Raw genomic sequence first — 70017 nt, 5'->3', positions numbered from 1 at the left:
TCTCTGAGCATTTGCCAAATGGAGCAGCAAGTGGAATCTGTGCCCTCCCTCCCACCATTCATTACCTGTACTGCCTCTCTGGAAATGTTGCTGGTTACATACCTAGCATAGAGGATTCTGTTCTGCCTTAAAAGTAGATTTTTCCTTTCCCCAGCAAATGAAAGAAGTGGTGAACAATGAAATAGCAGAATTTATGAAGTTTGCCCAGAACGCTGCAAGAAGCTGTGCCCAGGATTATGAGGCCATCTCTGAGGATGCCCTGCGCTACACTGAGGTCAGTGCCAGCTGCCAGTCCGTCCTTTCTGGGGTAAGAACATGCACAGGCACTGCCCGTGGGATGTGCTGTCTCTGAACCGTGCTGGTTCCGTGTTGGGATGAGACACAGGTCGGCATTTCCCCTGTGCTGTGCCCCAGGGCTGGGCCTGGGGTCCACTGTAGGCAGGCTGGTGTGGTACAAGTGAAGTCCCTGAGTGCAGGATGTGTAAACACTTACTCCTCAGTGAAATGAAGTGCATCTCTGTATTTGGGAACAGAGAAGTTGCATTTTGGGTGTGCATTTACAGTAAGAAGTTGCTCCTAGAGATACACCACTGGACAGAATGTTACATTTTCCTCAGCAGTAGCATGTTACTGAGGCTCTTTAATTAGAGCTGACTCAGGCTTTAATCATAACCACCTGCACGTTCATGCTGTGTTAATTATCCACTGTGATGATTCTAAGATCAAACAGGAATGCAACTTCATGTATCATTCTTGGGTTTTGGAAAAGGAATTCCAGAATACAGGTGTGTTGAACTTTCCCATCAATGGGTTAACGCAGAGTTTGGGCACGTGTGAAGGCAAAAATCTTGCTTGCATTTTTTCCCTTTTCCCTAAAAATTGGGATTGGTTTTGCAATTTTATATCTTGTGTCTGTTTTTCAAAGTGATCTTGTCATCTGGTCCCAACATGTGTCTCCAGACCTGAAATCCTGTTTATTGTAAGGTTGATACCCGGAGTTAAAAATGAAATAGGGGCACATATTTAGTTTTAAACAATACTTGTAAAAATAATTCAGTCTGGTTACTGAATAAAAGTGAAATGTCTTAAGTGCATAATTCAGATATAAAAATTACCTGGAGTTGACATGATAGGAAGTTTCAACACCAGTGGAATCATCTTGCCTTTACCTTTGTGATTTTTACCTAGGCCTGTGTAAACTGGGTGGTAACACAGAAAAATACTAATTCCTCTAAAAGATAACGAACTAAAGAAAGCAATTACTTGATTTAGCACAGTTTTAACTGGACTAAACTGTATTTTTTAGTGATTGCTCGGTTTTGGTTTTTGCCTTAGGAACTGCTCCGTGCCTGTATTGGACATGTGCAGAAGCATCCCGAGTTTTACACTCTCCAGGAGACCACGAGTATCATGGGGGGGAAGTTCCACACACAGCTGACCTTCAGGCTGGAAAAGAATCTGCTTGCAATGGTAATATCTGTTGGGTTTGTGTTGGGTTCTTTTTTTTCAAATAAGCAGAATTACCTCAGGATGGTGTTCCACAAGGATTTGGGATTTTTGCAGCTTATATACAGTGCTTGTTAGGGGTTATAAATGATAATTAGAATTATTAATTGAAATGTTAATAAAATTATTTTGGTAGTAAAGCTGTTCACTGAGCGTTTGCCATAGAAAGATGGCGGTAACAGTATATTTTTCATATAACACGACTTTCTAGTGCAGCTGCATAGATTATTGGTGTTTTTCCTCACAAGAAGTGCAATGTTGGGTCAGCAAGATGCTGTTAAAGCTGTTTCCTGACTCTGCTTCGTTTCTCCAAGGGTACAGCACGACGTGGTAAAACAGATTTCCCTGCCATGCCCGTTCAGCTGCCCACAGACTATGGAACTGTTACATCTATCATAACTCCAGAGAAGAAGGCTCAGCTTATGCACAGTGTGAGTAACTTCCCATTGTCAGTCTGAAGGCACGTTTTGTATGTTTGCACTGGGAAGATCAGCGAGGCTTGCATTCTGTAGAACTGGGTTTTTTGGGCTGTTTCTTCCAGATAATTTATCAGCTAATTTAAGGGGTTTGTTCACACATCAACCCCCAAACTCTGAACAGAAGTGTGATTTCAGAGACACTTGTGCTGAGGGAAGGAGCAGAGGGGATGCAGGGGAAGAGGCTCTGCCCCAAGAGATGCTGTAGCTGCAAACAGCGTGTGGTGATGGCTCAGGTGGCAGAAAACACCAGCACAGCTGGATTCTGCTTCCTTCTCTCAGTGCTCAGTGCTCCTGGGCTTCCATTACCTCAGTCCTTCTCATGGGAATGTGTCCTCACAGTGTTGAACAGTGTTATCATTTCAGGTCTGAATTTGTATTCTTCATGGGTTTACATCTGTTTTGAGGTTCTTTATATGGGATTGGTACTGAAACAACTGGGCAGTTCTAACCATACTTTATTATTGCACATCTTTCTTTACTGTGCTATCACTTAACTCAGAAGAAGACATGTAATACATATTTGTGAGTTAATCTTCAGTGCGCTCCTGTATTTCATGACCATCTTAATTCCTGTTCAGCTCAGTAATTCAGATTTATAGGAATGAACTGAAAGTGCAAGTTCAGAAGATATTATTTTCTCATGCTGCAATGTTGATTGCATAAGATTCAGCCAGAAACCCTCAGGGGAGTTTTCTTCTTTTTCACTTCACTCTGAGGCACTGTGGTGGTGTTTGGACTTTTGTGGGGGGATGTTGATCCCTGTTTGTTTGGGTTGGGAGTTCTTCTCGTAAATTGAAATCTGTGTATATTTCTTTAAAAAAAAAAAACACTTTAAAACAAATAATTTTTTTTCCTTTTCTGTTTAGGATGTTAGTTCAGATCCAAATGCAGAAAAACTGGCTTTGAAATACTGTCCTCAAGTTGTTTTAAGTAATCAGTCATTATTTACTTTACTGAATAATCATGGGCTAAACTACAAGGAGCAGTGGGAAATTCCAGTTTGTGTTAAAATGGTCGCTGTTGCAGGTATGGGATGTTTTTGTTATGAAAGTTTGGTGTTTTGTCCAAAAAAGCTGTAAAGCTGATCAGGTGTCACTTGTTACAGTTGTCTGCACCTCGTTGCTGGGAATAGTCCCAACCTCCACAGTTACCCCATAAACATTGAATTTGGACACACAGCTGTTTTCCACTTGGGCAAAAAGCAAAGCCAACCAAAAAACCAGTTAAATATCCTTTTGCTTTTCAAAACTGGGAGTTGTGGGCCTTGGAAAGAAACCAACTGCACAAAGCTGTTAAAATTACCCAGTGAACTGATTTCAGTAAGCTCAAAAAGAAAGAGCCATTCTGAAAAAGGAAAGAGCAAACATTTTCTGGAATTAAAAGTATCTATTTACATTATAGAATAGTAAAAAAGTAATGGACATCCATGGAGATCCTTTTCCCAATTGCAACAAAAATAGTTTTAATCAACTGATGAATTCATCTGAATGCTTTACTGCGGTTGTCAAGCCCTCCTTCAGTAATCTGAATATAGATAACCTTTTTTTTTTTTAAATCCACTGGGGTTTATTCATTATGAGTATTTAGAAGGTTTGTTGTCTCGGAATGTCCTTGTGTGCATCTCACAGAGATTTCTAAAGCAGATTTGAAGATGGTAAATAAGCTATCAACTGTCTGCAAATTATACAATTTTGTGCTTTCCTACATCAAATGAAGTTACTTTATCAGTAAAGATATGCCTGACTCCTTTTGTTATCAGCATTACAGTTTTTAAACTTAATTTTGGATCCCAGGTTAACACCTAAAGGGCCTTCAGAATGTGATTCTTGAAGGGTTTCTCTGCCCCTTCCTTTTCCACCTTTCCCTGTGCCCAACCCCTTGCAATAATTTATTTCTGTGTTCCCCACGTGCCTTTGCTCTCTGTGTGATGTGGGCAGGGCATCACTTTGGTTTTTCCTTTTTTATTTCATTGTTATTCCTGTGGAGGTGTGTTGGGGTGTGAACAAGGCACAGCTTCACTGCTGGGCAGCGACACTTCACAAACAAAAACTGACTTTCATCCAAGGGGAAAAAAAGACCTTCTTGGAAAACAGTACATTGGATGATAAAATGCAGTAGAAGAAGCGATGAATCCTAAATTCTTGTTTTACAAATTGCCTGTTGAGAAGTGCATTTGAACTGCTCTCAGCTGGTAATGTGGGTTGTGTTGCTGCTGCACTCCATCATCACTCACACTGTGCCTGCACTTGTATTTTCTGTTCTTGGTGAGTGAGGGGATCGTTTTTCATTTCTTCTTCCGTGAATGTGGAATGGATTTGACCACAATTGAAAGTTGAAGGATTTATTAATTGCGTTATACAACAGTCTTTCTTCCTTTCCTTTAGTAAGTACTCAATCTCTTTTTGTTCTTGAAAAGGTAGCAAACCAGCTAAAGTGGTTTATGTTGATTCACCCCTGCTGAGAAAAGAAATGACAATAAGAGAGAAGAATCAAATCTTCCACGAAATTCCAATGGATTTCCTAGCAACTAAAACATCCTACGTTTCAATTTCTGATGTGTGGATGGACAAACCAGCTGAGGACAATCTGTTCCAGTGGGATGTATGTAGGTTCACCTACTCTTAAAACCAAAAACTTGTGTTGTATTTCCTAAGTTCCTTTTTTTCTTTTTCTGATAGTGAAGGAAAATGTTTAGTTTTTCTGTTGATAGTTTTCCTACTGCTGAGTTATGGACCCTGTTGTAAAGTGTCTGTCTAGTTCCTTTAAATGCTTCTACTCCTTGGGCATCTCAGTTTTCCTGCTGACTTCATTAAAACATCTTTTGATCAGTTCTCTGAACTTTATTTCTCTCTGGAAAGGCCTTCAACTCTTAGGACTCAAGGTATTCCATGTTAAACAGGAACACTTTTTCAATTACTGCCCCTCTTTCCCAGCAGTCAAAATGTGGATAGTAGAACACTTTTCCTCTTTTCACCTTGACCATGTCTTGTTTGTGATTAACACATTGTGTTTCTTGGTTTGTTTTATTGGTTGGGTTTTTTTTAATATTATTCCTTTTTCATCCCTGTGTTAAGGTGTCCTCTGATAGCTACCAGTGCAGGAAGATTCCCCTTCCAGATGACACAGGGATGGACTTTGACGATGATGTTACAGAACTGGAAACTTTTGGAGCATCTGCCAAGCTCTCAAGAAGTTCTAAAGTGGAAAGTACTGTTCCTGCAGTTAATAACACTGCTAAAGTTTTATCTCACAGCCTGAAAACGGGGGGAAACAATTCATCCACCCTGAACAGTGGAGATGAAGAGGGGAACCCCCCCCTTTCTGAGCAGGAGGTTTCAGCACGTGCCACTCTGCAGCTTCCATCATCAGATGGCATTCCAGGCTGCAGCCCTGGAGAGGATCCCCCTGCTGGGTCAGTGCAGACGGGGCCGAGCACAGCTCAGAGTGCTGGCACCAGGGAAGAGCTGGGCAGTGGAACCCCCGCCGAGGCTGTATGTGATGCAGTGAGTGACAGGGAGGGGGCTGGTGCTGCCCAGAGCCACGAGAGCCAGCCTGCCCTGTGCGGCAGCGACACGGACGAGGAGCGCTTGGTCATCGATGCAGAGGGTGCCAACACCCCCCGCTGCCAAACAGCTGCCCCAGCCCCTGAGTGTGATCCCTCAGCACAGCCTGCAGGGTGTCCTTCTCCCACCCCCATCCCTGCAGCAGCCACGGCTGACGGCTCGGATCCCACGGAGCAGGGAAGCAAAGCCTCCAGGAAACCCCCCAGGAGGTTATCCAAAGAGCTGGATCCCGTGGGGCAGATCCTCAAAATGCAGACGGAGCTGCTCAAGTCGCCTTCCCAAAAAGCTGCCGAGCCAGTGGGGAGCTGGGACAGTCCTAATGCTGGGCCAGCCCAGGGGCCTCCGTCCCCAAAACCACTGATGAGCTCCAGCACAGAGAGCGGGCCTGCCCCTGCCTCCAACGCCAGCAGGAACACCTGGACCTGGCTCTTCGAGGGAGTGCCAAAGAGTAAGTTGAGGGTGTTCACTCTGCAAGGAGGAGAGTGTCCAATTTTGGATCAAATTTAACAGGAAAACCTTTGAATTCCTTCATCTGAAGAATGTGGTAATAGAGCACCTGTTACACTTATTTGGAGGTGTGTCTTTAATTCTCCCACGGGGAATGTGCTCTTAACTCCTCTCTTGCACTCCTGAGGGAACATTTTGGGAGCTGTTTGTCCACAGAGCTGAATGTGCAATACTGTTTTACTGTAGGGAAACAAAAAGCTGTTATACTCAAGGTTTTTAAGCAAGGAAGAGAAATAATTTGGTAGTGAAATGAGTAGTTTTTGCACTGAAATTCAAATATTTGAGTAGTCTGGTCTGCAGAAGTAGATTCTTGTCAGTCAGAAGTGGAACTATTTGACTTTTTCTGTACAATAGAAAGATAATCAAATTATGCATCTGATAATGTAGAAATTAATTACTTGATTACTTAATCTCTAGTTCAACACAACTAATTCAGTTGAAATTGTGTCACCACTTGCTGAATTTCAGTAGTCACTGCAAGACCATCTCTCCTCCCTCAGTCTGAAGGGCCAAGCAGCATCTTCCTGTTTCTCTGTCTCTTAAAAAGACAAGAGTCTGCAATTCAGGTATTTGACAATGGAAATATTGGTGTCCAGTTTGAAACCTCTCGGCATGTCTGTCTGGCACAAAGCCAGAGTTAAGTTATGCATTTGACTGACAGCAAATCACCTCCAGCCCCTTCCGTGGCATCTCCCACGCTTCAGAACATATTCAAAGATGCACAGGAGCTCTGAGTTTGATGTTAAATGTGTTTGTGGCAAAACCCATTTACAGGTGTCATTTTGACATGTGTTTCCACATTTCTACAAGAAAACAAAAGAACTGGATACACTGTCAGTAAATAGTCCTTAACAGGTTGGAGTCTGTTCTGTTTATTTGAAATGTTTTGTTAAAATATCTCTCTCTATGTATAAAATACCACTCTTTGATAAAGGGAACATTTTCCAAGTGTAATTACTTTTAAACTTTTTTTTTATACGTGGCTTTTTTGTGCCTAATGAAATAGTTTTCACCTGAAAAATCTTAGGAAGCAAACCAAATTTTAGGAAAAAAAAAACCAACCAAAAAAAAAAGAAAAAACATGCTGCAAGGGAAAAAAGCTGAAAAGTGTACAAGCCTGTGAGTCTGTGTATTTTTTGTTCCCTGCAGGAAAGCTGCCCAGCGAGCTGCAGCTGCTGGAGGAAGCCCCCTCAGAGTACACAGCCCCTCGGGAGGGCAACGTGGTGTACAAGCTGTTCAGCCTGGGCGAGCTGCTGCTCCTGCTGCGCTGCAGCATCCACAAAGTGAGGGCTCTGCCACGCTACCAGAGGAAGAAAAAACCCCAGAAGGTGCTTTGAGCTTTTGATGGCTTGGGTTTGATTAACAGCTGTGCCCAGCTGGCATCTCTGGGATTCCCTTTCAGCGTTTGTGCTTTCACTCAGACAGTCTGTACATTTAATTGTAACTCTGCAGCTCTTTAAGTCGGTATTTGCTGCAGGAAGAGAAGGAAGAATAACTTGTGGTTACTTGAAAGCTGCTTGATCAGAAGATCAGCAGGTGTGAATCTCTGTTGTTTACTGCAGCAGAATGCAGGGCTGATGGAAACTCCCCTCAGTTTGACCTGTTCCTAAAAGTTTAATGCAGTGATGGGGCTTTGACCCAAAGGTTTGAGAATGCCCATGATCTTAAAGATTTCCAAGCAGGATTCAGCCTTGCTGTTGTGCCTAATTCAGCAGAGAAGCAGGAGATAAAATGAACAACCCAGGACACAAAGATAAAAAGAGATCCTCTTCATTCTGCTTGAGAATACTGTGGGGTCCATTGTCTTAGCAAATGGTTTCTCTTTTGAAATGAAGTGGTTTAAATGCAATTCTAATAGAAATGTAACATCAGGGGAAGGGGGGCTTGTTCTGTGATGCTCAGTCACTTGTTTTGTGCAGCACGTTGGATGGGCCCTGTCCCTCCTGAGGGGACACAATTCCAGCAGGCAGGATGTGACCCTTTTGCTTTGCTGGAGAGGAAAAGGATCCTTGGAGCTCTGACTCCTTCCCAAGATTCTGTGCTCAGGAGGTTACTTTGAAGAAATGCCATGCCTTTGCTGGGGATCCCCTGCCCAGAAATGCCTGTGAATAGCAGCTTGGTGTGTTACTTGCAAACTGAGCACTTGTGTTTTTTGTAGTTTCTGCTGCAATCCAAGCTGTGGTTTGTCAGTGAGAAGAGGTTTGTTTGCTCTGTCAGTGTTAACACACAAAGGTTTGCCTCTGATTTCAAGTGAGGCTCCAAGCATCAGGTTCTGATTTCAGGTGAGATTCTGACAGGAGCAATAAAGGGCAGGTTCCACCAATAATAAGTAATCAGACATACAAGATATTTTTCCTTGAATTGCTGCAGAGGGCAGTAGAGCACAGAAGTGTGAACTTCAAATGAATTTAGCTGCATGGAAAGATGAGTCAGGGTTGGAATTTGATCATTTATAAAAGCTTGCCTGGGCCTTTCTCACTGCTCTTTTTTTGGCTTTGTGCCTGTCACCCTCCTCTGTTTAATCCAGAGGCTCTGTATCAAACCCCAGGGTCTGCACTGTGGGGTTTGCAGAATGGGAGCCATCAAACCATGTCTGTGTTGCTCCAGCTATGGTGGGGGACTGTGGGCATTATAAACTACAAAATGGGGTTAAATTGTGGACATTTCTGGACAGCAAGTGCTGATTTTTCTCTTATTCCCTCTTTTACAGCTTACTCCCATATTCCTGCTGCCAAAACTGGAATACCAGGCCTATTACGGGGTGGAAGCTCTGACAGAAAGCGAAGTGTGTCAGCTGTGGACAGAGAGTTTGCTGCATTCTCAGTGTTTATTTTATATTGGTAAGTTCAGGTGTTGATTTTTTCCCCAAGAAATGTGAATGTGTAGAATAACAGAGGAGATACATACTTATTAAAGGTCTAGTCCATATGTCCTTGTTTATTTTATTCCTGTTTTGTTTTCCACTTTCAAGTATGTGTTTTGTCTTAAAATTTGAGTTGGGTGGTGAATGAGGATATTCCAACTTTGGGTTTAGATAAATAGTATCCATTAATGTTCGGTTTGCTTCTTTTAAGGACAGATGTATCTGTAGTGTGGATTCAGTTCTGTGAAGTTAGAAATCTTCCTGACTTGATGTATCTGTGGGTTTTGGGGGGAGTTTTTAGCTCTTGGGTTTTTAAATGACTCATAGGCACCATGAATTACCACAGGATTGGTAAAATACTTCTTGATGGAATGTGAGCTGTAAATTTATCTTATCACTCGGTGAAAGCATTGTAAATAAATGAGTTATTGTGTACCAAAAGAGAAGAGGAACAGAGGAGCAGGTCTGTGGCTCAGAGGATGCTGATTCTTTGGCCTTTCAGCTTGCAGTGTGGGAGAGGCCAAATGTTATTTATTTATCATTGAAAACAGGAAATAATGCTGCTGTTTCTAAGATGTGGACAGGTAAGATACAATGAGGAAAACCAAGCAAGAGAGTAAACCAGGTTCTGCCACTGAGAAACAAGAGAAATTGCACTGCTTGAAAACAGTTCACAGGTGGCATGAGCCAGGCCCTTCAGGAGGCAAGTTTCACTAACAAATGTCCCACAGAAAATGCTGGGTTCCTGTTTGTGCAGTGGCATTTGGACATCAGGGAAGGGTTTATGTCTGTTAGGATGTATGTTCTGTGGAGCAATTAAAAATGCAAAATGCCTGCAAAGAACATGGCCAGATTGCTTTAACAGCCCTTTCAATACACAGAGAGCTTTCTGATACCCATTATCCTGCAATTAGAAAGGTTTTAAAGGGGAAAGTGTGCAACTTGGTGGTTGATATTTAGAATATGCTTGGCATGTGCTGTGAGTGCTGTTTGTCCAGTGAGTGTTGGCATTCCTGTAGGAAAAGCCTGGTTTGTGGGGTTGTTATGGCAGCAGGGGTGGCCTGGGCTCGCCTAACCTTTCCACTTGTGCACTGTATCACACTGCTGCTGGGGCTGACTCACACCACAGGGCTATTTTAGAAATGCTAACTGCAGCTTTGCAATTTCTACATACAAGGGTTGTATCCCACCAAGGAATTATAGGGGATGTGTGAAATCCCATGTATTTTTGAGGTAGTTCTGCTGATCCCGTGGTTGTCTGCTCTCTGTATTTAATGGAAATGATGTTTCTAATTTAAACTTGAAAAGCAATATTTACTGTGGTTTTTCCCTTCCTTTAAAAAAAAAATACCAAACCCCCACAAAGAGCTAATGATGTCCACAGTTCTCCATTTCTAACTGCATCTCACCCTGCAATAGAGGAGCATTTCTTCTCGTTTTCTTTAAAAGCAGCCCAGCAGATGGAATTGCACTGCAATTTGGCTGCCTGGAGAAAATTTTATCAAGGTTTTTATAACATTTCCGGAGTCGGAGGCAGAGGAAGTGCAGGGAGAGAGTGATGTGTTTGCTGAGCACACAGAGTGTGTGTAATCTGTCTAATCTGCCATCAGTACAGGGTACCTGAGGCAGGGCTGGGCAGGAGCTGCAGACAGCTCAGGAACAGCCCTTGGAACAGCCACTCCTGCAGGGTGGGACTGGACAGGCTGGGAACTCCTGGGAGTGCAGGAGGAATTGGAAAAATGCAATGCTGCAAGTGTCCACATTTACTCAGAGGGCTCTTTGCATTAGAAAGCTTTGTCCTGAAACTCCAGGGACAATTCTCCAAGGGTGATAATATCCTGGAATTGTGGGCAGCTTCAGATGGGGTGAATACCTCGTTCTCTGATGACTATCTGATTAATCTGATACCTGAAAGGAAGACTACTGCAGTTGTGCGTTTGGTGTAAGCAGAAAGGCAGACTTGACCTTTGAGACCATGCTATAATTTGAATTATTTTAAGTGGAATATTGTGGTTTATAATAAAGGAATTTTAAGCCATAGACTTACCCCACGGTGTGAGTGTGGAAGGGTGGAACAGCTTAGAAGTTCTTTCATCTTGAAAAGGCTTAATTCACTGTCTGAACTATCTTTGTATTGTCAAATTAGTGTGGATGGAAAGTTCTTTGGACCTTGGTCTGTGCCCCACAATTGTTGCTCAGTGTTGGAGGGAGGGATGTCACTCAGCCTGGTGACTCAGCAGTGCTGCCAGCCCAGGAGATGCCACCAGTGTCCCCAGGGCCTCCTGCTGGAGCTGCAAGGCTGAGGGGAAGCTGAATGTTTTATTTTCTGGTTTCTATCATCAAACAAGCCTGGAGCTCTGTCTTCCTCTTGCTCTTAGAGCACCTTGCCTGGCTGTTGGCTGAAGTGCCCCTCTGCTCAGGTAGCAAATGCTGCCTCTGCCAAGGGACTGATCTCTCTGACAGGTTTCCCAAATAAGGCACTTGTACTTTATCTGAGCAGTAAATAAAGTTGAGATAAGCTTTGCTGATCAATGGGAGCGTTTTCCCCTGGCCATTATTCACTTGTTTGCATTAAGTCCCTAAGAAAAGCCTTCTGCAAGAACAGTTTACTTTCACTTGAGTTCACTGTAAATTAAGATTATTTTAAAAATGGCTTGGAAAAAACCCTTTATGTTACTGTTTGGGTACTTACTGAATGTCAAGTGTTTCCAATCAGTCACTTCTCAAACATAAGGTACAGTTATATAATTTAGGTGGGAGTAGTTTATAGATTTTTTTTTTAATTATTTTTCCCCATTATGTTGTCAATGAGTTTGGAAATAGAGAAGTCTGTGATTTGAGGAGAGGCTGATGATGACAATACAGAATGAGTTCTGAATACAGTACTCACATTATTTTTTTAATTGTTTTTTAATGATGACTGCAAGTCCCTTTTCCTCTAATGAGCAATGCAGAACAGTAAATCTGGCTGCTTAGTCTTGCACAAAATATGGATCAAGGAAGGGTAAGGGGCAGCCTGGGCTGGGAAAATGGGAGGAGAGGAGCTTGGAGTTGTTGCTCCTCACCCTGTCAAGACAAACAGCCTTTGACCATTTTCCAGGAGCAAGGTAAGTTGGGATTTTTCAGGTGAGGGGGGGAAAAAGCAAGATAGAAAAAGTCAGAATCCCCAGAAAAATCAAATAGCACAATTGTTCAGGTAATGTATCGGAATAGAAAAACAAGTGTATTAAACTCAGAAGTAAATCTGTTGTAAAAATCAGCTTTGATGATCTGTCCAGTGAGGAATCCCAGTGACAAAGGTGAGGTGAACTTGGGCAGATATGAATTAACTGATGAGGGGAAGGCCACGGCAGAATAAGCTTGTGTATCCCCACATCACCCAAATGTAAGATTTCCTTTGTCCCCCAAAGGTTCCCAAAGACAGTCCAGCTATGGATGTCTGTACTTCAAGCAGCTCTACATTTTACTGTTGTTGTGCAACATTGATAAATACCTTTCACTGTTCTATGCTTTAAGAGAGTACATCTTTTTATTCTTTTAAAAATGCATTAGATCTGCAAATTATGCTTTTACATTTGTTCATTTTTGTTTTAATTGAGTTTGTTTTTTCAGGACATATTGATGCTTTCACATCAAAGCTTATTATGCTAGAAAAGGTTTCTCCAGAAGCTTTAAGAGAAAAACTCGGATTGATCAAGTGAGTATTTTTAATAATTTTTTTTTAGCAATGAATTGGAAACCCTAACAAGCCTTGCAAGCTACCACTTTTGGTATTTTTTTTTGCTTTCACAGGCCTGCAAATTCATTAAATATACTCCATCACATTTTGAAGAAAGTGTCTGAGTAAGTGCTCAACTCTTGTTAATTGTGTTTATACCTTCCTGAAAACCTGTTTGCCCCTGTGTGATTGAAAGCACGTCTGTGCTTTGTGTCCACAGCTGTATTTATACGTATTTATAAGCAGTGTAATTTTATAATTTATATGTATTTCTAATTTATATATAATATAAATTATATATATTATATATATAATATTTCTGTAATTCATATTTATTTATAACCAGTGTAAGACACTGGTTGAGGGACTGGAGTTTGCCCAACATGGACGGTTTTCAGTTGCATGTTTAGTTGAATATGATGACAAGCTGTACATTGTTGATAAATTAGTACATTAAGGATACATTATAAGCACAGTAATTAGTATGTATTTATCAGTATGGTTTAATTAATGCTTTCTTGTCCACAGTCTTTTTGTAAAACAGGGACTGATAAATAAATATCTCAAGATGTTTTGCTTTTGCATTAAGAACATAATAGCTATTCTGATCAACTAAAAATCAAAAAACCCACTTAAATACTGGTTTTCATTTTGAACTTTTCTCTTTGTAGTCTGCAGGAGGGCTCTTATTTATTGTCTCATGCTGCAGGAGATTCCTCAGTTTCAATTTACAAGAGCTGCCTCGACAAGGGCACGAGATCCTCCTACAACTTACACAAGGCTCACTGTGAGCTGCCTGCGGTCCCTGCCACTCTGTCGGTGCCCTGGGTGCCCCTGGATCCCAGCCTGCCTCTGCCCTACCACATCAGCCATGGCAGGGTCCCCTGCACCTTCCCCCCTGCCCCCCAGGAGGGCTGGAAGCACAAGGTCAGTCTCCCATTGCTGGAAAAGCAGAGCAGCAGCTTTGGGAATGCCCCAAAGCCCCCACTCCAGTCTGTTTGAACAGGCAGCAATGACACCTTAGAAATAAGAAATTTTCAAGCCCAGTTTCTCTTCAGCAGAGGTTGGCTCTGTGTGTAAAGCCCTGTGCTGGCTGTGCCTGGCTCAGCGGGCTGGGGGATGGTTCTTGGGGCAGGTTTAGCCACACCCTGTGACCCCACATGAGGGCAAACCAGAGTTGTGCATCTGTTCCTGGGCACCTCGGGCACGTCGGGTTCTGCCGGAGGAAAGCCAGGCATGGGGGAGAGGCAGGACTGGGGAGATGTGACAGGACAGCAGCTGTGCCTGTCCTCCAGCCTGCCCTCCAACAGTGTCACTGGGTGTGTTTGTGCTTGCTGCACATTTCAGATGATGAATTCTGGTTCGGTGTCCTGAGCTGCTCTGTGTTTGGATTCTCTCCCCGTGTGTGTGTAGATGGCTGGGGCAAAAGGACAGTCGGACACACCCTGTGAGGGACAGCCAGGAGCTGTGGAGACAAAAGGCAAGCCAGCTAAGCCTGTGAGAAATGAAGGTGTGGCTCCAAAGAAGCTGAGGAAGAATTTCTGCAAGCAAAGGAAAATGAAGAAGAGATGGAACACTAAGTACAACAAAATGCAACCCAAGTAGGGACGGGCCTGGAGAAGAACAAGAGGCAACAATAAATCTGGAGCTTTCTTGCAGCTTCAGAGGAGGCAGAACGAGCTGGCAGGGAAATGGTTCCATAGCTGGAGCATTCCCTAAACCTTGAAGCCCTTCGTCCCTCAGTGGAAGTGTGTCAAGGGAAAATCCCAAATTCAGTCAGAGAAAAAAGCAAGTGGTGCAGCCCCTTGGCTGCTGACAGGGGAAAAGTGTCTGCTGCTGCTCTGGGGTTTCTGCAGAGCTCCCTCATGAAGAATGAAGCAGTGGGTGACAATGCTCTGATTCCACAGAACCACCAGAAATGTAACTTGGCAGTGTCCTGAATTCTTCCAGAATCGCTACAGGTTTTTATTCTGACACGTTTTAAAGCTACATTTTATTTTGTATATTTTGCATAAGGAGAGCAACTTCAGGATCATTACTGAGCCTTTTTGGCACATGGTGTCTCCCAGCTCTTAAATAACTTAAATAATGTTTTTTTTTCTCTTTAGGTTGGTGTAACAAATGGGGTTTGGGGAACAAAAGCTGTGTGTATTTGAATAGCACGTGCCGTAAATTGCACTAGGAAACACACAGCTAAAGCATTACATTTTGCACAGCTCAACTAATAAAATACATTTTATGCTTCCCCACAGCAATTTCCAAAAATTGTTTGGATTCTGGCGTGTCCTCAGAAGTGACTTTTGCACTTACTGATTGTGTTTCTGGCTGGCCACAGCCTGAGTCTCCTGCCAGGTCCCTTTGAGGGGCAGTGGTGCTTAGCTGAGGTGTTGGTGGTTGCCTGGGGGAACAAGGGATGGGATCTTAGTCATGTTCCAGAAACCCTTCAGACTGTGCTGTGCCCCAGCAGTTGGAGGGACGCTGGAGCCACTTCCTTACTGTCCAGGAAGAGGCCGAGCAGTGTGATGTGCTTTCCTGGAGCTTGGGAGTCGCGTGGAAAATCCAGGTTGTTTGGAATGTTGGTGTTCCCTGATGTGCTTGTAAGGGGGTTGCTGGGGAGGGAAGGTTTCCCTGCATTACAGCTGGTTTAGGGGATGGGCTTGGAGTATTTCACCCAACAGAATCTCAGCACGAACAGTCCTCGAAATCGAGGCTTGAAAATCCTACTCTGATTTTGGTTTACATTTGCTGGATTTCTGCCTGTGCTTCCCGTTTGCAGAAGAGCTCATAAATTCTAGAGGGCTCCAAGAACGAGTCCAATAAATTCTTTCCCCTTTTTGCCTTGTAAACAACACAGCTGTTTTAAGCTGGGTGAGCCCACGTGTGTGTGATGTTCTGGAGAGCTGTTTGGATGCAGCGCTCAGACTGCTGTCCCAGGAAGCAGAGGCCCCAGAGTTGTTCTTGCAGGGTTTGGGTGGGATTTAGGAAGTTGGCAGCACACACACCTGCTCCAGCGTTCATTCCCCTGCTCGCTGGGGCTTGGCAGGACACAGCTCAGTGTCAGGAAGGTGAACACAAAAAACTTGTTCCCTGCAGTTTACCTGCTACAAAATCCTGAAGGGAGGGTTTTTTTTTTTAAATCAGGCTTAAGCAGTGCATGTATATTAAAAACTGTTCTTTGTCAAATACAGAGCATTTTCTGATGTGGGTCTTTTCCAACTGTTGGATGTATTTATAGTGTCGTTCGGTTTATTTTCTTTTTTTTTTTGCCGCTGCTGCTTTTAGTTGCAGCAATGAGCTGATTGATGACAGGCTGAACTGGGGTTTGCAAATTACAAACAGCTCTGATGCAAAATCCTCAGTGCCCTTAGTGACTCCTCATAATAGGAATATTTCAGCTGTGAGTCATTCTTCAGATAACTGACTCTGTGTGCAGGATCCAAAGCAGTTTGCAGTTTGTATATGTGAAAACTTTTGCCAGACTTGTATGGAATTTGGTTTCCTGATGCAGTTTCTTGTGTCAGGAATGGACGGTCTATCTGCCCATATACCTCTATGCCTAAAAGACTTGCATTTTTCTCTTAATAGTATATTCTTATGTAACACTAGTATATTATTGATAGCATATTGTAGTTTCTTATCTGTTTAGAACAGGTATAGAGACTCTGAAGTTTGGATACAACACAGGAGATGGCTTTTTAATTCAGTTATGTTTTGTTTGATCTCTTTTGGATTAAGTGGGACTGAGGTAATTTGCTCTGAGTTGGTGCTTTGAAAGGTTTTGTGGGTGGAAGTACCAAAGTGTACTCCATTTATAAATAAAAAAATAAGTCTATTCAAAGGAGTTTCATGAGAGGAGAAGGGAAAAGGGGTAAGGTGTTTCTTTCAGGCAGTAACATCTGAAATTTGAGACAATGAAAACGTGTCAACAAAATAACTGGTGAAAAATGTCTCAATAAAGGCAGCAAATGTGCTGGGTGTGAGTAGCTGGGTCACTGGTGCTGTAGGGACTGCTCCTGAAGTGCTGGTTACCTAAAGGAACACGGAATTGGGGGAGCCTGACTTGTGATGCCACCAGAGTAAAAATTCCTAAATGTAACACAGGTTATAGCTGTAGGAAGCAGGAAACCGCAGCTGAAGGAGAGTGAGTGGGCCTGGCTCTTACCCTGCAGGTAAGTGGAGCTCTACAGCCAAATAATGCTGCTCTTTTTATGGCCTCAGCCCACTGAGTTTGGGAGAAAAAGCCCCCAGATCTCCCAGTGCCGGCCTGGCATTTGTTTTCAGCTCTGTTTGGGTTGTGTGTTGGGGCTGTTTTGATGGAACTCTGCAACATGCTGCCAATTTTTAAATTGTCTGTACCATAGTTCAGTGTTGTGATTATTAAATAATACCAGTCCTAGTGCAGCCTTCAGGGCATCTCTCAGTGTTGATACTTCTCTGCTTTTCCAGGGAGAGAAAGGAAAAGGAAAGGCAGGAAGGCCCCGTTGTTCCCCAGGACAGCATGGCAGCTTTGTGTGACCTGTAACTGTAGAGGTAACACAGGGGAAATGTTATTTGAGATTAAAATCTTGCAATAAATAATTTTCTATTTTCTATTTTCTATTATTATGTCACTTTTCTATTATTATGTCAATTTTCTATTATTATGTCACTTAAATATTAAGAGATCGTCACTTTAAACTCAGTATTAAAAAGAATCAGGTAACAATAACCGTGGTGGGAAGGGAGGGGCTGTCACAGACCCCAGTGACACGTTCTCTGATTGCTGAAGTGGAATGCAGCAGCCAGTCCCTCTGTTCACTCACAGCATGCTCGTACAAGTGTGCATTTCCTATCTGTGATTGCCCTAATAGAGGAAGAGCGTTTATTTGGTTTTCCAAGGGCAATGTCCTTGTTCAGGAGAGCCAGAAGGAAAAGTGTGCAGATGTTGTTGACCTAAGGGATGTCAAGCAGTGAGCCCAGGCAGCTCCCTGCAGGGTGCCACTGGGAGTTGCCACTGCTGTGTTTGGAGCCAGCTCCCCCAGAGGTGAGGGAATACACCTGGGTTTCACTGAAACTTGGTCAGAGGCACTGAGCTGAACATCTGCTCACCGGCAGGGCCATCCCCTGCCCTGCTGTGCCCACCTCAGTGCTCTCAGGGCTCACCTGCCACCAGCTGCGATCAGTGACGACAGAAAAGAGCAAGCTCTCCCACAGCAGGTACTGTCAGAATTCTGTGAACGAGGGTAATGATCCTGACTCTTGAAAATCTAGGGGTGTAAAATAATTCTGGGTTTTGATAAACCTTGCCATGCTTTTGATTGCTTCAAAGGTGTTTCAAGCCTTTTGCTACTCAAGGCCGTGTAACCCAGATTCCATTTTTGAGAGTTTACCTTGCAGTGAGAGCTGCAGACTCCCTGTCCGCTCCCTTGCCACTGCCTTGTCCAGAGCATCCTGAATTCCTGCATCACTGCAGGCTTTTAGGAACTAATGCCTCAGAGACAGCAACCATCTGTGAGACGCTGGTGATGCTGATGATGTTACCTCAGTGCAGTCAGTCCTTTGCTGGCACTGCCCTGTGTGAGCACCCTGAGAACAGTTACATTTGGGTGTTTAGGTAGGAAAGGAGCCAATTAATTAATCAACAAAACAGTATCAGAGATGACAAAGTGATGCCAAATGAAGACTCTCTCCTGTCTATCCAACATGTACTCAAGGTGCTCCTGGGGAGCTCTCAGTGGGGTAAGTGCCCATCTCTGCACAAACAGAGGCAAACTTTGGGCATCTCCTGACGGGGTTTTTGTGATCTCATAGTAGACTTGCAGAGTTTATACATAGGTTCAGCCTTTAGGTGATCATCTGTGAAAAAAAGCCTGTCCTGCTGGGACTCTCTGGCTCTTTCTTTCCACGTCATTTCTTTCTGATGTACTTTAAGCACAGAAAGAAGAACACGAGGATTTTCTGTAAATGAATTTGTAACTGTCCATGTTAATAATCAGTGCTGAGATCAGTGCTTCTGGTGTATTCTTCAGAAACTATTTTAAAGCATCTATAAATGGAATGAGAGTGTTTGCTTAGAATTTAATTTCATCACTGAAAATGAGATCTGGAGTAATGATGCAACCTTGAAAACAACTCCAGTTGTTCGTGCCTCTTAATCTAATGCAGGTTGAACATTTGTTTGTGCCACGGTTAAGGAACAGCATGAGTGCCATCCTGTGCCAGCCCTGCTGCAATTGATTCCAAAGCCCCACCTACCACATCTTTTGCACAAACAATTCAGAAGAAGAAACCACCAGGAATGCCAAAAAAATTCCAGCTGAAATAAGTCACTCATTAGTCTGTCTAGTGGGGGCTGTGCTGCCAGGCAGACAGAGCACTTCAACAAATATTTTAATGATCTGATTAAATTGGAGCTTAAAAAAAAGAGGGAAGGAGAAGCTGTCAGAGCCCCATTGCTGAGCAGGTCATGCAGCCACGTTAAAATGAACCTCAGCAGTCAGACCCCATTTATTTCAGAACCAGGGAGTCAACTGCAGTTCTGTTCCCTGGGCTGACAGCAGGACAGGGACCTTGTGCAGCTCTCTGGATGCTCTTTGTAAATAGCAGAATAACAAAATAAAAAGGAGGTACAGTTGCTGCAGAGCTGCCCATTCTACTTCCAACAGCTTTTGTGGCATTTCCAAATTAATGAAGTGCTCACATCACAGTTGAAATTCTTTGGCTTCTTTTTGGTAACCTGAGCAGAATGCACAGTGAGATTGATTAGACTGGCTTGTTTAAGCAGCACACTGAGGTTAAGAAACCTGGAGAGGATTTTGTACTGACACCGTCGTCGTGTCTGGAGAAGAACAACCTTGTGGGTCAGTAGAGCTGTCACTGCAGCCTCTTGGCTTGGTTGTTTTGATAACAAGCAGTAGGTTTGTATGCTGGTACACGAATAAGTTAGTTTTGTTTCCTGCCTTCTTCAGGGAAGATGTTCCACACAACATCATATTTATCAAAAGAATACATTGCCTTCCATTTACAGGTTTTCCACCGGCCCAAACAGACGAACTGAGGAGGTAAAATATTGTACATGTTTCTTTGGCTTAAAAAATGTCTATGGCTTCATGGCTTACTCTGTGTGTGTGTGTGTGTGTGTGTATATGTTTCAGGTTCAGGCTTAAATTTGAATTTCTAGTTTTCCATTGTGGCAAGGCCTCCTGCAGCTCTCTGTGGTGCAGGCTGTGTCCCCCTGGAAGGAGGTGGCTGCCTGTCTGTTCTTCATCAGCCCTCTTGCTCCCCCTCCAGCAATCATCAACAGAGGATGAGCAGCCACCACGGTGGCTGCTCATCCTCTGTTGATGATTGCTGGAGGGCAGCAGCGTTGGGGAAATGAACCTCGGTGCTGAGGAGCTGTTTGCAAACTCCCCGTGGTTGTGTTGGCTCTGCAGCCTTTGGTTCTGTCCCCCCTGTCCCAGCACTGGAAATCCCAGCTCAGGCACAGGTGTTTGCTGAGGGCTTGTTTGAAGGCAAATGGCAGTGAAAATGTTGAGTATCACACGTACTCCTTCATGCTAGAACAACAGGCTTTTAATATATTTTCTGATTCATTAAAGGAAGAGATGTCTGGGTTTGGAATTAAAACCTGTGCTTCTGACCTGGATAAGCAAGTCTTAGCCTGCCTGGCAGAAACAAATCTCTTCATAACAGCCATTGCCTTTCTCTCAATCAGCAGCTTTTTTGAAGTCAGGTTACTTGGCCTCAAATTTTCTCTAAAACTGTGAGATGCCACTTGAAAGAGTAACAGAATCATCAGTGTAGGCAGTGATGTGTAATCAAGAAATGTGATGTTGCTGCGTCTTCCAAGATATGGTTTGTTCTCAGTGCCTCAGCTGAGCCTGATTTAGGTAATGAAGTTCAGACCATGTAAGAACTTTCTCAAAATCGCGGGGTTTATGTGATTTTTTTTTCCGCTCAGACGGGGTTGATGTTTTAAAACAAATAAGCCACTAAAAAACTTTCCTGCAGTTTGACAGAATCGCTGATTTTAGTAGAAAACGTTCATCTGTGTCCCAGAGTGCTGTAGTGACAGTATTGCTGACTTCTGCCAGTGAACTTCACACCGCAAGTGATTTTAACATTCATCTCCACGGGTTGTTTCAGAGGTGGCCTGATGTTAAACGAGAAGGAGATAATTTGTGCAGTTATCTGCCTGCAGATTTGCCACGGGGACCTGTAGTTTAAGGATTTTTAGGGTAAGTTTAGGTGGTGCTTAATTAGATTCCTTGAAACTTTCAGAGTTATTCCCCAGGATTGTCAGGGACGTGTTTAAGGTGCGACAGCCTCCCCAGTGCTCTGGCAGAGGCCTGGAGATTAATCCAAACCATGGGACTGTTTGTGTTATGAGTCACTAAAGTGGAAAGAGCACATAATGATGGGAAACAATGAAGCAGAACAGACTTGGATTTACATCAAACCTTTTTAACGCCGTTCCTCGGAAAAAATTCCCTGAGGACTTTTGGCAGCTTCCATCTTTTGTAGCTGTTTCTGTCCTTTGGCGAGGCAGGCCAGACTCTGCAGTGATTATTTCTGCTGGTGTGTTCTGGGTGATGTCAGGGGCTCCTGCGTGCCCTGCTGATGTTTCCTGCAGTGTTTTCCAGTGTGGGGCAGTCAGGGGAACAGCATTCCAGAGCTGGCAGCCGGGATGGTTCTAAGCTGGGACATGTAAATGGGTTTAAGATGTCCCTTAAGAAGGCTGTTTGTGCTGGCAGCCTTGTGCTGCCACTGCTGAGAGAGCTGAGCTCAGCAGAGTGGGTCAGGGTTTGACATGGGGCTTTATAGCCTGGTAGAGGATTATTTAAAGGATCAGTGATAGGGCTAAAGGCAGCAGGATACCTAAACTGGAGGGACCTGCAACTCTCCAACCCTAAGGGCATTACGCTGCAGTTGAGGGTATTGATGATGATCTGAGAACAGAAAAGTGAACTTCTTTAATGTCTGACAGTGCTTTCCAGCGTCAGGAAGTCCCCGAGGGGCTGGGGAAATGCCCTGCACCGTGGTTACACACACAGTGACTGTTTGTTTCTGTGTCCTGCCCCTGCTTCATTCAGTGTGAAGACGCTGAGTTTGTTCCAGCCGCCAATAGCAGGGCGAGGGATTTGGCAAGAGTTTCACTGGTGTTTGTGTTTGTATCCAGGAGACCTCTCCTCCTCACCAGATGACTGCTCTGGGAGGCAGCTGAAAAACCCAAGTGCTGGTGATTCAGGCTTTAGGTCAGAAATGGGACTGAGCTCCAGAGGCCAGTAATGCTCATCTGATTGTGTGCCAGAGGAGTTCCTTGTCTGTTCTTTGCTCCACATGTGGCTGAATCGCTGGTTTGGCCTTTGTTCATGGTGCCTGTTCCTCTCTGAGTGCCTCACTGGAGTGTAAACCTCCCTGGCTGACTGGAGTTACCATGCCCCAAGCAGAAGGGAAGAGGGAGCCTGGACTGGGTCATGAAGGAGAAAAGCTTATTGCACGTTGAAGTTGATGGCCCCTGTTGTCACCAACTCGGGCAGATGAGAGTAACAAAGGGGTTTGCTCCCTTCTGAGCACCTCCCAGAGCAGAGATGAGTGCAGGTTGTTTTCTGGGGACAGTGGACAGCCAGCGCAATGGGTTGCACCACAGTGACCTAAACTTGATGGGGTTTGCCCAGTGGTAGTGGCTTTATTTAGGCTTACGTCTGCCCTTTGTTTATTATTATTATTATTATTAGGCTTTGTGAATATTTAGAGGAGTTTCTTTCTGACTGTAACTATAATCTTAGCTAATATTTTGCTTTGTTACTCTCTTTATTTGGGATCCCAAGTCACCCAGGCACCTGGTGCTCTGTGGAATCAAACTCCTGGTGCCCACAGGCTTGGAGGGCAAGGATCCACTGAGACTGAGAGATGACAGGGTGAGGATGATGGTGTTATTTGCACTGCTGAGGAGGAAAATCTTGGAAAATAAAAGAGAGTTCAAACTAAGGTTGTGGTCAGACGCGCATGAAAGTGTCACAAGAGGGATACTGAACAGCAGACAGAAATTAATTTGCAAATATGGAGTTGAAAAGCCTAAGAGGAAACTTGCAGAAGTCAAGTGCAAGATGCAGCCCAACTGGTAGGGGATAGAGATAGATGTTCTACTGGCTATGAAGAGCATTTGCTGTCAGGTTCTTGTGTGTGAGGCACTTTGAGAGGCTGCAGGGGAAGTACCTGCAGGACAATGATGCCTGTCGTGTCTTTGTCAGCTTTCATCTAATGTAGACTTCCTATGAAACACATGAAGGTGAACTGGAGACAGTTTGATGAATCTGATTTATTCTCGTGTCTTGATGCAGTGATTTGTGTGCTTTACCATTTTCTTTAGCAGATGCCATACTTAGTCTTTGTCCTGAAGAGTCAAGAGCTGAAAAGCAGGACCTGCTCAAGGCCACAGTGTAAGCTCAGCCAGCAAACCACAGCACTGCAGGGCATCCTGTGCAGGGGCAGTTCTGTCCTGGGTGACCTGCTCATCTCACACAAGCGAAATATTCGATAAGATTATAGTTACAGCCTCTCTGTCCCCAGGCTGCACCAGCAAATGCCAGCTCCCTTACCTACTGTGGTGTTCATTTGGGAAGCACACATACCAAAATATTGGGGATCTGGCCAGCACACAAGATCATTCCAGAGATTAAGTCTAGCCCTTTAAAAGGGATTATTTCAAGTAAATGAAATTCTGAGTGGAGAATAACATTTGTGCAGGAATGTGCATGTAGTGTAGGAATGAGATTGCAGAGAATAGAACTGATCCCAGGGCTTAGGTGGTTAGGTGGAGCACCTAACAAGATGTCTGGTTCTCTGGTATTGTGGCAGATGAAAGTTGGCTTTGGTATTCCGGGATTTAGTCTCTTTTTAGAAAACAGGCATTGGGGTAACAGCTCTGTAATATTTAGAGTAACACCCCCTCACTCCCCCCAAAATAATTAAAAAAAAAGCACCAAACAAATCAAAACTCAACTGCCCTTCCCTTAGGTAAACAAGTTAAGCACTCCCAGTGTTTAGTTTTACTAGGTGTGTTGAGCAGGAGTCCTTCCTCCTTTCTTCTGTAGCCATGGACATAATAAGTTGCCAATTTGTTCCCCTGGGAACCTAACTAGCCTAACTTATAAATTATATTTAACTTTCTCTGTAACCTGTGATTAAGTGCTAATAACAAATCTGTGTGTATTTGTATCGTGGCAGTTCCCAAATTAGACCCGATAATCAAGATGCAAAAACAACACCTAGAGGTCTGCCTGCTCCATATGCTAATCAGGATGGAATTTATATTATCCTCTTGCAACATAACACATTCAGGGAGACAACAACAGTACACAGAGGCTCAGCCACACCTACACCAGAAAGTCCTTTCTGCTGATCCCTCCCCCCCTTTTCTCAGCTGAAGGAGCAGGTTTAGGTAAGCAGTGCACGCTGACAGAATTGTGGCCCTGATGGCTCCAGAGTTAATGCACCTATGTGCTTTGTAGGCAGCCTCCTGGAAGAGGGTGAAGAGTGAAGGAGCTGTGCAGATGAAGGAGCAAAACAGACAGAAGTGAGGAAAAAATCAGCTGGAGTGACCCCCAAATGCAAAGGTTTTATTGCAAAGATAAGTTTGGGTCGGAGGGGAACTTCAGTTGAGCATTCAAGTTAAGCACGTCAAGCCCCCAGTAGTATAACATGAGAAGAAGATAAGGACAGGAAAAATCAAAGGTGATGGTGGGGTGGAAAACAATGGTATATTGAATTGATGGAGGGAGAAAAAAAAAGGTAAAATTAATATCAAACAATGTTGAGCAGTAACAAAAGAATGGTGGAGTTAGCCATGACACTGAGTCTGAGAGGATGGAATCACCGAACCTACAGCATGTCTGTAGATTACAGGATGAAGCTCAATCAGTGAACAATCAGAAGGGAAAATGAGAAGTTGGCCCAACTGTGTTTGTTTTTCCACCCCCAGGACTCTGTGGAGCTCCAGTCCAGCGCAGTGTGCTCTCTGATTGCTGTGGGCAGCGTGCAGGAAGCCAGCGGTCACAGAGAGGGAACTGCAGCTGAAGGAGTTGCTGGGTGTTTGAAACGTTCTGTGCAGGTATTTTAGGGGAGTGCAGGGACTGAGCAATGCGAGAACAAACAGAAAAGGTTTCTTGGCTCTGCCTGCCTTGCAGGCTTGTTGAAGCATGTTTGCTTCCAGTAAATCTGTGAGGCAGACACAGAGACACTGGGCTGTGGTGAGTGCAGTCCCTGTGCCAGCCTTTTATCCAGCCTCATGCTGACATAGTTACTGCAGTGCCCATGGACCACAACCCCTGGTGGTAGGTGCTGGACAAACCCCCAAGCTTGGGGTAAAGCTTCAGCAATAACCTGTGTGACACACAACTTGACGTCTCATTTTAACAAGCGATTCAGGCACTTGGTTGCTGATTTCCCGTTAATTAATTTCCTTTCCCTTTTTGGCTTTCCTATTTGCACAGTCTGATTGCTGCCTGCCTTGGCTCGTTGGTTTTGCAGAGTTTTTTTTCTTAAAGGTGTGAAGAATATATTGTATTTCCTGGGCAGGATCCATGGCCTTGGAGTTAGGGGCTGGTTGGTTGTTCTGCCCAAAGTGTGGATGTGTTTTCTGCTGTTCATACCGCTCAGAGTCCCCAGCTGGTGCAAGTGCCTTTGATGTCAGTTGACCTACATAATCAGAGAGCAATTGAGGGAATCTGCAATATGTTGGAATGTAATGTTTGTATCTTCCTGACTCTGAATGCAGTTGCTCTTCTTTTTTTTTTCCTGTAGTCAATCTTTTTTCTGTTGAAATCACTTCACCAGTCCCTGAAGTTTGTGTGAGGCCAGAGAGGCTGCTGTGCATTTTAAACTGAGGTGAAGGTGCGATCCTGAGACTGAATAACTGATGATTAAGTTGGATGTTAGAGGCAACACTTCTGAAGCTGTTGGCTATGATGATAATAGCTCACTTGATATCCATGGTTTTGCAGACTGTTCACATGAAGATCTAGTTAGCCAAAATTAATGGTGGTAGATGAGCTACTTCATAATTTAAGAAGTATTGAATTATTAAAAAAAACGACAACATTTCTCAGGAAGTGGGAGCAGCAGTGCCATTGGAACAGGCTGAGGTAGAGGACAGAAAGGTAAATGGATGTTCAGTTAAGACAATGAATGTGTTCCTCTCAATTCATTAATATGGGACTCAGCAGATTGTATACAACACATACATACTGCGTGTTGGCAATGCTTGGCATATGGAAACACTGTCTTTGGCTGAGGATGTTGTAGTCAAGGTTTTCTGCTTCTGTTTTAGTAATGTTTGACAAGAGATGGGGGTTAAAAGAACTGCCCCTGAGGGATTGTGCAGCCATTAGTGGGCAGATTGGCTCTCTGGCCTCTGCTCAGCTGCTTGTCCCTGTTGAAAGCCCCCAGTGAATACTGAGTGCAGAGTGGCTGTTACTCCTAGGATTTTAACAATTTTTGATCTGTGAATCACATTTCCAAGTTGTCAGTGATTTATTTTTTTTTCCCTAAGAAATCTGAAAAGTAGGGGGACATTGTCTGTTTAACTGTTAGTGACAGACACTGGTTGAAGTGGGATAACCAGGAATTAGTTTTGAAAGATGGGTTCATCGATACACAGAGAAATAACGACAGTGGCCTTGACAAAAAGAAAGCTCGTGTCAAACTAGTGCAGTCCTGGCACCAGTGTTCTCTGACAAAACACTGCTCCATGATGTGCCTTTTCCTATGCCCCCCTCCCTTCATACCACTTTAGTTTAACATGAAAAGGTCTGTTAACGTTATTTTCACCTTCTGCAATGACCAGCTCGTGTATCCACTCCTTTGCCTCTGTGTTTGAAGTCAAGTGTAATATTTCTTAGTATTTCTCCCTTTTTGTATCACTGATCTTGTCTCATCCCAGCGGTTACGTTGACTGTCAGCCCATGTTCTTGTCTCTTTTGTGTTTGCCAGCTTTTGCTACCACTGTTTTTATGCACCTGGATAAGCCTAAAACTTTTTTACCCCCTGCATCTGCCAGAAGATATCTCTGTCTATGCCTACAAAAACAGTGTTCTACCAGAGACAAATATCTCTGTGCAGAATCAAAACCACTGTGTGATAACAGTCTTGAAAGGACTACCTAAATCTATTCACCTGCAGGGGCCTGAGAAAGCCACACTGAAGTTACAGGGATAACTGCATGCCTTGGGAGTGGGGAGTGCTTGTTTTTTCTGAAGTATTTCAGATCGATCACCAGTAAATTGGCCTCACTGTTGGGCTGAAAGAATCACCTCGAGTGATCGAACTGAAGATCTGCAAATACTGAACTGTATCTTGCTTTTGTTACCGGTGTGAGATCTGGGCTTCAGAACTTTCTTTCTCGCTGCTCTGACTGGCAGAAGGTTTGGTTTCCTGCCCTGTGCTGGGTGTGGTGGGCTGTTGGGGTTATCTGAGCGTGATTCAGCGAGGCTCAGAGCAGAGCTCGCGTCTGGGTCTTCCCGGGTTTATTGCTGGTGGCAGACGTCACCGAGCCCTCTCCCAGCTGCTATTGCAACCTGAGCGCTGCTGTGGCGAGTGGGCTCGGCCGTGACCGAGGGCTCTGACGGTGGCAGGAGCCGTTCTGACGGTGGCAGGGAGTGCCCGGCAGGGCTCCGCACAGCGAGGGCTCGGGGGCTGCCCCTGCCCGAGCACTGTCACGGTCCCCGTGCTGTGGGGAGCCCAGAGCAGGGGCTGTCACACACCTGCTGCCCCGGTACCGCAGGGCGGGGGGCTCGGGCTCTGCTCCTGCCCAGCCCGTCCCACCGCGCCCCTGTCCCTGTCCCGGTGCCGCTCGGGGCGCGGCCCGTGAGTCAGCGCCGGGGCGGGAGGGGCCGCCCGGCCCTACAAAACCCCGCCCGGGCGGCCGCGGCTCCACAGCCAGAGCCGCTGCCAGAGCCGCTGCAGAGCCAGAGCCGCCCAGCACCAGCCAGGTGAGCCCTCGCCGGGCAGCACAGCGGGAGCGCCGGGCAGGGTCGGGATGCGGCGGGAGCGGAGCGGGGCAGGGACGCGGTGCGGGGCAGGGACGCGGTGCGGGGCAGGGGCCGCCGCTCTCCCGCACCCTCTCTCTGCTCCGCTGCCCCCAGCCCTGCCCACCCGGGACTTTTCCGTGCCCGGGGCTAGGGTGGGATGCGGGGCCAAGGGCGAGGCTGTCCCCGGGGAGCGCCGTGAGCCCCGCACCGGCGCTGGGTGTGGCGGCCGCGCTCAGGAAAGAGGAACCGGCCCCAAACTTGGTCAAACTTGCCCAGATACTCGTTTGTGCTCCTCGCTAAGGTGCACCAGGGCTCAGCTGGATTGCCCGTGGTGCTGTCGGTTCGCTTCCCAGCGATGCCGCCGCTGAGGGCGATGTTCGCCCAGCTGGAGCGGGGCTGGAATGAGTCCCGCGGGCGTAGCGGAGCCTGGACCCGCCAGGGCCCGGGGGCGGCCCCTTCCCTTCCCTTCCCTTCACTCCTACCCGGGGTGCGGCTGCGGGTGCGCCGCTGGCACGGTCAGAGCTGCTGAGGGGCACAGGGACCCCTGGCACGGGCAGAGCTGCCGGGGGGGCACAGGGACCCCCGGCACGGTCAGTGCTGCCGGGGGGCACAGGGACCCCCGGCACGGTCAGTGCTGCCGGGGGGCACAGGGACCCCTGGCACGGTCAGTGCTGCCGGGGGGCACAGGGACCCCTGGCACGGGCAGAGCTGCCGGGGGGCACAGGGACCCCCGGCACGGTCAGAGCTGCCGGGGGGGCACAGGGACCCCTGGCACGGTCAGTGCTGCCGGGGGGCACAGGGACCCCTGGCACGGTCAGTGCTGCCGGGGGGCACAGGGACCCCTGGCACGGGCAGAGCTGCCGGGGGGCACAGGGACCCCCGGCACGGTCAGAGCTGCCGGGGGGGCACAGGGACCCCTGGCACGGTCAGAGCTGCCGGGGGGCACAGGGACCCCTGGCACGGGCAGTGCTGCCGGGGGGCACAGGGACCCCTGGCACGGGCAGCCCTGCCCCGGCCTTTCCCTGTCCGCTCCCCACGGAGCCCTGTGCGGGTCCCTGCTGCTGAGCCAGCCTTGGGCGCGGCTCTCCCCCCACCCTGCCCTGGCCACGAGCAGAATTGCTGAGATGTCGCTGGATTGTGAGTCAGCTTGGACAGCACTTCCTCCTCGAGCGAGGAGGGGAGGTAGGGCAGAGGAATGTTGCCGTGTATTTGAAGTGAAAGAGAAGTGAAATGATTTCAGGACAGTCACGCAGGAGTGAGTTGTGCACTTACACCGGGCAGCTCTAGTTCTATTTAACGTTACTGCTTGAGTTCATATTCATATGCTGTGTCTGCAGAGAGATGTGCAGACCCCAACACACAGGTGAGGAGTGAAAGACTCCTGGCAGTTCTGAGCCCTTGGGTGATTCATCCCCGTGTTAGCCTCTGTTAGTGGAGATATCTGTGATAAGCACCCTAGGGAGTGTACTTCCATTAGATTAATTTGGTGTGATTTGCCTGAATTAAAAAAAAAAAACAAACTGGGGTTTTCTGTAAAGTCTCAGAAGTAAGAATAACTTGATTTTGAAGAAACAGAAATCCTTAATTTTGTATGTGCATAATATCTCCCTGGGGAACATCCTGGGTGTTGTTAGCGGTGTCTGTGGAAGAGAAGGGTTAAAGTATATTTGTGGTAGCATAGTTTTAATGGTTTTTGAAATTCTTTCCTTTAAAGCTGATTTTTCCCCTCCAAAAACTGACTTTAAAGGATTTGCTAAACCTTATTGGGTGATCTGGGGAAATACAAGCCTGGCTTATTTGTACTTTTGGCTGGCACTGTATATAAATGGATGATTCTGAGTCCTTATTTCATTTACAACAGGTACTGTGGATCTTCCTCGCCCTCCCTCCTCTCTTCTTGTGATGGGCCCTGCCCTAGTTTTGGGATACCCAGCACAGATGTGCTCCCAGTGCAGGAGTTTCCATTCCCTCATTCCGGGGATGCCGTTTCCTTGGCATGGATCCCTGGGAACACCCTTTGGTCAGATCTCTGTCTAGTTAAAATAAGGGCTTCTTAAAATGCTAAGTCTGCTTCTTGAGCAATGCAGCTGTTTGTGCATACCTGGAAATGTTCTCCAGGATCACTGGAACGTCTGGGAGCTGCCCCTGGGAATCCAGACGTGGGACTGCTTTGAAACACATTCTGTTCTGCTACCAAACAGCTCTGGGGATAAAGGGAGTGAACAGAGACGGGATCAGAGTAACAGCAGGCCTGCAAACCAGTGCCTTCTGTGGGGGTGAGGCCAAAACAGGCCACTTCTTTTAGCAGAATATCACTGTAATTCAGGATTGCATAATGTGGGTTTAGAAACTTGCCTTAGGGCAGTGAAGTATTAGCTTACAGCTGGAAGGTGAAATTTGGTTCCTCTCCAGCATGAGGAAGAACAAGTTAGTGCAGGTATTTTCTATTTGCATGTTCAAACCCATCCAGAACTTGTCCAGAGTACATCAGATAAATAGAATCGGTCCATCAGGGAACAGTGAGAGCCTGTTCTCCAGTTGGAGTGCCTTACAGAGCAGGATGAGACAAGAGAGGTGTTTGTTCTCTGAGTGAGGATCTTTCCCTGCAGAGATTCTTGCCAAAGCCCCCATTTCCCCTTGGCCCCTCTCAGCTCGTGGGCAGTGGGTTGCTCTGGCGTTGCTGTGTGTGGTGATGGAACCTCCCAGTTCCAGCTCTGTGTGAGGGTGTGTTAGTCCTGGTTCCTGGACTCTGATCAAGTCTTTGTTCCAACAAGCCTGATTCAGTGTGGGTTTTAATGGATTTAGAAACAGGAGCCTTGCTAAAAGCTGTTCAGTGAATCTGTTTCTTCCTAATGTGAAAGATTATACTGCAGTTGCTTTGCTTCGCTCTCACCGCTGTTTTCTTCGTGACAAGCAAAACCAAAGGACTTCAGTTGCCCATCTTTGGAGCTGGTTGAAATACTGTCAAGAGTACAAAGGTCTCCCTGCTTAGGCTCTTCGTTTGATTAAGAGTAAACATGGAAGACTTTCATAACCCAGTAGTGTATCAATCGCCTCTAACCAGCATGATTAATAGTGCCAACAGCAGGTAGCAGCTTATTACAACTTCTGCAGCCTGTCTTTGAAGGCTTGGGTTGGATTTTTGCTCTGAAAAAAAAAAAAAAGGTTTATTCTCAAATGCATCGATGCACGGCTGTGATTTTTGTTCTCTGTCTTATTTTTCTTCCCCTTGAATCTTAATTTCTGTTTGAAGTTAAGTTGCTTTAGTTGCTCAAACCTGGATTGTTTCAGTAGATGAAAGGGTTTCTGTGGAGATCCCAAGAAACAGGATTGAACACCAGCAGAAAAAGTAATGTTTGCTGCAGGTGCCATCCTGGAGGACTGGATGATTGTGTGGGTGGTAATGCCTGTCCACGGAGTGGAGTGGACAGGCATTACCACCCACACAATCATCCAGTCTGAGAGCAGAGTTTTGGGGAAAGCATCAAGCCTCTGAAATATTGCCCCTGGTTCATAACCTTTGGAAAACCCTTCTGTGGCGGAGAGACCCTTCCAGTAAAGCAGTGATGCAGCTCTGGCAAACTTCCCTGAGCAGAAGCCAGAGTTCAATGCAAGTGCTGTGTCCTGAACACATCCCACAGTGCTCATCCTGCAGCACGTCTGACCTGCCTCAGGGAGGGGTTTCCTCTGGTTTCTGTGCACGTTAGAGACACGTTATGTGGGTCCTGGCAATGGTTCTCTGAGGCAGAGATTCTCCAGTTGCCAAGTTCAAGTATTTGGAATGCAGAAGAAATGCTTATTTAAGGAATTTTTGTTGTACAATAGGGTGAAGACCTCTCACTGTTGCATTATTAGTGATGGTGTGGCTTGGAAACTCCTCAATCTGCTCTCCTGCTTGGGATGGGCAGATCCATTGGATGGTGTCACCAAGTACTGCAGCGTCCCAGGACTGTAACACACAAATGCAACTGTAAAGATATTTAAATCTACTTTGTCTCTTCTTCTCTTCCTCCAGCCCAGCATTCTTTCAAGATGTCCACTGTGCACGAAATTTTAAGCAAGCTCAGCCTTGAAGGAGATGTAAGTATTGTTATCTGAACAAGAAGAGTTTTATTATTATAAAATGTCACATCTTGTTTCTTTTACAGGACTCTGTGCCAGCAGTTGTACTGAGCTGTGCAGTTCATGAGATTCCACACAGCTCCTCTGCTTAAACTTCCATTGGCTAAACCCCACAAAGAGCTGTAAACCATAGGACAGTTCTATGGGGTGACTGGATTTAATGAGGAACAAGTGAGTTAAGGATGATAAGAGCAGATGGGAATGCATTTGGTTTTGCTGATACCCTCTGAATTTCCTTTTTTTTTTTTTTAATTAAAAATGGAGAACATGACTTAAAAAGAATAAAAATATTGGGGATTTTATTCCTGGAATGGTCATCACCAGACCCAAACTATTTCTTGAAAAAGGTTTTCTCAAACTTATTTCCTTGTTTTCTGCTTTAGCTTTGATTGTGTGTTTTCCAGCACATCTGCACTTGGTTTATGGTTTTACTGAAATGCCAGAAAGCCGCAGTCTTTGTTTGATTCCTTAAGCTGCAGCATGAGATGGTTGGTTACCAGTTTGGGGTGCTGTGATTGGCACTGGAGGGGAAGTGGATCCTATCTGTGGGTTCTTTCATCAGGTTGCCTTTGAACTGGCTGTGCTGGTAGATCCTAGAGCTGGTAACTCCCGGTCTGAGCTGGGTACCAAGCACATTCTCTGCCAGTTTTTGTTACTTGTTGTGCAATGAGTGATCCCAGACGTGTTTGTGAAAGAGCTGTTGCAAGGAACTAACTGGCCAGTGCACTGGAGCTAAGTGGTAGAACTGGTTTCATAGTGCACAAGCAGTCAGGTTTCAGCTTTCCTGGCTCTGTGTTTCAGTGGAGAGCTACTTTCAGAATAATATTTAAGGAATCTATTCTCAAGGGTAGAAATGTTTATTCCTTAATGCTTGCAAGTAGTTGGAAAAGTGAAATTTGAAACTGTCCCATGCCAGCATTTTCATCAGAACTGCTGCCCCAGGATCCTGTGAGAAGTATCAGGCAGCTGGAGTGTTCTGGAGGTCCTCAGCTGGAATTACTGAGCATGTCTTGCACAAAGCATTTGACCAGTTTCCCCCTGCAGTGATTCAGCAAGTTCACTGGCATTAAACACAGGGTTTGAACCACCCATTCCTCTCTTGAAAAACCCAAGTTTTTAGCCTTGATGTTCTGGAATGGTCATGGCTGAAGCCAAGGCCTGTCCTGTGCCAGAAGGAGCTGGTGTGCTCTGCATCACAGGCACTGATTTGGGTCAGGGTGAGGAAATGCTCTGCTTTCTTCAACCTTCCTGCCCCTGGGGAGAGGATGGAGTGGAGCTGAGGCTGATCTGGGCTTGCATCTGTGCCCAAGAGCAGAGAAGGATCCTCAGGATACTGAGATGGAGGTGTTCTGAAAGGTCCTGGTGTTTGTAGGAGAAACTGAGCCTCTTCAGCTTTCCTCTTAGTGATATTTGCTTCTCCATCAAGTTTTGTTCTTCCCAGTAGGATAAATTAGTCAAGCTCACAGGAGGTAAAATAGCTGGAGGGCCTCTGAAGCACACTAGATACATGGGGAGGAAAGATCCTCTGCTTTAGTTTGGCCCAGGCTGTGGTGCAGTTAGACTCCAGCTGGACCTGTACTGCCACTCTGTAGAGAATTTTATGTTGAACTAAATGGAAAGTCTGTTGGGAAAGCTCCTGCCTGAAAACATCCAGCACTGTGGTACAGCAGTGCACCAGAGTCATTTGAGTCTGCATAGTCTGGAGTTTAAATGCCTGTTTTTCATGAGAATGGCTCGGTTTAGCAGTGCTTTTTGACTCCCTGTCCCCACAGCACAAAACAGGCTGTCTCAAGAGGCACAGGGGTTGCTGCCAGAGGAATCTGTCCAGGGCAGCCTGACCTCTGCAGGAGAGGGGCAAATGTAGTCAGAAACCATGGAATATTTTTAGTTAAAAGCTGTCCTCTTAAAAATTTGCAAGTAAAAAGATTCTCCAGGGGTATTAAGATAGCTTAGTCCTGTTCATAAACACAGCCTTCTGCTGGAGTCAGGGAGAGAAGCAGAAGTTTCTGGGGCTCTTTGCCAAGAAAGCTTAGCTGTTCATTCACTCAGGAAACAGCTGTTTCAGGTGTTGGTCACTACTCCTCTCTGCCAGAGCTTTAGGTCTCTGAAGGGAACTCAGCAGACTGGGATTTGTGAAGATTCCTCAGCTGTTTGTATGAAAATCTGTGGTTTGGTTGGACCTGCCCCTGGGAAGTGATACCAAGCTAAACTGTTGGCTTACGCTGAAGCAGCTGAGGAGATTGGAATCTTTATTCTGGTGACCCTCCGTTTGAAGCTGTGATCCTCAGCAGAGGGCCTTAATAAACAGCTGCTGAAATCCGGTAACTTCTGAAATGTTGCATCTGTTTACTCAGTGAAGTTACCTGCAAGTCCTCTTACTCTTAGCAATTTGAAATGTCATTTGGTTTTGCTATCCTCATGCTGCTTAAACTAAGTACCTGCAGGCAAAGAGTTTCAAAAGGACATTTCGAGTAACTTTTGCTTTCTAGAACTATAGGCTTGGAAAGATTTTTGTGTTATCCTTTAAGTCCATGAGATAGAGCACAGAACTTGTTCTGACTTACTCATTAATCTTCCATCTCCCTCTACTTTTTTTTAATCGTTAGTTGTAGCCTGTAATCCAAAGTAAAGTACAGGCTTCAAATCTAAAATACTTCAGACTTCCATTTTCTTTGCATTAGCTTTCTGTAGCCATTTTCCTTCAGATGTAGCCAGAAAACTCCAGACTTTAGAATCCTGAGGTTCAGTGAGTAAACTTGGAACGTGGTAGGTTTTTTGCTGCAATGAAACATCTACCTGTGTATATTCTGTGTTACAATAAGCATGGCTGTGAGGGGACTTCAGGAGAGCAGAGTTGGTGGCTCCTGGTAGAATTCTGTGTTCATGTTGTTGCATTTCAGCACGGGGCTGAATACCAGTTCAGTGAGAGCCATGTGCTCTGTTAGCTGCAGCAGATACCCATCACGCAGTTTAATTTGGAATCCTTTCCCTTGCAGCATTCTCTGCCCCCCAGTGCCTACGCCACAGTCAAGGCCTACTCCAACTTCGATGCTGACCGCGATGCCGCAGCCCTGGAGACAGCCATCAAGACCAAAGGTGGGACAGCCTGGGCTCCACTCCCTGCTGGGACACGGGGCTGGCTTGCAGGAAAGCACAGAAAGACTGTGTTTTAAGAATATTTTAATATCCTTACTGAAGGATACCTGTTTTAGGAGGTGTTGGGTTTGTCAGACCTCGCTGATGAAATCCTGGCCCAGCTGGAGTCTGAACCCTGTAAATGCGCGCTTTGGATATGCTGTTGTAGCCACGAGTTGTTGAAGTTATCACTGAAAGTGTCCACTTTTTCTCTCTCTTGACTCATCAGTACTTCAAATTCTACTCCTTTTCTGCCGCTGAGAATGAAGTGTCAGCTTCTGTGGCAGAGATTGGGGCCCAGCTCTGAATCGTGGATTTCTGCTGGATTACTGGATTGGATGTTTCTTCTTCCTTTCAGCTCTGCAGACAGCTGCATGGGGTGGTTTGGACACTTTTCTCCGGGGTTTTGAACTAAATGCTCATGTATCTTGTATCATTTGGGGGTCAATGAAAGTCCTAGACAGCAGTTTCTGAGGTGAGTTTGCAGGATTTCAGACCCAGGGCACTGTGAGTCCTCTGCTTCTCTGAGCCAGCCTGTGAGGGAGGCTCCTCTCTGCTCCACTGGAACCATCAGCAGTGCAGGGAGTTCCAGCTCCAGCTCTGAGAGCATTCCTTGGTACTGCCAGGGCTGTGATCCTCAGTCCTTGTCCTGCTCTGGGACGCAGAGGCTGTGCCACTCCTCCCAGGCTTGCTCGGGCCAGAGGCCACAGCTGGGTGGGGCTGCGGCTGACAAGTTTTTTGCCTACATGTCAGGAGAGGGAGAAATTTAAAAGCCAAATAGTTTCTCATCAGAAAGAAATGCTCAGTCTTCCATCAGTGCCAACAAAGCACAGGGTTGACTTGCTCTAAAATGTAAAATATTTCCCCACCCTAGCAAGCAATGAGGCTTCCTTTCACAAGATTCCTTCATTTAACTGGAGAAATACCTGACTGAGGTAGGGTCAGTTGTGATTTTGAATCCTTCATGGTTTGGTTTCATTTAGAGAATCCCTCCTGTGAGAGAGGTGTTTGGCAGAAGATGCTCTGTGTGTATGTAGAGCTTTGTCTGGACTTCAGAATTTTTACAGCTCTGACTGTAGGGCAAATCCAAACATGCCAAATATACTGTCAGACCTGCAGGATGGTGAAAATTTACACATTTGAACACTCAAGTTGTTAATTTACTGCGAAAGGAAATTGCAGTTTCCCAGGCAGTACAAAAGCTTTTCCACTCAGGAAAGTCAAGCTCATGTCATTTTTTTTCACTTTCTTCCAGCAAAATTAATCGGTTTGCTGAGTTTTGGTTTTAGGATAAATGGAAACATTTCATCAGAGAGATCATTTTCAACTCTCTGAACAAATAATAGGGGAACTTATTCATGGACCTGCATGTTCATAGGATTGAGCTGATCCCTGCCAATTAGTTAGTTATCCAGGACCTGTTTTGGGAAGGTGGCTTTAAAGGTGAGAATCTCCTAATGGTTGTGAAGCTGGATCTTTCACCCTAAAGAATCCCACAAAGGAAGTATTCCTGTGGAAAAGTAAGAAGTAGAGTGTTATGACCCTTTTCCAGGTCCTGTTTCCTTGCACTTTGAATGCTTTGTTAAAGGATATTTTCATCTGCTCACTCAGAAAATGTGCTGAAGTGTGTGCTCTCTAAAATACATATGGGCTTTTGCCCAAATGAAAATTGTGAATCGTCTGGACAAGACCTGTTTTGTCCTATGGACAGGGGTGCAAACAGCTGCACAGGGAAATTCTTCTGCAAGAACAAGTTTAAAAATATTTCTGGGAAGCATCAAAGTGGTTTTTGAGCTGAAGGTATAACAGCCATGATGAACAGAATCTATATCCAAGCAGCTCCCATTCTCCTTGGAAGCATCACCATTCCTTTAGCCATTAGCTTGCACTGTGAGTTATCATGGGCAGTAAAGAGCGATAGGACCTGTTCATTTTACAACGGGTTATAAAAACTCAGCTGTTTTGTGGCTGAGGTGGCAACATCAAAAACCCAGGCACATCAGAAGCAAGTGTTTGTGGGGCTTTCCTCTCTGCAGGATGCAGGACTCGTGGTGCCTGAACCCCGTGTTTTGAACAGCGAGGTCAGTCCGTGCTCTGTGGGTCTGCATTTCAGTCCCCAGAGCAGTCAGTGTGTCCTTCACAGCAGTGCAGTGGAGATGAGCCCTGCTGGAGTCTTATCTCTGGGTGTCCTTATATCAACAGGGGGTGTTTGCCATCAGGGCAGGCTGCTTTGGCTACAGAAATTGTTCTCCAGCTGTCCCTCAGCTATGGAAGCTCCCAGAATCAGTCATCAGTCTGTGTTTTAGTGATTCTGTGTGAAATGGGTAGCACTTATTTTACTGCCTAAACAACTGCTGAATATTTGTTTTAGACAAAGATCTAGGGCAGGGTTCTGCTCTGTGTAATATCTAAATATTTCAGCATTCATTCCCCCTGCTGAGGTTGTTTCCTCCCACCTTGGTTGGCCATCTGTGTCTCTGTGCAGGATCTGTGGAAAAGACTGGGGTGTGTTTATTGGGGCTCAGATCTATCTGCACAAACTCTACTGGACAAATCCTTTGTCCAGCCTTTGCTGGGCTCTGAGTGCAGCTGAATTAAGTGCAGGGAGTTTATCCATATCCAACAGCCTAGAGAGGGCAACGTGCAGGAATGGCTGGAGGTGATACCTTTTTTCCCCACTGATAGAAATGCAGTGATCAAATCTGCCAAGCCAGAAGAAATTTGGACGCAAACTTCTGTTTGATTGCTCTGAAACTTGCAGAGATTTTCGTGAGCAAAGCCAAGTGTTTGAGCTGCTGTGCTGCCCTGCCCACCTCAGCAGATGTGAGTCAGCATCCTGCCCATGCAGCAGCATTCCCAAGCGTGAGGTGCAGCCACTCACTCTCCCCTGAATGCCAGAGCAGTGACTTCACTTCATATTTCCATCCACAAAGCACAGCATAAGAGTCGTTTGGGGCCTGCTAATTTATCTTAACTGTGATATGATACAACTTGAAAATGTCACTTATCCCTTTTCAGTGCCAAGAGCTGCTCACATTTAGGATTCATTGAAAAGCTGAAGGCATTGGCTTGTGCTGTGCTGAGAGGCCCTGTGTGTGTGTGTGTGGCCCTTTCTGGACTGGGAGAATTTGTTTTCTTTTATCGAGTGGGAACACTTGAAAATGTGCAGGAGGAGGTGGTGGCTGACACGTGCAGTCAGCATGTGTGCAGCCCAGAGTTTGTAACTGAGACACATGATGCTGTCCAGGGCCTTTTGACATCATTTGCAGGTCAGACTGTGAGTCAGAGCAGGGCTGTAGATCTGCCCTGAGCATGAGCTGAGGAACCAGGCCGAGTGGAGCATTTCAGCAGGAAAAATGTGCTGAAGGAGGAGAAAGGGATTTTGGATTTGACTCCTGATTTTCGATGGTGCAGGTGGGGGCTAGATGGCCTTTTTGCAAGATTCACACTTCCTGTGGTTGCTTTTTACAATATCTGTTGCAGTTCTTTGTTTCAAGTTGCTGTGAGGTTGCGTTGGGTCGTGGGGGAAATGAATGTAGCTGGATTCTGGCAGGGATCTGAGTCCTGCTGGCGGCTGCTGATCCAGTCTTTACTTTCTGGCTTTTTTTAATCAAAAAGTTATCTTTTGTAGTGACCTGTGTGTAAATGCTTAAGAAACTGCTCCTGAGAGTTGTAATGAATGGAGAGACCCCAGGCCAAACTCTGTGCTCGCTCTGACCTCTAGGGTAGAGCCACTTATTTGCTTCAAAACCTGGCCAGGAAAGACATTACCTGTTACACTTCATCTCCTGTACTAGACATGCAATATTTAGAAAGAGTTTTGCTGCTTTTAAGTCCGTGTGGAAATAGTCCAGAGCAGGCGGTCACACAGCCCGGCCGATATTTGATGTCACCATGAGAGCTGTGCCAGGTGCCTCCTCTGTCCAGCCCTTGAGGAGCTGTGCTGACTGTGGTGTTGGGAAGATACCTGGCCATCCCTTCCCCCCAGGAAAGCTTTTGTAACTGTGTCTCCCACGTCTGCAGGTGTGGACGAGGTGACCATCATCAACATCCTGACAAACCGCAGCAACGAGCAGAGGCAGGACATCGCCTTTGCCTACCAGAGGAGGACCAAAAAGGTAGGAAAATAGAAACAAATACTAATTATTCAGTGTTTCTCTTGTGGACAGTTCGATTTTTCAGCGTTTATCTTTCCTCTGAAATTAAAGACACTGCAGCTGCTTTGTCCATGCTGTCGCTGCTTAGGACTGGTGGATCTTCCCAATGTGCTGAGTATGCACAACTGGGACTGCAGTCTGTTGGAGACAGTGGTTTCCTAGCACCTCCAGAAGTCACAGTGGGAGCCACAGGATTCCCTGGTGTAATATGATAAACAATACTGAAAAGCCCCTGGTGTGAAATGCCTCCATTTGAAGGGAAAGATGAAAGGCAGAAGCTTTGGGGGATGGATTTTTGCTTGTTTGTTTGGGTTTTTTTGGGGGGACAGAAATGTGTAAAACGTGTGCAGCTTTCTGCCCAGTGAGCCTTGCTCTCTGCAAAGGAGGAGCTCTTCTCTTTTGAGGTTGTCACAGTCTTACCATGACTGAAGTTTCGTGCCCACGATCAGGAGGGACCTTGCATGGAGTTCAGGTTATGATGGATGTATCTCTTCCAGGTTTGCCAGACCCCAAATGGTAGTCCTCCAACAGCAGCCCAGAGTACTCACCTGAACCCAAATGTAAATGTAGAGCTCAATGTTGTTAGTTCACTGGCTTGGCTGCATGACTGATGCAGGCACAGGGGGTTGGACACGAGCATGTGTGCCCACATCTGTACCCCTGTGGTCCTGCCCCTGGGCACTGCCAGAGTGAGTCCTGCACAGAAGTGGGCCCTGATTGTGAAACGTGTCACCTAAAGCTTTGTTAAGTGTTTTGCATGACCACAACAATGCACAGTCAAGAAAATCTGCAACTTCTTTCATCTGTTTCTCTCTCACCTTTTTTTCCTTGCTGCAACCCAAGAGCAACCTCAATTTATCAAGTGTAACAAGTGCCAAAGAATAAACCCATCTGTAGGAACAATGGGAATATGCAGTAGAAAGCACTCAGAGAGATGAAAGTGAGAGGAGGCAGTGGGGCATGTAAAGACACGTGGGTGTATCTTCTGGGGACAGCGTCTCGTGGTTTGCTTTGCCGGTGGGTTGTGCAGTTTTGGTTGGCAGTGCCCTGTGTTGTTCCAGGCTGCTCGTTTTGTTTGGTGCAGGATTTATCAGTAGATCATAGTTTCTAAATGTCAGACCTGTCCTCTAATTCCTTGGAGCTGAGCAGTGTCTGATGGAAACTCTTGGTAAGCTTGAGGAATCTTTGCCCATCCCCAGTGCCAGTGGAGCTCCCAGTGCAGATTGGGCATTCTGCATGTGTGCCTGGTCAGGCCTGACTGCCACCGGTCATCCCTGGCCTTGAAATGAACTGCTGAGAGTTTCCTTGAAGAGACTGGTAACTTTTCTGTGCTCAGGGATGGTTTTCCCCTCGAGCTGAGCTGTTTGGGAGCTGGGCCTTGCAAAGAGTAACTGTGCAGTCAGTTGTGCAATGTCTTAGCTGGTCAAGGGCTGGGATAATAGATGAAACCACACAAACAATACAGTGCCGCTGGGAAAACGCTGGGAGTAAGCACTGACCACAGGGAGTCAGGCTCAGATCCATCTGGGCTTATTAGTTCCAACAAAGCACCAGTGCTGCAGGACTGGGGCAGAGCTGCTCAGATGTGTCTGCACTGTGCTTCCCAACACTTTGTCAGCCTCTGCTGCATTTCTTCTGATTTTCAGAGGATTAGAAGAAAGCTCCTTTGCCCTAATTTCTTTCTTAGGCTCTCACAGAAGGAGAGCTCTTTGTGTTGTGTTTCCTTGTCAGTTGTGTCAAAAAGGCTGTTGCAGGCTCGGAGACTTCGGCACTGCGGGTTAAACTCTCTGGAGATCAGAAGTGAGCTTTAATTTTATTTTTTTTTTTTGCTTCCATTGTCCCTCCTCTTTCCCAGGAGCTTTCTGCAGCACTCAAGTCTGCTCTGTCAGGTCATTTGGAGGCAGTGATCCTGGGCTTGCTGAAGACACCGGCGCAGTACGATGCCTCGGAGCTGAAAGCTGCCATGAAGGTAAATAAGCTTTGAAATCTGAGGTTCTCAGCCTGGTGTCACTGTCTCAAGAATGAGTATGGACTTCATTCCTAAGGCTGCAGTTTCCAAACATGTCCACTGATTGTTATTTTTTATTTTTAGTGCTACAGTTTAAATATCCTTAGCTGCAAGGCATCCAAAATGAGAGAAGCTCTGGAACCGTGTGATTTTTAAACTGTTAACTAAATCTCTTTAAGGAAAAAACGATTCTTGTCAGCTCAGCAGTGACTGATGGGCTGCTCTGGCTGGTTGCTGCTTTGCTGGCTGCTCTAGAAACAATATCCAGGTTCACAGTACACAAAACCCCAAAGAGAGCAGCTGCTAGAGGAGCATTAAATCCTCTGCCAGCATTTATGGGCTTAAACAGCTGTTTCCAGTGACTGGGTTATTTTATCACTGATCTTGAAAGAACATCCTGAACCAGACCTGCCCCTGTGTGGAACACGAGGAGGGGCACCCAAAGGAGTCTGTGGAGGAACAGCCCAGCAGGCAGTCCCTGTGGTGCCCCCCTGCAGTCACAGCATGGATTATTATCACAGGTTATTACTGAAATAACCTGTTCTGCAGCCACCAGGGAGGTGCTCATGCCAGAACCTTCACCTTTTTAAGCCAACTAAGGTTTGGGAACTTGTAGTTATAATCATCACTCAAATTCTGAATGTTCTTGATAGTTTTGGTTTTTTTTAATAATTAAAAACAAGTACTAAGGTATGTCTACTGAAATTCAGAACATGACCAAAACACCAAGTAATGAATTTCTCCAGACAATTAGAAGGGACTTAAAAAACTAAGAGGAAAACAAAACCATCCCCTCTACTGCATAAACACACACACTACACACACCCCAAAAAAACCCTTTAAACCCCTAAAACCAAAACCCCAACCTACTGTGGTAACTCTTCAACTGTGGGCCAAACCCCTCGTTTGAGCAATCAGCTGCTGCCCTCTCCTGGCTTAATACAGCTTATCCATAATTTATTGGGGATCCCAGTAGTTTGGGAGGGGTTTTTTTTTGATGTCTCACACCTGATACACGATATTTAGGATGACCACGTAGCATTTCTGGTGTATTCACAGCCCAAGGACCCAAAGGCCTGTGAGTGCCCCCGAATGCAGACTGTTCTGTTCTCCCGTGGGTTGCTGTTCCCAGCTCCCCAGCACCTGCCCTGCTGCTGGGAATGTGCCTGAGCTGATGTGGGGCTGAGACACAAGAGCACTCCAAGCCCTGCCAGGGGCACCAGAGTTGGCTAAAGCAGAGCTGTCCTTGAGGAGTTTGTTATTTTTCTGTTACACATTCTTGCAAAGTATTGAAAAATGTTTAGAAAATCATACCTGCCGTTAGCCTTCATTTCTTCACCAGATACCCACCGGCACCGTTCTGTGGCAAGCTGTCCTAGTTTTCTTAGCTTTAAGCCATTTTTATAAAACTACTTGGGTTTACTCTTGTTTGTTTGCTTGCTTGTGGTTTGTGGGGTTTTTTGCTTGTTTGTCCCCCCCTCTTCTCCCTTCAGTAGAGACACTTTATCCAAAGGGTAGTTTTCCCCATGATTACCCCCATTTTCCACGTGCTAAAGACATGAGAGCTTTTCCCAAGCTGTTCCTGCTCTTGCGGTCCTGTGGAAATTATTCCCCTTTTTGCCACATACAAATGCCATTCTGTTATCGATGGGCATAACAAACAGCACCCCAACAGGATTGCAAAGCACATCTCCTTCCTGTGCTGCCAGTGGGCAGCAAACAATCACACTTGGGCCATGGTAAGTTATCTTACCGAGCTGTGCCGGTGGGGAGGCCGCTGGGTGTTGGACACACAGCGTGTGCTCACTGCCCAGAGATCTGCAGGGTCCCAGAGCCACTGCAGGAGTCTCTGGCAACTAAAAGTGTTCCATGTATTGCTGCTCAGGAGCAACTGGCAAAAAATATCCCTGGATGGCTGTGACACTGTTAGAGTGGGAGGGGGGATGTCTGTACAATGTCTTCAAAGCGTTTGAGCAAGCCTGGTCATTTGTAGCTCCTGACTGAGCCTGGGTTGTGTTGCAGGGCCTGGGAACTGATGAGGACACGCTCATTGAAATCATCTGCTCAAGAACAAACCAGGAGCTCAGTGAGATCAACAGAGTCTACAGGGAAAGTAAGTTCACTGTGCAAGTGTCCATGTCCTGTGTTTTGACACCGAGTTTCCTGGCTGAGCTCCTGTCAGTGGGTCATTATTAGACAGCTTACCCCAGTCTGCTCTCAGTCTCTGGCAGTTGCACATCACTTGTTGTACTGCTGTCCTGGGGATCTGTGTGTGTGTTTTATAATTCCATCCTGTAACAGATTAGAGAATATTTACCACTCACACAAGTTGTCTAAATGAATGTCTTTTATAAGCTACCTATGCATAGTGACAGACACAATGATGAGAGATTTTATGGATTCTGGGATCACTTGCTTAGTAAGTAGGTGAATCTGAAATCCGCTGAAGCGTGCTTGTAAGCTTGTTGGGTAGATGTGCCAGAAAAGACATGAAGTAAAACTTCGTTAAAGCATATATTCTGTTTTTCAACTTTTCTAAAGCATGTTACCTGGTGGGAGCTAAAATTCCTAGTTGATTTTAAGTAGGTAAGAGTGATCCAAGATCCATACTCAGTAAGGTTACTTGTCCTGTAATATTCCTGGTATTTTGACATGGGCCATTCTTGCTGGGTTCATCCCAAGTCAGCTGTGCTGTTGTTTACCTTGAGCTTCCAGTTGAGCTCCGGCACAAACAGCCTGAAATGCAGCAAATCACTGTGTGCTGGTACACAGGGGTTGTCAGGCACTGCTGGCGGAGCCAGAAAGGACAATCAAAACCAATAATCACAAGGGCCAGTAGCAAAAGAAATAACATGTGTTGGCAAAGAGAGTGTTGCTGCTGTAGATGAGGGTGCTGTTGGAAGAGAAAGAGACTGTAATTTTGGAGCAGTTTAAGGGATGACCCCTTGCAAAGCAATGAAAATGTTCAGACACCAGAGCAGAACCACACAGAGCATTCCTTAGATTTATCAGAAAGGCTTTTGGTCTCTTGCATTCAGCTTGTAATTGCAGTTGTCCAGTCATAAAGCCGTGAGGTGAGAAGGCCTAAATGCTTTGTTTATCTAACAAGCAAACACTAACTGGTAGCTAGGAATGATCTAGCAGGACACTGAGCTTAAAACAATATTCCCCTTCCTTGTAGTGGTCCCAGGTCCTCCTGGTGCCTGCCCATGACAGGCTGATGGTCCTGGTGCCTGGCTGGTGGCAGTGTTGGGTTTGATGCAGGCAAGCCTGCACGTTTACATTGTCTTCCACGTGTGACTTTGGTTGTAGCTGTTCATTTATGTGCATTAAACACAGTAATCAGCAGCTGTTTTCCTTGCGAAGGTGTCTCTGTAGGACCCCATTCACCGGAAAAGCATGTTGTGTTTTGTAGTGTACAAGACAGAGCTGGAGAAGGACATCATATCAGACACATCTGGTGACTTCCGCAAGCTCATGGTTGCCCTGGCCAAGGTGGGTCTGCTCATGCTTTTCCACGTTTCCCAAAGCGCCTGCTCTTTGGGAACTGCCTGATGGCTGCCAGTAAAACACTTCTAAAGCCACTTTTAAATTTCCCTGTATTGTCACTGGCTTTTGGGGGAACAAATATTCCAGTTTGAAGGGCAGAGTGTTTTGGCAGAAATGCAGCGTTAATAATGGCAGCTTCATAATGGGGACGGAGCATTCAGTTATCCATTTATCAAAGTTAGATTAAACAACTAGAAAGGAATAGCACACTGCTTACTTTCTGTGAAACCTCTTCTAAATACTGCTCTCCTTGTTTGAAGGGCAAAAGGTGTGAAGATACCTCTGTGATTGATTACGAGCTGATTGACCAGGATGCCAGGGTAAGTGCTGGTGGTGACCATTGGGTATCTTCAGCTGCTCAAGCTCTGGGGACAGTGAATGCACAGATACTGTGCAGGAGGTGTGTGTGTGCTGCAGGTTGTCTTGCACAGTGATGCTGGCGTGGCATCAGTGTACTGAAATCGCTTTTGCTTTTCCTTCTCACCCCAGGACCTCTATGATGCTGGTGTGAAGAGAAAGGGAACTGATGTCCCCAAGTGGATCAACATCATGACTGAAAGAAGTGTCCCCCACCTGCAGAAAGGTACTAGCCAAGATTTCTTTTTCCTGTAAGAGAAAGTTACAATGAAATGGGAACTATTTTGTCCCAGTTGTGATTGAAATGAGCATGAGAAGCGATCATGAAACATATGAGATGTTGTAAATCTTAATTAATGTCCAAGATGTTATTTTTTTTTCAAAAAATAGTTATTTCTGTGGATGTATTACTCTCACATTTTGAATTTGTGTGCAGCTCTTTTTTGCACAGGTGTAACAATGCTCAATTACATGTCACATCCACTGAAAACAAAAACATTCCAACTCTAGAAAACATGGTTGCAGGAGACCTTGCGAAGTCCTTGAGCTCTTCCCTCTGTGCCAGGGTAGCTTAGTTACAGCATGTGTTTAAATCTGTCAGTGCAGGCTCTCCAGAGCTGCCCTGAGACTGCTGTAAGCAGCCCATGGGAAAAGCCACTGGAAGACTCCTCGGGGCCTAAAGCACTGTTGTTTCAAAAAATGCCAGTTCGGGATTAAGGTGGTATTTAGCCGGATTATGGAGGTGTTCAAGGAAAACAAAAAGGCCATGGCACGGGAGCTTTGCCATCAGCTGGCAAACATGGGGTGTATTTAAGACTAAGTTCTCAGAAGGACTCGAATAGATGTTTTATAATCACATCTCTGCTTTGCTGTCTCTGTTGTTGCTTCAGGTGGTTATTTCTGCCAGTTGTTGGCCTGGTTTTGGTCTCACCCATTTTCTCTCTCGTGCCAGTGTTTGACAGGTACAAGAGCTACAGCCCCTATGATATGCTGGAGAGCATCAAGAAGGAGGTCAAGGGAGATCTGGAGAATGCCTTTCTCAATCTTGGTGAGTTGCCCTGAAATAAAGTTTATCTTTAGACAGGGTCTTTTCAGTGCTCTGGCAGGGTATTGGGGTAAGGAATGGGGCCCAGCTTCCCCCCGCTGGGTGAGGAATCATCAGGATGTGCTGGTGCTTTTGGATCGACTGGTGTACTTTAGGATACTGCAGGTATTGAGAAGTGGCTTATTTTTGCCCTTTGCAGAATACAAACTTTGCCTTCCATATTGAAATAAATTCACGTGTGTTGTGGTCTGCACTGTGCCATGGGGTGGAGATGGCAGGGATGTCACCGTGTCTGAGAGGGAGCTCCCTAAGAGGGAAATCCATTTCAGGCTGAGGGTGAATTGGGGGCTCTGAGATGCAAGGGGAGTATAAACAGAGCTCAGCCTTGGAAAGGAGCCTTCCTGGGGATTAGCATACAGGGAGCGATTCCAGACGAGGGATTGCTTATAGAAGTGGAAGAAGGAGTTGTGGAATGTGTGGAGGAGGTTTAGCATTCTGAGATGACAGCAGCCATGGAGGGAAATACCTTCTCAGAATGTAAACATGTGTGGCTCAGTCACAGCCAAACAACTTCCAAGTAACAGCTCAGGTAAAAATAAGTCCTTTGTTTCCTCTTTTGGAGGAACTTTTGCTGAAAACCTAATTTTGACTATTTATCATATCTTTCAGAATGGCTCCACTCTGTGTCCTGTTGTTCTGTGTATGGGCAGGATATTTAACTATTGTCTCTCTCTCTCTCTCTTCAGTCCAGTGCATTCAGAACAAGCAGCTGTATTTTGCAGACAGACTGTATGATTCCATGAAGGTAGGGGAGACTCTTCTTTCTTTATACTATTTTTATTTTGCCCTTGTTTCATCAAAATTTTGATTCCTTAGACACTTCTAGTCATCAGATGTATGAGTGGCCTGTGAGTAAATGAACATTGAATGCAATAACTACTGTGGCAGTAGGGGGGTGTTTCAGGTTGTCTTGCACAGAGATGTTCTTCAACAAGCCTGGATCTTCTGTTCAGATTCATCTGGGACAGGGAAATATAGGGAAGGGTCTCACAATGATGACCACTATTATTACATCAGTTGATTATAATTAGCAAGGTTAGACACATCTTTTGCAAGTAACCAAGAGCTGTTAGCAGAAAAAGCTGTTTATTGAAGTGCCAAAATAAGACATTAAATTTGCCTCAAAACATTTCCTCAAGAAAAGGGATGAAAGAGCAAGGCCTGGCGACAGGCACTGGGCAGTACCAGGAAGGCCTCCTGCTGAACCAGAACTGCTGCTTGCAGTCTAAGCTGCATTTGTGACTGGCAGCTGGTCAGTCACTGCTGATGAGAAAGGTGTATTCATGCTCAAATTCCTGGGTCAGCATAACCACCTTAGTGAGAGGATTTAATTCATTCTATCTTTTATTTCCACATCTCAGTTGCCTGTGGTTTGCTGTCTCACCATGAGGTGCAGTGGCTTTCTGTGCACTCCAGCTGTTGCAGCTGTCAGTGTGTCTGTGCTTGCAGGGCAAGGGAACCCGAGACAAGGTGCTGATCAGGATCATGGTCTCCCGCTGCGAGGTCGACATGCTGAAAATTAAGAGTGAATTCAAGAGGAAATACGGAAAATCTCTCTATTACTTCATCCAGGCAAGTTTTTCAGCTTTTGCTTTATATCACGGACCTTTGCAGCAGTCCTCACTGGGTTAGTTGGACCACCAGAGGTCATGGGGGGTGTTTTAGGGGCTGCTGTGGGAATATTACCCCTGCACTACTGAAAAACCCACCTTGAACTTCACAGTACAGCTGGTACAATTCCTGGCAGCCACTTGGCAGGGCATGCAGGCTTTGTGCAATCAGCTGGTGTGTTCTGAAGGAAAAGTCTGTTCACCTGTCCTGATCCTCAGAGCAAAAGACCAGAAAAACAGAATTCCTCTATGGTATGCTGCTCGAGGAGTGACTTTTAGCTGGAGTGATTTTTTTCCAGTTCAGTGAGTGGACAGGGAATATAGGTGCTAGGTTTTACTTAACTTGGTGCACAGGTAAAGAGCTTGTGCATCTGTTTGAAAATTAGTCTTCTACCCACCCTCACAACAGCATATGATACGTTATTCCTTGTGTAGATGAAGAAAATATTTAAGAAAAATCTTAAACCAGAAGCTTTTCCTAGAGATGTCTGTTGTAGATTACAAACAAATTTTTAAAATAGTGAACTTGATGTATGATTTTTGCAGTGATCAGTGACAAGGAACAGAATTGAGTCCTTCAGCTTCCCTTCATTGTGTTACTCTTCTTTTCACACCAAAATTTTTCTCCATTCTTGGCCTTGCAAGAATGATAAATAATTGCAGTTCATGCATAAGTAAAACTCAGTCTAGATAGTCCCCTCCAGGCTGACAGGGCTTCAGCTGTGAGTCATAGAGTGTCCCACAGGTTTGGAATATAATGCATATACTATCATAGTTTGTGACTGTTCCTCATATGTATTTTGTATTTTTTTCCCTTGCTTTACAGCAAGACACAAAGGGGGATTACCAGAGGGCCCTGCTGAACCTGTGTGGTGGAGAGGACTGAAAACTGTGATGGAAGATGCCCAAATCCAGAGAAATGCCTTGTTTCCCCTTCATTTTACTGTAACCCTTGAAAAAGCTGAGTTGCCTAGCTAGCCTTGGCTTGCCTCCTCCCTGCCAGAGCTCCCTGTGTGTGCCCCTCTCAGCCTGGCTCTGCCCCAGGTGCCAACACCTCAGAGCCAGAGGAGCTGACCTTTCCCACAAACGAGGTCCCACGAGCTTGTGAAAGGCCCTGCCTCTCTGTGCCATGTTTCTAATAAAACAGAAGTAAAAATGGACTTTTGCTTTAAGACCTTTTACTTTCAGACCTTGATTTGAAGACTCTGTGAACAGTCGGTATGTATTTAGACTTTGCTGTCCCTTTTCTCTGTTGCTTTTTTCCTCTCAGGGTTCACTACTTGTGGCTGAAACTTTTTCTTCCCTCGAGCCCTTCATGTGTTTAATGATTCAATGTCTCAGCAGATCCAAACCCCTTCTCTTGAGTGATCGAGGCAGGTGATCCTCCCTCTCTACTCAGCCCTGGTGAGGACACATTTGGAGTGCTGTGTCCAGTTCTAGTCTCCTCAGGACAAGAGAGAAATGGAGCTACTGCAGAGGGTCCAGCAGAGGCCACAAAGGTGATGAGGGGTCTGGAGCATCTCTGTTATGAGGAGCTGGGCCTGTTCAGTCTGGAGGGATGACTGAGAAGGGATCTCATTAATAGTTATAAATATCTCCAAGGCAGGTGCCAAAGGGATGGTTCCAGACTCTTTTTGATGGTACCCCTGTGACAGGACGGGGAGCAAGGGCCCTAAACTAAACCACAAGGAGGTGCATCTCAACAGGAGGGAGAACTTCTTTGCACTGAGGGTGGCAGAGCCCTGAACAGCTGCCCAGGCAGGGTGTGGAGTCTCCTCTCTGGGGACATTCAAACCCTCCTGGACGTGTCCCTGTGTCACCTGCTCCAGGTGCTCCTGCCTGGGCAGGGGGTGGGACTGGGGGGTCTCCAGAGGGCCCTTCCAACCCTAACGATCCTGTGATTATTTTTCCCCCCCAAAAACGCCACCGACACCTGAGCCCCACCCTTCTCTGCCTGTGTGTGAGGGGCAAACACTTCTGAATCCCTCTGCAAGGTTCAAAGCTTTTCTGGACCTGTGCGTGAGGGGAAAACCCCCAGTTTGAACCCTCCTCAGGCTTCTGTGAGTACCAGGAGTGTTCCCTGCAGCGGGCTGGGGGTCGCTGTCCCGGGGGTTTCGGTCGGGCCCGTTCCGCGATGAGCGGTGTGGGCGCTGCTGGCTTCCGGGAGGGGGGGGGGGTTTCCCGCCTTCCTCAGCCCCACAGGGACGGGGCGGCGGCGCCTGAGGGAGAGCAGCGGCTGGGGCCGAGCTGCCCTGCGGGAGAGCCGCGGAGAAGCGATGCCGGTGGGATGCCCCGCTCCTGCCTGGCTGTGACGGCATCTCCTGAGGCGGTGGAACAGCCACGCCACGGCGTGAGGGAAAAGCCGCGCTCCTTTTCCCAGCTGGGAGCGGCGCCCGCTCGCGCCACGTGTGAGGGCTGAGGCGGCGCCCGCCCCGTCCAGGGCCGGCCCGGGGCTCTCTGGGCGCCCTCATCCCCAGCACAGCTGTAACGGAAAGATCGCAGAGAAACGATGAAATTATAATTTCCCCCTTTCCCAGCTGTTGCTCCTTTGGAAGTGCAGCCCCGCCCGCAAGTGCCGGCTGTTTGCCCGCAGTCACTCTCCGGGTCGCAGCCCTGTTTCAAAGGCTGTTGTGCCCCTCAGAGATGATCCTGAGGCCGCTGTGCCCCTCAGAAATTATTCTGAGGCCTTTGTGCCCCTCAGAGCTGATTCTGAGGCGTTTTCAATCCGCCTGTCCGACGGGATGTGAGGAGCTCGCAGTGTTCCGCTTCGTGCCACTGTTAAAAAGGTGAGAGATCTCGCTTTAAATGTCATTGGCTGTAGACCACGAGAAATATTCGGTGTAAAAACACTGCCGTTGACAAAATATTGGTAACTTAAATGCACAAATGATACAATTTTTCAGGAGCAGCTTCAATTTAATGCCTGATGGAGCAGTGTCATTCACACCTGTTTACAAAATGCCTCTCTGCCTAGATTTGTACATTTAAAAAACTATTGCTGAGGTAGCAAATCACTCTTGGAATCTAATTAGGTAAGTCATCTCTGTAAATGTTGCTTGCTCAAATGGGGCCCTGTAAAAGCAATCAGACAGCGTTTCACAGTCGCAGGCAGTCCTCCTTCAGCAGCAAAGCCACCCTAAATAAACCAGCAGGATCTCAAAGGCTGGCACCAGTTTTGCTGACTGAAGGCTAGAAAGCAAATCAGTCTCCTGTAAGATCTAGAAGCTTTCTAGAAATTCAAGTTGTCTGTTGGCATTGTTGATCTTTATTTTATTTTATTTTTATTTTTTATTTTATTTTATTTTTATTTTATTTTATTTTATTTTATTTTATTACTGGTGTTCCAGATAGGAACCAATTTGCAAGCTCTGGTGTTGATCCCGTCATTTGAGTGCAAGCCTGCTAATACCCCTGTCCATGGAGGTGTATTGCAAAAATCAGGTCTCCTAGGCTTTGAAAGACAGGAATACCTTGAAAAATGGTGTTTGGCAGTGTTGCCATGTTGTATTAGTAAATCCCCACCTGGCAAATTGAATACATGATTCAAAAAAACTAATCAGACTTTCAGTTGCTGATAATATAATTCAAGCCATTACTCTAAGACCTATTTACCTTCAGGAAAAAAGAAATTAAGCTTTGCTTCTCCCAGTCTTTGCTGTCCAATGAACGTGTGAAGAAAGGGTCCAATTTCTTTTTTTTTTTTTCAGGTCAGATCTTGATTCAGTTTTCTTGTGTTTGCTCTTTGGTGTTCCCATTCCAACAAACACATGCAACAACAGCAACTTTTACACTTCACTGGCATTGTCTCTTAAACTCTCCCAAATTACACAACACATAGCAACAACAGGATTTAATTGGATACATCCTCGTTTCTTACCAGACCTGCTGTTTAACACAGACATTGGGATACAGAGCTGAAGGACTGTACTTTGGGGCAGGTATCAGCTTAAACCCACTAGGGAAGCAGGGATGTTTCTCCAAAGTGGTGAGGTGGTTTCCTTGCTTGGAGTGATTTCCTGTCCAGTGTGTAAGGGTGACTTCTGCTGTTCCTTACCCCATTCCCTCACTCATATTTCAGGAGAATAAATCTGAGTCAGACTCTAAACAGTCTAGGATAACGTGTGGAACAGCTTTCAGGCCTGTACTAGGCCAGCATAGTTCCTTGGTGCAAAAATCCTTATTTCTGCAGTTTCTAACTCCATTTGCACAGCACCTCAACATCTTATAAAAACAAGCAGTTTATTAGTGCTGTGCGTTGACAAGAGGTCATGCAAGATGTTTTACAAGTGAGAAGTACGTTTAAAATAGTTTAATTGGATTAAAGTGTAGTTCGGTCAAAACTTAAGCCAACATTTCCATCCCGGTGGAAAGAAAGGGTTCCCTACAGGATGGAAGCTTGTTGTTAAAATCCCTTTTTCACTAATGTTAAAGAGTTGTATACAGTTTTACTTGTGAAATGGGTGATGAGTGCTCTCAGATCACTGCTGTGCCTGTTCACCAGGACTGTTCCTGGGCTGTAGTTTTTTTGGCACTGCACTGAGGAGCACTGAGCTCTTGAGAAGCACCGCACAGAGCAGCAGTTTGGGGGTTTGGTTGGGAGGGGAAGGATGTGTCCCTGTTGACATCCTGCACCTTCCAAGCCGTGTTTGGGTGACGCGTTGGGACCCGGGCGTTTCTGCTGGCCGGGTGCTTTGGGGCACTAAGGATGTGCCAAAAACAGAGTGACCCCAAGGAAAGCTGCAGCCCTGGGAGCGCTGCCGGTGCTCTGTCAGCGGCCGCTCGCCAGAGGGAGCTCCGAGAAAGCCTCAGCTTTATCCTGCAGCCAAAACAACACGACAGAAAACGGGAATCGGGCTCCCTGTGTATGAACTCTGCTCTCTCCAAACATTTACATTCCCCGGCTCCAAGCCTGCACGTCAGAAATTGGGTTTCATCTTCCGGTGTTTTTGCGGGTATCTCAAACTCACCCTCTGCTCTGAAATACTCCCCCAATTTCTAGAATCGCTCTCTTTAGGCGCAGGCAAACCTGACCATTCCTTACCTTCTAACCGTGGTATGAAATTCCAAACCCGACAGGTTTTCTACAGAGAACCTTTCAAAGAGTGGACGAATAAAGGAATTTTTCTCCCTTTTCTTTAACAGGAAGTGGTTTTGATCTTGAAATCACCTGCTGCTTCCTGATGTGAAACAGGTACACGTTGTTATTTTCTCAGTAGAAAATGAAATACATCACCATATCTTTGGCTATGTTCATAATAGCACCTCTGGATTTAATTGCACACTCTGCATTTTCACTGTCTTTGCTAATAATAAAACACCCGTGCCATTAAATTAGATGTTTTTAAAGGAGATATTTCCATGTGTTCATCTGTATTAACCATCCTTTCCTCTCACTCTGACTGATGTGTTCACAACAGACAATGTTTTTAAAATTGCGATACGGCAAGAATTTGTTCAATCGTGTGGGGTGACTTTGTTTATGCTCAGCTTGTGCGTTGTTAGTGACAAGAAAAGGAGATATTTATTAAACTTCTTTTTAGTATGGCTTATTTAGGATCCTGGTTAATGCTGAGCACACACACAGAGACCACCCCACCACTGTATCTGGCTATTTAAGGAGGGTGACTGGAACACAGACTGTAGTGTTTGTGATTCCTGATTGAATGGCTACGAAATAATGTGGCCAATACTCTTCTCTCCTTTGCTAAGTGTCCTTTTCTGGATGGTTTACACTTACTTATTTTCAGGTAATGGTTTACTTGTAAGGTGAAAATAAGCTTCAAGAATTTTTAAGGCTATGTCTAAATACAGAACTTATCTGAAAATCTGCTTTTAATATTATTATTATTAGAGAAAAGATACTAAATCTTTTTTATCACTGTAGAAATCAGGATTAATTATCTGATTCAAAATAGTAATAGTATTAAATTTTGAAATCATTCCATGTTTTGCAGTTATGTTCCACGAAAGACAAAGGTTTATTTAAAAGGAGATTTAATACTATTTGATTTCAAAATAAATGCAACAGAAGCTAAAGTATTTCAGGTTTATGAAGCACTAAAGATGGGTAAACGTTTGGGGAAAATATTTTTAAAAATTCTTTGTAAAAAATAGTAAGTTTATATTACTTCACAGGCTTTCTATAAATATATAGTAAATTACTTTCTGTTTGTGACAAGGTATGGCAATTAATATACTACAAATGCATTAACAGCTATGTGCTTAAATACATCAGTAGAGCAACAGTTGGCATTGTGTAATAACCACATTAATAAGAGGAGACTTAAATTCTATTTTTTCCTCCCCATTAGAGAAAAAAAAAATAAAAGTGATAGGAGCTCTTTAGGTGTGTTTTGGTTTTTCTGTGACCTCTCAGCTCTGTTTTCCCCCTCGCTGTAGGAAGGTTTTCCCCGTGAGCAGGAAGCAGGTTGTGGTGGCTCTGCCCTGTGACTGCACCAATGCCATCCCTGCAAATGATGAATCACAGGAGGATTTTATTCTGGTCTCTTGGAATTCTGTTTTGTTGCAAATGCACTCAGAATTTCAAGGTTTTAATAGTTTGTTTTTAAACCCTTTACACGGAAGGATCTTATTTAGTAAACTTTTGGGGTGAATCAAGGGGAGGAGAGGCTGATGGACGTTGTAATCACGTCTGGGATGGTGGCAGACTTTTTATCACCCCGGTTTTGTTTGTGCTTTTTTAATTTTTTAATAGAGGCAGTCCTACTGAAGCAACTGCTTTTGGTTTTCTCCTTGCAGCTCAGCTCTCACGTGCTGCATGTTTGATGTGGGGAGATGGGACAGTATTCCTCTGTGTTCTGTTCTTCTTCAGTCTTGGTCTATTTTATTTTGCTTTGAGGAAAACTGGGATGACCTGTCGGTTCCAAACCCGCCTAGGTGTGAGCTGCAGTAGTTTGGGTGTGCTATGTAGAAGAGAATTTAACAAGATTAATAGGGTGGAGTTTACTTTTTCAGTTATTTCCTCCTTCCACCGTTTCTTGGAGTTATTTCAGAAATAAACTGCCGTATCTGTAACTGGTGGTGATGTTGATGCAGTGTTTTCAAACAAGTTGTTGGAGCTGTGTGGGAGCCAAAAGGCTGAAAATAATGAACTTCAGTAAGGTAACTGATGCACTGCCAAAAAAATTCAGACTCTGTGTGTGCATGAGTCGAGCTCAGGCTCAGTAGAACATGGGAAATAAAACTGCAATCTTTTAAGGAGTTGTGTGGCAGGTGTTTTGGGTTAGTGCAGCTCATAGCTCACAGAACATGATGTTAGATGAATAAACTGCAGAGATGCCTCTCGAGGTTCTGTATGCAAGAACTGTATTTTAGAAGGACAAGAAGTTGGGTAAGTAGCAGATAATTCACATACACAGATTGATCTCCTGATTAAATATTGGAAAGAAAAGAGGGGAATGTTGTGTGCAGTTTATCAAGTGAAGCCCATGAGCTGGCACAGCAGTGCTGTGATCCCCGGGGAGATGAGTCTGTACCAAGGTGTACTGTTCTCTCTTGCCTTAGTCTGGCAGCAGTTTGGATTCACTGACAGAAGAAAAAAGGAAACTGTGTGGGACAGAACTATCTGATTGCAGTTCCCCTTTTATTCCCCACCTATTGCAGGACATTATCCAGGTCACTCAGTTTCCCTTTTAAATTAGAATTTAATTTCTTCCTTTTAAACAAAAAAAAAATATATATATTTTTACGTAATTCCTGATACAGCAGACCTTCTCCAGCAGTTGATGTGCTGTTTTCATTAAGTGTTTTCAGTTCCCAAGTTCAGCTCTTCAGGACTGATTACCATTAATGATCATGTTTCAGCTCAAGTGCTGCCTGGGAAATGCGTTCTGGAGCTTTGATCCAATTTTCACAGCCTGTGTGTGTGAGCTGCTTCTCCCAGGTGCACGAGCACTTTGCCAGCTGCCCGAGCTGTGGGTCTTGGGCTCACCCTGGACTGGGACAAGATGAAGCTCTGGAAACTTGGGAGCAGGGACCCAGATGAGAGTGGCAGCTGAGTGTGCAGTGCTGTGGTTAAATGGCACAGCTGGTGTCAGTGCTCCTGTTGGACTCAAGTGTTTGGGCAAAGCTTGTTGTGATAGAGCAGTGGTGTCTGTCCTGCCCTCAGTGGTTCCCAGGGGGGTGTTTCTGTACCCATTTCAGTGGCGTTCTCTGCCACTCTCTCCCAGATCAATGGGCACATCGTTTTTCAGACCTGTTTTCCAATCTACTTGTCTTTCCTACACACACAGTCTGGGTGACAGGAGTACTTAGCTTCGAGCACAGATTAAAGGTGCAGTCTGCTCCCTTCCTGATCCTTCTGAAGTACCTTCACCTCTCTTCTTTTTTTAATTTTCTTCTTTTTTTTTTTTTCTCTAGAATTCTTCTGATTTCCCCCTCTTAACTCCTGTGGAATAAAAAATTAGAAGGAGTCAAGGGCCTTGATCTAAAGCTCGGGAAGATGAGTTAAGAAGGCTGATACTGGTTTTGGTATTTAGGGATATTTGAGAAGGCAAGGTAAAGGAACAAAGTTTACTTCCCATGGTAAATACCACACGAGATCACTGGGAAAAGGCTTTGTATTAGCGTATAGATTTGCCATTAGACCATTAGGAGGGTCATTAGACTGATTCAAATTCAGTGTCTGATTTTCCAGCTGGGCTTTGTTGGTGTTAGTGTGCACTGGCACTGGTGTGCTCAGAGGGAATTGCAGGAAGTGTCCACCACTGTCAGGATGCTGCTGCTGATCCCTCTGCTGGGCTCCACCAACAATTTACTGTCATGTGGTGAAAATACTGGGGAGAACATAACCTTTTGTAATGTTTACTGTTTTATTGGCTATAAAAGATAAAATACAGAGTAAAGGGAAGCAAAATAGTATTTTGTTAGGTCAGGAGTTAGATTTATGCTCCTACTTGCTGATAGAATAATCAGTGGGTCATAAAGATCAGCCTGCCTGCCTCCTATCTCTCTCTTTTGTGTGTGTGTATTCCACAACCCCTGCTTTGTGATCCTTGGGCCCATGGGAGCTTACCAAAACACCAGGCCCCTTTTGTCCAAGGGTATTAAATTATCTGTTTAGATCAAGCAGAATGGAGTGGATGCTTCTGTTTGAGACATTAAGCAGTTGGGATAGGACTAAATAGACTGGGATGCTTGACATGTGCAAATGGAGCCCTTGCTCACAGGGGACACTCACAGCCTTGTGAGCTAATTCAGCGCTCACAAGGTAGACATTAAACAAATTGGGCATTACCATTTGCTGGGGAGTAATAAGCAAAGAGACCTCAAGTCTTCAGCTTAAAAGCAGTGATAGTGCACGTTTCCCACTGCTCCATGATGTGTCTGCTGTGCTCCTGTTCAAATAGATTAATGGTGGAAAGAGTGTGTGAAGGCTTCTCTGAAAAATGGCAACACACTGAGACTCCTCATTAGATTGAGGATCCCTCTGCTGTGATCAACTTGGAAAGATCTTCTGATCAGTGCCAGAGGAAGCAAAGCCTGGGTGGCACCGGGAGGGAATTCTCCTTGGTGGAGAGGGTGCTGTGGCAGAAGCAGCTTTGTCAGAGTGGATTGTCCAGCAGTGAGACAGGGAATTTCAGAGTCTATCAGAATGACAAAGGGCTTTTTTTTGCCTTCCCCTCACCCCATAAGTAGCAGACTGGGGTGTGCTTGCAGATGTGAGTCACCCTAACACCTGTGGTAATTCCATTAGTGTCTTTTGGAAGGGGCTGCTCTGGACACATGATGTTTTGTTGGATTAAGGCTTCATTCCCAATTGTCCTGTTAAACCAGCTTACTCAGAGGGTAGAATTAATCCCAAAGATTTATTCCAAATAACTTAATTTGATAAAGCCAGCAAGAGAACGCTGGTCTCAGCAAAGCCTGGTGTAGACAGTGCTTGGTATCAGCATTTTGTTAATTGTAGGAAGTTTGCAGGAACTGTGTGCCTGCTTTTCCTCCTGAAATGAGGGGTTTGGTTTTGACTCTGATCACTTTTCCCCTCTTCCTTTTCTTACTTAGGCTGTTCTTTCTACCCCTCAGCAGGAAAAAGAAAATCCCCTCTCTTTTCTCCCCCTCCAAAATGACTGGTGTTGTGCAATTTAAAATATGAAGAGGGAAAACCTGGAACACACTTGTCATTCTTTCCTTATGCACAGGGTAGTGCAGTCCTCCATTTCTGGATGTGCAGCAAGGGATTTTTTACATTCAAGTCTCATCCTCCTGCTTACCTGCACTGGAACAATTGCTTGAAGGAAAAACAGCTGCAGCCCTTGCAGGAGCAGGACAGTGGTGGTTGTGCAGCAAATCCTTCGTGCTCTGGAGGAAGGTCAGGCTGCCAGAGTGGACAGTGGCACAGGATCACACGGGGCCTGGGCAGTGATTTCTGCAGGGCTTTCCTTTAAAACCGAGGAGTGCCCTGTGTGCACAGCTCACAAGACTGGCAGCGTGGGGAATAGATATGAAGAACAACACTTTGTACTTTTTTATTCTGGCTTTTATCCCCAGAGATCCCAGAGAGCTTCAATAACCACCGTGGAACCTGCCTTTAATGAAGAGAGTGACAGGCCTCAATTGTTCCAGCACATTTCCAGGAGGGCTTTTTTCCCCTCACAGAGTGGTTCCCGTTTCTATCTCTGATGGGGAGGGGAAGGGAGGGGAGGATGGCTGCGTTTGGGGAGGTTTATATCTTTGCAGCTCTGCTGCTATCCCCCTGAGACACAGGGGAAGGATTTGTGTCTGTAGCTCCGGGATAGCAGCGCACGAGGAGCAGCTCACTGCGGCCGTGCTGCTCTGAAAGGACTTGGTCTCTGCAAAACTTCCTGCCTTCTGCAGGGGTGCTGTGACCTGCTGCTGCTCTTACACCGAGGTTCACTTGCTGCTGGTGCAGTGAATTGTCTTTGATAGCTCGTGCAGACGTACACAGTGGAACAAAGCACCCCGTGCATCATAGTGGAAGGGGGGGAAATGAAGTTCTCTCTGTTGGTGTGGTTTGATGGGGCAGGTGACCTAAGCAGCCATCTCTCCTCGTCACTAACTGTCAGCAGTCTGTTTGCTTTGAAACAAAACACACGGAGTCTTCCTAGGCCAGATCAGCTGGGGGTTTCCCTGCAGCGTTAACTCCTTGGTTGGTGGAGCCTCTTGACTCTCCTCTCCTTAGAAACAGAACTGGTTAAATGAGAACTTGGGTCACAGGAGTAAAAAGGACATCTCTGAACTGAACCAGCCCAAGTGCTGCTCTGTTGGGCTCTCAGCACCTCCAGTTGCTGCTGCGGAGCACAGGATCCTTTGTAGAGCCCAGTGCTACTGATGAAATAGGGTACTTTTATTAAATATGCAAGTCCATCCAGTGTACCAGGACAGCTGAGCAGTGCTCTGGGCTGCAGGCAGGGATCTGCCAAGTGTGCCAAAACCTCCCTCCAGGACGGGTGACAGTGCACTGCAATCCCCCTTCCTGCACCACTGAAATCCTGCACCACTGCACTCCCCCTCCTGCACCACTGCACCGCTCCTCTGCCTTCACTGCACCTCCATGAAAGGAGCTGCTGCAGGGGCAGATGTTGGCCTCACACCAACCCTGAATAATGGATGGCACGGCATTTGTGTTGCTCTTTTGTGCAGCCAGTCTATGTGTTGCTTTCCTGGCTCCCAGAGCCCAAGGAAATACAGTCTGGAGCCAGCTCTGGTTCCACGCTCTGCTCTGCTCAGCTCAGGAAGAAGCAGGGGCTGTTTCAGATGGGCCATCTGGCTCTCTTGAATGAGCTTATTAGTAATAGTGGAGGTGGGTCTATTAGCCTAGGACAGAACTCCGAAACAGATGCTTTGTTTATGTGTAAAACGTGGCTCCAAGCCAGAGTGCTAATCATGATTGCCTCTGAAGTGTTCTAATCATCTGCGTGCGGCTGCAGCCGCTCCGTGTTGTTTGTACAAGCCGGTGCTTTAGAGGTGTTGTGTACAAGATATTTGTAGTCATAATTTCTCCAAACAGGTTAAGGCAAACATTATGAGAATCAGCATATTAATGTGCTGTGTTTCAAATTAGAATTATAAACACACTTTCCTCATTGGAGGCCTAATCTGCGAGGAGGAAGCCAGATGTTTACTGATGACACCATTATTTAGGAGGACCTATCAAACTCAAACAAATCACTGTTGTTTAACTGGAGGAAAGCCCAGTTTTATGTACCAACTTAGGGAAACAGCTCTGTGCCGAGTGAAGGTTTTTTTCCTTGGGGCTGGAGGACAAACAGGAATCCCAGCAGGTTTGCAGGTTCCCCTCTGGCCTTAGGGCAGCCAGAGGAGGTGTGCCTGTGCTTCTGTACCCTGTGTGAAATAAGTGAAAACAGGAAATGGATAGTCCTGCCTTATTTTTACCAGGAAACCATTCTGAGGCTGAGCAAAAGGACTAAATCACTTTTTAAGATTTCAGTTAGCATTAAAGAAAGGTTCGAAATACCACTAGAAAATTTTGTTATAAATGGAAATTTTAGACACGTGTTTAATTCTTTTTTTTTTTTTTCCCGTGTCTTATTTGGATGCTTTTCCAAGAAGGGGAAATTATGACTGGCTATTGCATGAATGATTATAATCAAGGTTTTGTTAATAAATTCTCTCATGTGTTTTGAAATGGAATTTTGTGATCCTAAAAAGTGATGGTTTCAGGCAGGGTGGCTCTATCTGTTCTTTTTTTTCCCCTTTGGAATCTCTGTTTCCATACCTTCTTTACTCCCAGAAATCTGAACTCAGGGCAACTACCTGAATGATATTCAGTAAATGTTTGCTTCCGTTAGCCTCTCAATAGGTATGTTCTCATCTTGTATAGCTTTTTGCTGAAGCATCTGGGCTTCAAAATATGCTTAAAACTTAAGCCAAAACGTTGCTATGCCAAACACGGGTCTTTGGAAAAGGGGAAAAATAAGTTTTGCCTCGTGATCCTCATTCCCTAAAGATAGGCTGGAATATTGAGGATGTGGGCCCCACCTGTAAAATACATATCATATTGTGTGTGGAGACAGAAATTGGTGCCTTTGCTGTGGTCTGGTGGGGTTGCAGAACTGTCAAAGGAAAACTGCCTTTATTGGATCCTCTGTGTGTGTGTGTGTGTGTGTGTGTGTGTTACTCTGAATTGCCAATCTACAAATCAGGGTGAAACACAGTCTCAAGGTGAGTTCCCTTCAGTGTTTCCTGAAGCAGCTGTGAGAGAAATACCCAAAACACCCCTGTTATGTCCATGTTGAATAGATATAAACTGAGCCTTTCATTTAAAAAGAGGAAAGGTGGTGATGTGAAAGCTGTGGTTTAGCTGGGGATGTTTGTTAACAGCCCAGGAGCTGTAGCTTCTTGGGATGCCAGGTGGCACAGGAGAGCAAAAAATAAGCGTGCAGTGGAACAAAACTTGGCACCAGCTACCTGTACCTGTTGTTAATTATACCTCGTCAGCTCTTTTTGTTCCTTCTTGATGGCAGAAATGTAAAGGTTGGGTGAGTGAAAGCACACCTTTTGACAGCGTTAGAGAGCTCAGCACTCCCAGTTCCCTCACTGAAATCTTCTCAGAGGTCTGGACTGGCAGGAACAGGCGGAGCTGTGAGCTCAGCCTGTCGTCAGGCAGCCCTTTGTGGCGAGAACTGCGGCCCAGGAGCTGTGCAAAAATAACTCAGGGCTCACAAAACACCTGCAACCCCCAGAGTGGGGAGGCTTAATTGGTAGAAATCCCTGCTGCACCCATCCCTGCCCGAGCTGGCAGCTGACTGGGCATGGCTCTCACAGCACAGAGACAAAGGCAGGAGTTGTTTAATTTCTCCTCTGTGCGTCAGGACTTCCTGAGAGCATGTCAGACCACGAAATAAATAGCCCATTCTGTTTTAATTAACCAGCCCCTCATTTTTGCAGCTGCTTTGACAAGAGCATCATTGGTTCCCCTCTCCTTTCGCACGAGGGGATCTTGTGCGGGCAGCAGCGGGCAGCTCTGGTGCTCTGGCACTGTCCAACCTGGCAGTGCCTTGGTTTGTGCTCTGGCATTTCCAGCCTGGCAGTGCCATGGTTTGGGTGAGGAGCCTCATTAAGTGCCCTGTGGAACTCTGTGTGTGCTGGGTGTGTTAATGACTGGGGTGAGTTTTCTCTGTGTTCAGTTCATAAGGAGTTCAATGGCATTTGTGTCTTCATAATGAGATAAGGATGTAAAATACTGCTCTGCTTTGCCATGGCATCAAACAGAAGAGAAATTAAAGCTGAGAAATTAAAAATATAAGCGAGCCCTTTATTAAGGCTGTGCACTCTTCATGACTGTGCAGTCTGAAGCAGCATGTGCTATTTAGCTGGGTATTTGGTCTGTCTTTTGTTAGGAGTGAAGAGGGCATCAGGAATCACTGTGAGGCCACATTCAATGGTCCTGCCCACAGAAAAGCTCCCACTGGCTCGTGTTCAATAGAGACCACGGAATTTGTCAGGGGAGGAAGGAATTTTACCTTCCTAGGCTGAAAATGTCTAATTAAGGGCCCAGGTGGGGGTTTTTTGAAGGCAGTTGGGGCTGTTCGTGGAGGGAGCCACTGCTCAGCATAAGTAAAGGTGTCTGGCCCAAAAATCTTCCAACAAATGTTGTACTGTGTAAAAATAATCAAACACAGACCAAATGTAACATTTCAGTTAATGAATCTATTATACTGTGTTTCCCTAGGAAACTTGTAATTATAATTAATTACCTCAAATCTGCTGCTAATCCATTTGAGCTTAGAAAAGACATGAATTTTAAAAAAGTTAATTTTCTGCCGCTATGTTACTGTCTTTGAACGTTTGAATATTTGAGGTAACGTTACAACTGAATGACTTTAATTTTACATATATCTTCAAATTCTCCTCAAGCTCTCCCAGTTCTACATTTATTAAAGTAAAATCCAGTGTATTAAGTGCAGGGGCCATTTGGTGTGATACTCGTGATGATTTGGGGTAGTTCCTGAAGGGGTGAGAGATGGGCATAACTGCTTCATATTCTCTGGGTGCATTATCCTCAGAGAAATAACTGTACAGAAAGCCCAGGAAAGTGGCTCTAGAACTGAACAAAGCAGGGCCTGCTGGCTCTGCAGGTGGAACCAGGGCTGGAATTAAAAACATCACTGTTCTTATTGTCTCTGTGTTTTGGGAAATCTGTATAAATAAATGAATAAATATTCAGTGCACTAAGAATTCCGTCATGTAAAATGTGGCTTTGACTGGGTCTAGTGGTTTCTAGGAAGAGTTTAGTTTCTCATGCTACTGGGAAAGGTTACATCTACAACCACTGCTTTTTAAGCCAAGCAAATCCCAAATTAAAAGCTTTGGGCTCAGAACATTGATTTCAAATTGCTGGAACAAGGTTTTGTCTTTGTATATTCCTTTTTGCTGAGTGCTGTTGTGTAACGTGCTGTCTCATGGTGCATGATGAGACAGCTTCTCTGTGGGCAGTGTTTGGGCAGAGTTTCAAGTCTAGCTAAGGTAGTTGTTTATAATATTCATTAGATCAAGAACCCATTATGTTGCACATCATCTTCTGGTGAAGTCAAAATGCTTTTTTTTAAGGGCTTTGCAATGTGGGCGGTAGATGAGAACTGGGGCCTCCGGGTCTTTGGGCTGTGTATTGTGGAAGGAAGTTCTGCTGTCTTTATTCAGGTTTAATTGCACCTTCATTTGCCAGAGTACTCCTGTGCCATTGCAAGCGACAGCTTTTTGCATTAAAAATTGATTATGTGAGGAAGTAAGCAAAGTGAAGTCCAAAAGTAGCTCTGTATGGGACTAAAGCAAGTGTGAAAATGGGTAATACGGCAGCAGACTAGATTAGCAGCTAATTAGCTGGGGGTTCTTGTTAGTTAATAAAAGTACTGAATGTATGCACTGTCCCCATAGAGCATCATGGATATCATCTATATATGTATGTGATATACAGAAATTAGCTTTAACTGAAATATATTTGTATTTATGGCAATTTTCCCTGAGAACATCTCTGAAAGTAATTCCTGCCAACACTGCACTGACACTGTGTGATCATTAACTCCAGGATTACATCTGGAGGAAGACAAGCATTGTGACCAGGGATTGACTGCCCTGGAATCTTTCCCCTAGCGGTGGCATTGCCCCACAGTGTCCCCACACAGTGTCCCCACACGGTGCTCTGTGTCCCTGCTCCAAGGCTGCTGGAACAACTCACCTGTGTGGGGCACTGGCTGCTCCCTCATCCTTGATCCCTGGGAGGTGGGGTGGGATTCAGGCACAGACAGAAGCACATGGACACCAATCTGCAGCTTTGTGCCAAGTTGCTCTCCCTCAAGTTTCTGAAAAATTTATATTTGGAGATAATGTGTAAAATGTCCTTTTTCTTTTCAAGGAAGAAATTCCTGAATGGGAGGGTTTTTGCCTCCACAAAGTTTTGCGGTGGTTTGGTTGAGGTGTGGGGTTTTTTTTAGCAGTTACTTGTATCTTTTTTGGAGTTTCCTTATTTTGCTTAGCTCCCTGATGTGTTCTTGTGGAAAAGAAAAAAACCAGACTCCAAATGCCTTTCCTGCCTCGGGTGGCCTTGGATATGCAAATGTGTCTTGAATAGCAGAGGAGTTGATAACTCTGGCCTACAGCTCTCACACAAAGGAGACAGATTTGTCTTCTTTACCCCCTGTTTGTCTCCTCAGGAACTCTGTTCTCGGTTGACAATATAAAGCAAAATGAAGAAAAAACCGAAAAGCCTGCTCTGAGCAAAGTAAGAGAAAGGGGAGTAGGGAAAGAAAAAGCACTGCCTGTGTTTCAACCAAATAAATTGCTTACTGCCATTTTTTGATAGGTGTCTCTCATTGTTTTTATTCTCATTAGTGGAAACGAGCAGTGAAATATTTCTGCCAGATCCCCCGTATTTCCCCGTCACCGCGTGATTTGTCACAACGTGTCCCTTTGCAGAACAGATGATTCCGAGGGGCCCTGAACCACTTTTCCTGGGAAAAGGCATGAATTGTGTTGTGTGCAATAAACTCGCTGTGTTAAAGCAAAGGGAAACGCTTCTGTGCATGGCGTTGGAAACGAAGGTGGTGGTTGTAAACACAGAAGAACAAAAACAAACCTGCCTGGTTTGTCAGACACCTTCTGACAATGAAGCCCTTTTGTCAGTCATTTACAGTTAGTTGGCTATTTGAAGCTTTAAACGTTCAATTAGTGGGTTAATCCTTGCAGGGTTTTACCCTTCATTTGTTGGTAAGGGAGGCAATTGTTTATCTTAATTTTGCTAAAGTACGCAGTTCCAAAGAAATGAGCGTTAACGCTTCGAACAGCAATTGAAGATCAAAGCCTTTACCGGGGTTTGTCACAGAAGGTGCTCTAGCACACATTTCACAGCAATATTCCCACATTTCCAGGCTGGTCACTGACCAGCACTGCACACCTGTCGTGTACCACTGGGGGAATGCAGGTAAAGCTGCTGGTGAAAACACCGCTACCAACGACTACATCACTAAATTACCACCTTTTTTTTTTTTAAATCTGATCAGGTTTACAGTACAAATGAGAACCGCAACACCATAATTAGGAAACTGTGAAATTGGAAAGGGCTGGTTCCTGTCTAACACAAAAACCTCTACAAAAGTTCAGCAGAGGGAATTTTTGATGTAGCAGGAGTGTTAACAGCTGCACTAAATTAGAAGCTGCCTATGGAATCCATAATAAAACAGACAGTGAGGCTTCAAACAGAATTTCCATGACTGAGTGTGCCTACCTTCCAGACCCAGGTTTTTTGCTTTATAATCTTCATTCTTTCCAATTTCCTTTTTCTAAGTTTGTGTTTTAATAAACAGCAATGCAATAAAAGGGTTCTCTGATGTTAATGATGTATATGCATTGCTGAATAACAAGGGCTTTTTAAAATTAATTAATAACTTAGCGGGAAAAGTGAGTTAATTGCTGCAGCGGGAGGCCAGTGAGTCTGTAGGAGTTTTGGACTTAGCCAGAAAATTGATGAATTGTGAGCAGCAGAAATAAAGTTTCATTATGCTGCCCTACATAGGTGCTTCAGATGTGATTGCAGGGAGTGCCCACTGGACAGAATGTACCTCATTTCAGTCCAGTAGCTCCTTTGTGTCTAAAAAGCAATTCTCTGGGCTTACAGAAAACGCTCAGGGTGAAGTTTCCATTGTGTTGGTTCGGTATTTCAGGGGTGTGTGGAGACCTTGTCACTGTCCCACACTCCCCATTTTCCCAATCTCTTCCTTGGCGCTGTTCTGGCATCTCTCCCCAGACCCTGCCAGCAGGCTGTTGGCTCTGCCCCAGCTCAGGTGTGGCTGCAGTGTTATTTTATATCTGGGAGATGTCTCCCTGGGGACCGCAACGTTCTTCATTCACTGAATGTCACCTCCCTTCATGCTGATCTCTCGTGTGTCCCTGTATGTTCCTCAACCCCCCCAAAACAAGGGGGTCGAGCACAAATCGCTCTTCCATCCAGAGTTACCATCCTGAGCCCTTTGCAATCCTGGGGACCTGTCTGCTGGGAGGGATGGAACAAGGAGAAAGAGCCCTGTCCCCTGTGCCCCAGAGCCAGGGCTGGGAAGGGGGACGTTCTCTCACCAACAAACGGGGCTCTAGCAGGGATTTCTTGAAAAGCTGGAGATTTCTTGCATCTTTTCAAGAAAAAGATTGCTCCTCAAAGGTCTGGTGCTGTGCCTTCAGACACAGCATTGCTGAGGAGAACTGAGGCCAGCAGACAGGGGCTTTGATTGTGCTCCCCATGTATTTCCCTCGCATTTAATAGGATGTGTACTTTCTGTAGCCAAATGCTAATTTTTTAGATAAACATTTATTGCTGTTTAACAGCTTTGTAATAGATATGTGAGTATCTAAGAGATGCGTTACAGAGCTGTTATTTCTTAATAAATGTATTTTAGGTAATCAATGAGTACTTAATGTGCAATTACTGTCTTATTAAATCTAAATTGAGTGTGTGGTTTAGGAAATGGAGGGCTGGCTCCTCCAGTCACATATGTCTGCATCTTTTGCTGCAGATGCTATAAAGCTAAGTTTACCAACAGTGACTGGCCAGGAGATTAACGATTTTTGAAAACTTATTTCATTTCCCCACTGAAGCTTGCCATGAGTTTCTTGCTCTGTACTGAGCTACCAGGGGTGGTGGTGGTGGTGTGAGGGAGTTTGATTCTTTTCCCTTCCCCACTCCCTGTTTCTCTAAGGCACGGTGTTTTTACAGAGGGGGATATGGACCAAGGAAGAGACTGAGCGAGATTTGTTGATGGCAATATTTCAGCACAAGGCTATTGTAACAGTGGTACTTTAAATTTGCTTCCTACTGCACGTGCATGCCTTTAGTGAGCTGCACACTCTTCTTGAGCATATCAACATTTTGATGGGTGTGAATGTAACACTGGAAAAGCATGCAGTGGGAATGGCCATCTACTCAGACACAATCCACCTGGGAATGGCCATCTACTCAGACACAATCCACCTGGGAATGGCCATCTATGCAGACACAATCCACCTGGGAAAGCAGCTGGCTCCTATCCACCAAAGGCACCTTCTGCTTTCATTGGGTGGTGCCTAATTAGCCTAATTAATTCCAGGTGAAAAGCGGTAGGAAGTTATAAGAGGGCAAGAGATGCCTGGGTCGGCTCTTAAGTGGAAGCTGGGCGCGTGGATTCTCCTGGGAGAAAACAACTCAAGGTCAGGAGTTGCTTTCAGGCAACTATTTTTTTTTCCTTAATTTTAATAATTGTTATGTTTAAAAACTTGGGCAAGCATGAGGTGTTCACTTCTCTGCCAGGTCTTCTAAAAAGCTCCTTTGTAACCCAGAAGCTCCTGACTGAGTTTTCGTGCAGGGCTGTTGTGAGGTGGGGAGGGAGCCCAAAGCCTGGAGTCAGGAGAGCTGGGCTGGGAGCTCTCACTGCACTCAGCAGGGTCCCTCAGAACAGGGAGAGAGGGAGTTCTCATTCTCATCTCTGCCTGGCTTGCAGAGGCTTAGGAGAGTGAGCAGCTGCAGGTCCCAGAGTGGTGAATGGCAGGGAGGTGTGCTGTGAAACCCACGAGCAGGACGCTGCAGTGGCTGGAAAGTTAAGGCTGACTTGTTCCGAGATGTATGGCTATTTTGGTTAATTGCTCCTCTCTCTCTGACTACATTGTGCTTACCACCTTCTCTACCATCTCCCTAGTCTGGTTTCATAATTAGGTGCTACCTGTTTTTATATGTTCAGATTAAAGCTCTCATATAGTGCAGTATCATTCTTGGCCTTTTACATGAGCTCTTTCAACAATTTGGCAGTGAATGAGTAAACAGTAATGAGTTTACTGTGCTGCTCTCTTAGCACTCAACTTCATTTGATGCAGTGGCACAGACAAGAAGGCAAATTATTTTTAAGTCATGCTAATTAGTAAAAAGGCTGTGGCCTTATGGCTGGTGAGCTGAGTCAGGTGTTGTCCCTCCTGTCCCTCGTCATTCCATGCACTGCCCTCTTGCTGGAGATGTGAGATATGTACTGTGAACACGTGTGTACTCAGCTCACTTGGTCAGTGCCATCTCTTCTGTCTGTAAAGCGTTCTGTTCTGTCAAACGTTTTCTTGGCGAGGTCTACACTGGTTGGTGATGAGATCTGTTCTGGGATGGGGTATCTGGGCATGGATCAGTTGCTGTAATGATGGCTCTCTGTAAGCACAGCTGTGCTGAGTGGGACCTGAAGGAAATCCATGGATCAGGTGTTTCCCTACTGCCTTTTGGATGGTATTTTGGTTACCCTGTGTGCTGAACTAGCTGTGCTAGTTCTGTGTCATTGCTCTTTAAGGGGTTGTCTGGTGCCTTTGTGACTTAAAAAAAATAAATCACTGCTAGTGGATTTGCACTGGAACAGCTGTTTTGAAACGTTATCATTTAATATATCTTGTGCTTGATTGTTTCCATTTTGTTCAACAGTTTTGAAGGTCTTTTGGAAGTGTTATCCTGCTAATATAGTTTGTTCCCATCATCCGTTACTGTTGCAGTCTATGGAATGAGGTGACAGAAAGCCAATTTTCATTAGAGGTACAGCAGTTCCAGGCAGAGGTGTAGGATATGTGTGTGCACTGGACTCACTCTGGAGGGACTCAGTGTCCCAGCAGCGGCTCTGGGAGTAGCTGAGCCTGTCAGCACTCCTCGTGTGCCTGTGGGCAGCTTGGCACTTGCAGCAGCTCCTCGGGAGGTGCTGGCTTATGAGACAGACCCCTGTGTCTTTTGATAGGCAGGCTCTGAAAACGGGGGGCAATGCTGCAGGGTCAGGCAGCCTCAAGAGTGGAGCAGAGGCTCATCTCCCTGCAGCTGTCTGGCTGCTTGGACTGGCATGGGCTGCTGCCCCTCATTTCCCTTCCTGCCCACCTGCCTGTCCTGGACAGGTGACACCTGTCAGTGACACCAGCAGTCAGTGACACTGTGAGCCAGGCAGAGCTGAGGGACAAACACAGCCTTGCTTGCTTTTAGTGCCACGTGTGGGTACCAGAAATCCCTGCCAGTGTAGCCCCGAGCTGCTGCTGATGGACAGGTGATCAGAGATGCATGGAAGCTCCCCAGCAGGCAAACCCAGCTGCTGGTACTGTGGGGAGCCCAGTTTCCTGTTTGTTTGGAGGCATTTCCCACCTTTCTGTGTGTTTTCAACACCAGGAAAGGCCCACAGTGACACAGTAAGCCAGAGCTGTTTGCTGGGTCGGTCTTCTCCCTTGTTCCAGGTTCTCCTGAGTCGAAGTTCAGTGACCTAGAAGTTGTATCGCTCACAACCTCTCCTCATTCCATCTCCAAAATGTGATTTAAGTTTGTGGTGTATATTATACCTTGGTGCAGCAGTCAGGAGATAAAACAGATGCTTCTTAGGACATGCTGAAATGTAAATGAATAGGAGTGTGGGGAGGGTGAGGGGTATCCAAGTTCTTGCCTCTTTAAATTTTTATTATTTCCCATCCAAGCTTACTGTTTTTGTTTAATCTTGCCATTCCTTTTCTTCTTCATTGTGTGCTCTTGTTCTTAGGGATATGCAAACTTTATTAGTCAGCTCAGCTTTCAAGCTCTGTGAGCTTTTGTGTTTGAGAATTGGGAATCAGGTACTTTTACAGTTCGCCTGAGGGGAGAGCTGGGCAGGAGGAGCCTTTATGAATAATCAGGGTTGACATCTCCAACGTTGTTCCTTCATTATAAATATTGTTAAAGGAGCTGTGACCACCATGGGCTCAAACAGAACAGAGCATGGAGGGGAAGAAAAAGACAGCCTTTGATATCTGCTCTTTACTAGTTATCACTCCACTGATGACACCGGCGTTGACAGGTCTCTCAGATTTGGCTGCCTTTTTTTTTTTTTGGGAAGTTTTC

At 45.5% G+C, this 70017-nt stretch overlaps 2 protein-coding genes across 3 annotated transcripts in view; both read left to right on the top strand.

The window, feature by feature from the left end:
- Positions 1–14941, top strand: part of ICE2 (interactor of little elongation complex ELL subunit 2) — a 19409-nt gene extending 4468 nt beyond the window's left edge. Inside the window, exons 4-15 of the mRNA XM_027903908.1 lie at positions 155–274; positions 1336–1470; positions 1821–1937; positions 2852–3011; positions 4402–4586; positions 5060–5996; positions 7205–7383; positions 8766–8895; positions 12531–12615; positions 12711–12761; positions 13308–13563; positions 14050–14941. Coding sequence (XP_027759709.1) covers positions 155–274; positions 1336–1470; positions 1821–1937; positions 2852–3011; positions 4402–4586; positions 5060–5996; positions 7205–7383; positions 8766–8895; positions 12531–12615; positions 12711–12761; positions 13308–13563; positions 14050–14241 — 2547 coding nt within the window. The 3' untranslated portion in view covers positions 14242–14941. The remainder of the gene's footprint in view (positions 1–154; positions 275–1335; positions 1471–1820; positions 1938–2851; positions 3012–4401; positions 4587–5059; positions 5997–7204; positions 7384–8765; positions 8896–12530; positions 12616–12710; positions 12762–13307; positions 13564–14049) is intronic.
- A 9986-nt stretch (positions 14942–24927) lies between these two features.
- On the top strand, positions 24928–59606 carry ANXA2 (annexin A2). Of its 2 annotated transcripts, none has more exons than XM_027903906.1 (15): positions 24928–24950; positions 31665–31724; positions 34763–34862; positions 38925–39019; positions 40914–41027; positions 43089–43179; positions 44482–44561; positions 44876–44935; positions 45105–45198; positions 45925–46020; positions 46764–46822; positions 47527–47649; positions 48514–48700; positions 49742–49747; positions 59597–59606. In XM_027903906.1, the coding sequence occupies exons 2-13, from the start codon at positions 31677–31679 to the stop codon at positions 48571–48573; spliced, it is 1020 nt and encodes a 339-aa protein (XP_027759707.1). In that variant the 5' UTR covers positions 24928–24950; positions 31665–31676; the 3' UTR covers positions 48574–48700; positions 49742–49747; positions 59597–59606. The 2 variants fall into 2 exon arrangements, with proteins under 2 accessions (XP_027759707.1, XP_027759708.1); XM_027903907.1 differs by lacking the exon at positions 24928–24950 and adding an exon at positions 27542–27605.
- The last annotated feature ends 10411 nt before the right edge of the window (positions 59607–70017 follow it).

This window comes from Empidonax traillii, unplaced genomic scaffold (assembly GCF_003031625.1).
Source record: "Empidonax traillii isolate 1590-97213 ecotype Southwest subspecies unplaced genomic scaffold, ASM303162v1 scaffold999:size350973, whole genome shotgun sequence".
Classification (NCBI taxonomy): Eukaryota; Metazoa; Chordata; class Aves; order Passeriformes; family Tyrannidae; genus Empidonax; species Empidonax traillii.
The sequence above is the reverse complement of the archived record's forward strand: the minus strand, read 5'-3'. Positions and strand labels throughout refer to the sequence as shown.

What these genes read in the sequence shown, in the direction of transcription:
- ANXA2 (XM_027903906.1), top strand. Translation starts at nt 31,677, where the DNA reads ATGTCCACTGTGCACGAAATTTTAAGCAAGCTCAGCCTTGAAGGAGAT. An exon ending in CAACAGAGTCTACAGGGAAA is followed by an intron (nt 43,180 to 44,481) that starts GTAAGTTCACTG and finishes TGTGTTTTGTAG; the next exon opens with TGTACAAGACAGAGCTGGAG. An exon ending in CTCTCTATTACTTCATCCAG is followed by an intron (nt 47,650 to 48,513) that starts GCAAGTTTTTCA and finishes CTTGCTTTACAG; the next exon opens with CAAGACACAAAGGGGGATTA.